Genomic DNA, 72089 nt, shown 5'->3' on the forward strand with positions numbered 1-72089 from the left:
CACTACTAGAAGAGGTTATATACAGAGCCCGTATCATAGATATAATAGATAGAAAATTGAGTGTAGACCTAATAGAGATTGACACGGGAGATTTTGATGTAATTCTAAGAATGAACTGGCTAGTGGCGTATCACACCACCATAGATTGTTTTCATAAGAAACTTGTATTCAATCCTTTTAATGAGGAGTCATTTAAAAATTAATAAAATTCTTTAACATTTGTTCGCTCATGGTAAATTTTCCTATTATTGAGTGCTTTAACCCTGTTGTTTTCTCTAACTAAGCAAACCCAAGAAAAAAAATTGTATTCAAGAGATTCTGGTAGTCCAAGGCTTCCCGGATGTGTTCTCGGATGAACTACCTAGACTGTCAATGGATAGAGAAGTCAACTCACCATAGACCTTCAGCCAGGCACCCAGCCCATTTTAGTTGTCTATTACCGCATGAGTCGTGTTGAGATGGAGAAGCTGAGAAAATAAATCAATGAATTACAGGATAGTGGATTCATCCAACATAGTGTGTCTTCTTGGGGTGCTGAAGTCACATTCATAAGAAAGAAAGATGAGACGTTGAGGTTATGTATCGACTACAGAGGTCTGAACAGGGTCACGATAGAGAACAAGTACCCCATCTCCAGAATTGATGAACTTTTTAATCAGTTACATGGTGCCCAAGTCTTCTCCAAGATAGACTTGCGTTTAGGTTACCATCAAGTAAAGATCATAGCAGAAGACATTCCCAAAATAACCTTTCGAACTAAGTACAGACACTATGAGTTCTTGGTCAGGCCATTTGGACTAACCAACGCACCAGTCATCTTTATAGATTTGATGAATAGGATTTTCAGATAATTCCTAGATCAGTTCGTCATTGTATTCATCGATGATATCCTGGTCTATTAAAAAAGCAGAGAGGAACATGCTCACAATTTGACTCAGGTTTTGCAAGTTCTCAGAGAAAAGAAGTTGTATGTAAAGTTGAATAAGTATGAGTTCTGTCTCGAGCAGACTACCTTTCTAGGGCACATCATACCAAAGGATGGAGTGTCAGTGAACCCTGAAAAGTTTGAGACAGTGCTCGCATGGGAAAAATTAACCTTGGTCAAGGAAATCCGTAGCTTTCTAGGGATGGCAGGTTATTACCACAGATTTTTGGAAGGGTTTTCTAGCCTAGCTGCTCCTCTGACTCGGTTCATAAAGAAGAATATTAAGTTTGAGTAGAACGAGAACTGTGAAAGGAGTTTTTCAGAACTAAAGAAACGGTTGACTACTGCACCTGTGTTGGCCATGCCGAGCAGGTCGGGTGGATATATAATCTATAGTGGTGCCTCCTACCTCGGGTTGGGTTGTGTTCTGATGCAACATGAGAAGGTCACGGCCTATGGGTTCAGGCAGTTGAAGAGTCATGAGAAAAACTACTTCACCCATGACTTAGAACTTGCCGCAATTATTCACATCTTGAAGACTTGACGCCATTACTTGTATGGGGAGACCTTCCAAATCTATACTGACCATAAGAGTTGAAACACATATTCACTCAAAAGGATCTCAATGTCCATAAGAGAAGATGGATAGAACTCCTCAAGGACTATGATTGCAACATCTTGTATTACTCGGGTAAAGGCAACGTGGTAGCCGATGCACTCAGCATAAAAAGTACAAGCATATTAGCTCACTTGATGATTTCAGAATGTAGGATAATAGGGGCCACACAACAAGTACGACTTCAGGATCTGAAGAGAGTCACATGCTTAGCCCACATGACCGTTCAACCTGAGTTAATCTAGAGAATAAAGGAAGCTCAGTCCGCCGATTCTATCATAGTAGCCCTCAAGAAAGATGCAGAATAAAGAGTTAATTCAGAATTTCAAGTCTCTACCAATGGGTTGCTTAGATTTTAAGACAGGGTGTGTGTTCTAGGTGATAGTGAGTTAAAAATGGACATCATGACAGAGGGTCATAACTCAAAATTTGTTATGCATCCTGGAAGCACTAAAATATATCAAAGTATGTGACCCCAATTTTGGTGGAACAGGATGAAAATAGATGTGGCCGACTTTGTTTTCAAGTGTTTGGTATGTTAGCAGGTCAAGACAGAGCATCAACGCCCAGACGGGCTTCTTCAGCCATTACTAATTTTGGAGTGAAAGTGGGAACATATCACAATAGATTTCATGACAGGATTACCTAAGGCACGTTTAGGATATGATGCCATCTGGGTAATTATTGACCGGCTCACCAAGTCTTCATACTTCTTAGCAATCAGGATGACTGACCCCTTGCAGAAGATAGCAAGAATGTATATCCGAGAGATTGTCAGGTTACATGGAGTACTAGTGACAGTAGTGTTCGACAGGGACTCCAGGTTCACTTCTCGGTTATGGTCTAGTTTGCAGCAAACTATGGGAACGAAACTGTCTGTTAGTTCTGCACTCCACCCTTAGATCTATGGATAGTCAGAAAAGACGAACCGCACACTTGAGGATATGCTTCGAACTTGTGTTCTTGACTTTGGAGACCATTGGGATGATCATTTAACCCTGATAGAGTTCTTTTACAACAACAGCTACCAAACAAGTACTGACATGGCTTTGTACGAGGCATTGTATAGCCAACCATGCAGATCGCCGATATGTTGGGAAGAAATGGGTGATAGAAAACTATTCGGTCCAGATCTCGTAGAGGAGACTACAGCTAAAACAGTTAAGATCAAGAAGAACATTCAGACTGCTCAGAGCAGGCAGAAGAGTTATGCGAATACCTGGAGAAGAAATTTAGAATTTGAGAAGGGTGATCGGGTGTTCCTTAAGATCATTCATTTCAAAAGAATCAGTAGGTTTGGCAAGAGAGAAAAACTAAATTTTCGATTCATTAGGCCATTTGAAATTTTAGACAAAATTGACACCGCCACCTACAGGCTGGCACTGCCTCCAGAATTATACAGGGTCTATAATGTATTCCATGTGTCTATATTATGCAAGTACAACCCGGACCCCTCTCACGTCTTGGCCCACGAGCCCATTTCACTTTAAGAGGACCTGTCATACGAGGAAGTACCGGTCGGTATTGTGGGCCAAAAGAGCAAAGTATTCCGCAACTGAAAAATTCTCTTTGTTAAGATCCGATGACAAAATCACACACCGGGATAGGCCACATGGGAGCTAGAATCAGATTTCAGAGTCCAATATCCCCAATTATTTGATTGAGTGGGAGAGAGACAAATTTGAGGGACCAAATTTCTTTTAAAGGGGAGAAGAGTTGTAATACATTTAATTAATTTTAATATGCTAAAATTAATGTATAAATATAATTTTTTGAATTTTTGAATTTTTATTTAATGTATAAAATTTAATTTTTAATTTTATAAATTATTATTTAATGTAAAATTAGGAAAAAATAGGTGGATGATGAAATTGAAAATAATTTTGGGAGAAATGGGTGAAAATTTGAGTTCTATGGGTGCTTTTGAAAGAAAAATCAGAAACTAAGGGTCAAAACGTAATTTAAAAAAATTATGCCACGTAAGACACCCAGTCAGTAGCTCCGATGAACTGCAGCGCGTCACATGGCAAGGCGCGCTGATGCGGTGCCACGCTGGCAATCGACAGTCTGGATTTGTTCTCGCGCACACAGACGGTCTGGATCCATTCCCTCCTCAGACGCGATCGAGTGGTCACGATTAAACGCGATGGATGGTTCAAATTCACTTCCTATTTAAACGCGATTGGATGGCCCAGATCAAATTGCGATGAACGGTCCAAATTCATTTCCTATTTAAACGTGATCGGACGGTCTAGATTGAATGCGATGGACGGCCCAGATTAAAAGGAGATGGATATAAATACCCCTTTTTACACCAAACCCTAACCCTAGCTGCTAGAACCCCCCCCGCCGGATAAGAAGAGCTAGCTGCCGGGAAGTGAGCTGTTCGCCGTCGCGCCGGAGCCACTTCCGACTGCCAAAAGAGGTAAAATTTTTCCAATTTGTTCGAAATTAAATTTTGAACACCTCATGGTCAAATCAGAGCAAAAGGATTAGCAGATGAGTCAAAAACTGCGGGTAAAGTCCAGCGGCACCACTGCGAGAAAAAGCAAAAATTCTCATTAGATAAGGCCCTTCCCGATTCCCGTTTCGTATAATTTTTCCACCATTATAATCACCATTCCTTTTTCAATAGGTTGACCGAAGCAAAACACTCAACTTCGAAGGTGAACTGGCAGAGTCGCCGTACCGGAGAATCCCACTGCTGGTAAGCTTCAGTGTTTCGATTTTTTTCGTCCAACCGAGGCCCCTTAACGTGTTTTCTCGCAGGGATTGGTATAAAATCGGCCGAATTCAGTAAAAAATAGCTAATCCGAGAAAATTTACCGCCGTGGGCGGCGGTGCCGTCGCCAGAGCACGACGAAGCCACTGTGCCGAAATTTCAGAATTGACCAAAAAGGTGTTCCTAACATTGATTTGGGTTTTTTGGAGTATTTTTAGGTACTTGAAGCGCGTTTTAATCCCCGAAAAAAATTCAGGAGACCCGAAGACCGGTAGTAGACACAGTCAAAAGTTAGCATTTTAGACATCAATTTGAGTAAGAATTCCTCACCTTATTCCCTATTATCGAATTGAAGTTTAATTTTAGATAATATGATATTTTGTGAAACCTAAGAAATATTCATAATTAATTACAGATTATTAGTGGAGGCAGAACTGGTTATTTATTACTATTTTGTATGTTTAACTGATTGCCTGATTTTATAGTTTCTCGAATGCATAATAATACGCTAGAATTGGTATGATGATGCGATTGTGTTTTTCTTGATGCATATATTGCTTGTTTTATGTGATTACGATTAAATTTGAAAATTAAAAATTAAAGGTAAATGAAAAATTATTTAATTAAGTAGATGGATGAACGATAGCCTTACTGGATATCTTGGGATACGGTGGATGGACCGGGCACAAAGAAAATCCTACCGTGAATGTTGCCTCATACGGGACGAGGTATCAAGAATTGGTAATTTGGCGCTCATACCAGACGGGGTATGGGGACGACTTGTTTCACCCTCATACCGGACGAGATATTGAGAGATGATATCTTTTGGCGCTTATACCGGACAGGGTATGAGGACGACCCATTATTTGAAAATATTGAATAAAGATTCACATGTAGTGGAGATATCCCTATGGACCCCCATGGATACCAGTAGGTTGATAAAAGAGAAAAGTTATTGTCTCGACTGATTGCATATGAGATTATGGTATTTTTATCTTCTTGACTCTATAGGTTGGTTTTGAAAATCTTGCTACGGTAAGCATGCGGTAAATAATTTTATTTATGATAAACGAATTTTACTTAAATTAAGAGCTCTATTAGTTGTTTTTATAATTTCTACCAACTTTTATTTCTGTGTTAGTGAGTAGCGTGACATTCTTCAGATCAAGAAGATTAGGATCTAGAGCTCAATCTACAAGAGGGTTGCAAATAGGATGCCCAGTTATTTATTTTCTGTTTATTCCTTTGATTTTTTGTTATTTCTTTTACAAAAGTTATTCTCGTAGCCTTATTGAAAAATCTGAATTATTGTGTAAGAAATGTAACCCTAACTATCTATTTTACTTTCGCATTCAATTCATAATTTATTTCCTTTATAGTTTACGAGTCGTTACAATTTAGTTATTCGCTTTTCACTTTATTTCTTTAATTTCTATTTGTATTTTAGAAGAGATATTTTCGTTACCCTATTGGACATTTAAAATCATTGTGTAAAGAATGTAAACTCTAACTTTATTACTCACTTCCGCATTTAATTTATGAATTTATTTTTCTTAAGTTCCGAGTCTCTACATATCAGATCATAGATGATTCATCATACTATATAGTGACATATACCCATTTGTATTGAAACTTATATATTTTGGCTAAGTGGACATTTGGACATGATGTAACTTATGCTATGAGTCTTAAAAGTGCTGTTAAAATAATTATTGATTAATAATATTTTTATTTAAAAATTATTTAATATTTAGAAAAAATAATTTTAGAGTATGTTGTCATTTAAAAAAATAAAAATTTTATGTTTCTCAATTTTTTAAATGTTAAGTGTAAATTTTTAATAAAAACTAAAATTATTTTTTAAAAGTCACATATTAAATTTTGACTTCAAACCTACTAAAAGTAAATTTTCACTATAATTATTGTCAACAATACTTTATATTTTAATTATAAAAATATTTTTAAAATGTAAAAGTGAAAGTCTAAAATTTGCACAAAAAATAATTTAAAGGCATTATAAATATATATATATATATTTGGGTTTTAAAATGTTTATGGTCACATACGACCAATATCAACAAAATTTAATTAATCAAATTAGTTAATACATAAAATGTATAAAAATTTGAAATCAATCTACATTCATAAAATTTTAAAAATTTGAAGGGGACCATCTATCGCATAGACACCTGTACTCCACGAAAAACCCAGCACCGACTACCCCCGCATCAGTACCAATCACATTCTTATAATAGAATTTTTATATAAAGTTCAATTTCATAATAAATTATTAAATTATGTTTGAATTATTTTCAAAATAATTATATTAATTAAATTAATAAATTTAAAATAATAAAAATATTATTTTACTAATTTAATTAATTAATTAAAATTATTTCTTAAATATTTTTACAGCACACAAATATAATCTAATCATTTTAAAATATTTTTGACAAAAAATTAGAAAAAAATTGAGTACTTCAAATAAATAAATAAAATTAAAAATTAAATTGACAAAAAAAAAATATTATGGACTAAACAATTATGTTCATCTTGTTTGGTATTGAATTTTCTACATTTAATGCAAATCCAAACGACAAATAAGAAATAATATTTTCAAACAACTTTAGACCTCATATGTATACATACATATATATATATATTTATTTATTTATATGTGCAACTGGTAAATAATATTTATGGACAAATGATTTACAAGAAATGATATATTCAAACATAATTTTGAACTTTTGACATTTAAATAATTAGTGATATAATATTAAATTTGTATTTGTAATTATTAAAATCTCATAATTAAAATTCTGTTTCTTGGAATTCTCTTTTAACTTTCAAAAAGTGGTAAGTGTTTGTTGGTTTGTGCAGCCACCATCTTTTGTCTTTCTCATTTTTTATGTTTGGTTGTGGGACATTTCTTATCCTTTTCTTCATGTCCAGTTTGTACTGCTATCTATATATGCAAAAATATATTTGTGTGTATAAAGACAGAGAGAAGAGAGCTCTGAAGATTCAAATCAAATTATTGAAGATGGATGTTGCAAGTGTTCTCTGTATGAATCCTCTGGGAGATGGGAAGAAGAGCTACGCCAATAATTCTCTTCTCCAAGTCTCTTTCTTTTTTTTTCATCATCTAATTAATATGTACATATACATACATATATATATATATATATATGCATGTCTATGTAATAACATTTCATACTTCTGTGGGTTTAATATTTCAGAGAATAATCATATCAAAATCCAAGCCATTTCTAGTAGAAACCATAAGCAATATGGTAAGGCCGATGAGGAGTAAGAGCAGTGTTAATGGCAGTTGGCCGGCTTGTTTTAGAGTTGCAGACTTGGGTTGCTCGTCGGGACCCAATACATTGCAGGTGATCTCAGAGATTATTAACACCATTAGTGACGAGATCAACTGCGACCAGCACCAAGATGATGGCGATCATCATGATCCTGAAATCCAAGTCTTCCTAAACGACCTTCCTACCAATGATTTCAACAGCATTTTGAAAGAAGTTCCCGCATTTTATAATCAACATGATAAAAATAAGCTTCGGTGTTTTGTATCGACTGTGGCTGGTTCTTTCTATGGCAGACTGTTTCCCAAGGAGAGTCTTGATTTTGTACATTCTTCTACCAGTCTTCAGTGGCTCTCCAAGGCAAGTTTTTATTACTTTCACATATATATAAACATACACATATATATCATACATTTATAGTGAAAGGCTCGGTGCCCTTTATTAGGGATCGTATCCCGTTTTATAGGGTAATGACCATAGTATATTTATTTAAATTATATGAACTCGAGTTAAGTAAAATAACTTAATTTTATTAATCATAGTATAGTTGTAGAAACGTTGCATCCCTTACATATAAAATATCTATATATATATATAAGATTCTAAATTTCTTTACTTACATTACCAAATAAAAGTACGAAATAATAATATTAATATCATAGTTTAGCTTCAAAAACTTTCTCCGTATCACCGCTCACTCTGCATCGATATTTTCGGTATCTAAAGAGTGATAAGAGGGTGAATTAAAATATCCCAATAAATGATATTATGAAATCACAACATAATACATGCAATATATAGTTTCTATACATACAACAAAATATGTATCATATAATCTTTCTAAAATAAATATGAATCATAAGATGAATGCAAAAATTAGAAAATAGATTCACAATTACTTCGTTATATACTTCTCACTGTTATGAAAGATCAATCAGTTACCATACATTATGCGTAGGCACATATACTTATCACTGGTTTTCCATATAGGCGAATATGGAACGACATATATGAATACTTTCAAACACTGTTATCTCCCGAATACGGAATGGTTAGGGCACACAGATCAGACTGTTTTCTCATACACCCAAATATAGAACAATTATGTATGGGTACACACTTATTATTTTGCTAATACACCCGAATATGAGATGGTTATGTACAACCACATTTAAGCCTAACATAATGCACGTGCTTTTAGAATAACTTTGTTTCATAATGAGTGATGCACACATATCAAAATTACATTTCGAAAATACAAAGCGAAATAACACTTATATTGAAGTAAAACTTTAACAAATACGAAGACAAATTAAATACTTGCACATTTTTATATTAAAAATACGTAAAATACTTCAAAACTACATAGGCTATAAATCCATAATATCCATTTACCTTAGGTTCTTAACAGTCGTAATCTTAATTTCGGCAAAGTTTTGACTTTATTTATGATATTTTTCTCTCAAAAATCCAGTAGAGTTTCAGGATGATTTTAGTCACTTTCTTGACTTAAAAATATTCAACACAATACTCAAAAACTAATCCAAACAACTAACGAGAAATCGAACTTCAAAACTTAAGAAAAGACTTACATTTCTAATGGTTTATAACCTCCTTTTGATCGTGAGCACTCTTCCTCTTCTCTTCCTTTTTCTCTGCTATCACAAATTTAGTAAAATTTTCCCAAAGTTTTTATCTAAAACATCAAAATATTCTAAAAAATCACACACTTTGTACTCATTCTTCTTCCTTCACCTCTATACTTCTCATTATTTTTCTCTCATTTGGAATATTTCTTCCTACATTCTCTCATCCCCTATTTATAGAAGTAGAGAGCCACGAGAGAAAGGTTGCCACTATTCTATAATACCATTTTATCTAAAAGTTGTCACTTTTCATCATGTAATTTCATATAAAAAGTTACCATTTTTTATATGTTGTTTTATCTAAAAGGTCTTTTCACATGCTACTTCATCAAAAAATTACCACTTTTCACATGACATTTTATCTAAAAGTTGTTACTTCATGTGATATCACTACATCTAAAATTATCACTTTTCACATGTCATTTTTCAGTTGTCATTTTCTGTTATACCATTTTATCTAAAAGTTACTACTTTTCATTATATTATTTCATTTAAAAGGTTCTTATTTTTTTCATGCCTCTTCATGCTTATTTTAGCTCATTTATCTTTATCTATCCTTTTTTCGTTTAATTATAAATTATGTCTTTAACTTTATTATATATTTCTAAACACATATAAATAGTAAATTAAATATATCACACAGAAGAAATTAACTTGGGGGTAGTTTTAATCTATCATATACGGAAGACAAATTAAACACTTGCACATTTTTATACTGAAAATACGTAAAATATATCAAAACTACGTAGACTATGAATCTATAATATCCACTTACCTTAGATCCTTAATAATTGTAATCTTAATTCCGGCAGAGTTCTGACTTTATTTATGACATTTTTCTATCAAAAATTCAGTAGAGTTTCGGGATAGTTTTTGATCAATTTTTTCACTCAAAAATATCTAAGACAATACTAAAAAACTAATCCAAACTACCAAAAAGAAACCAAACTTCAAAACTTAAGAAAAATATTACATTTCTAATTGTTTATAACATTTTTTTGATCGTGAGCTTTCTTTCTATTTTTTTTATTTTTCTCTACTCTCATAAATTTAACAGAATTTTTCTAATATTTTTATCTAAAATCTCAAAATACTCAAAAAAAATACATACTTCGTGCTCCATATTCTTTCTTCACCTTTATACTTTTCATTATTTTTTTCTCATCCGGAATATCTCTTTCTACCTTCTCCCATCCCCTATTTATAGGAGTGGGGAGCCACGAGAGAAAGGTTGTCACCATTTGGTCATACCATTTTATCTAAAAGTCGCCACCTTTTATCATATCATTTCATTAAAAAAGTTATCACTTTTCACATTTCGTTTTATCTAAAAGGTATTTTCACAGGTAATTTCATCTAAAATATTACCACTTTTTACATGACACTTCATCTAAAAGTTGTCACTTTATATAATATCATTTTATCTAAAAGTTTCTATTTGTCACATGTCACTTCATCTAAAAGTTGCCACTTTCTGTTATGTCATTTTATCTAAAAGTTACAACTTTTTATTATACCACTTCATTTAAAAGGTTTTCATCTTTTTTCATGCCTCTTCATGCTTATTATATATCATTCATCCTTTTTTCGTTTGACTATAAACTATATTCTTAACTTTATTATATATTTCTAAACACATATAAATGCTAAATTAAATATATCAAATATAAAAAATTAACTCGGGGGTATTTTTAATCTATCACACCCTTCTTCTATTCTCAATTCTCTGTTGGACAATTATACATGAGAATGGCTCAAAAATGAAAGGCTTAACTTGTACATGAGTTTATACAGCTCAGCAATGTACTACATCCTCATATCATTCTAATAACAATCCTTTCCCGTAAGTAATAATTTTTTAGATGTTTTATGAATGTAAACTTCATTGTAGGTATGAACACCGCTGCACATATTAAGTATTGTGACCTTTCTCCTGTACATCTTGATTTTGTTTTTGTTCAACATGTTTTGTAATAATCAAATAATGAGCCACACATGGTTAGTAAGAAAAATTTGAACATTCAAACCATACGAATAGAAATTTGTACACTTAATCCTCAATTTCCTTTCATTACAATATTTTGCTTTGTGCCATAATTTCTTTTTCTTTTATGTATTTTTTTCCATACCCATTTCATTTACTATTTCGTGCTCTTTTGGTTCTCAATCATACTCCTATTTTCTAGTTAAAACAAAAAAAAAATCACTTGTACAATTTACCTTGAGCGGCAACCCCCCCCCCCCCCCCCCAATTCAGAATGTTTTGTTGGAACAATGAGCTTAACATACAATTCTATTCGGGTTTCACCCCTCGGCCCAAGCAGCAGAGCCAACTCAACGTAAACATTCAAGGCTTCAATCCTTGATCCAAGTAGCAGGGCTAACCCAACACAACTGTTCGGGATTTCACCCCTTGACCCAAGCAGCAGGGCCAACCCAACACGACCGTTTGGGGTTTCACCCCTTAACCCAAGTAGCCAGGCCAACCCAACCCAACCGTTTGGGGTTTCACCCCTCGACCCAAGCAACTGGGCCAATTAAACACAACCAGTAAGGGTTTCACCCCTCGACCCAAATAGTAGGGCCAATTCGACACAACCGTTCGAGGTTTCACCCCTTTGCCTAAGTAGAAGGCCACTCACACACCACACCCTAGGTTCGGCATATCAGACTGTTCCAGTGCCAATGAAGACTCTACAGGTATTGCATCTGCTAGTGTTTTCCTACTCTCCTCCGACAATTACAATGTCATTCCCACTAGTTTAACTCCTTCCTCCATTTTAATATTTAAATGCAGTCACACTATCACACTTCTACACACAATTATACATATAGGATCATGCATATAGTCATACAGAATAATATCTTCAGATTCATAAAGAAATCCAATAAGCATCCATAAACTTTTTAGTTCAACCCCCATTTAAAATTGAAGCTCTTAATTTTATAATCCTTTAAACCTTTAATATTTTAAGCCTGCATAATAAATTTTTCACCCATGTCATTACTGTCCTCTGACAGATAATAATACAAGAATTCACACCCTCAAATCTGCATGCATATTAAATAAATATCAACAGTAATTTTTCCATTTAATTTTACCCAAAATAAATAATACACTACGGTACCTATCTAACATATATGTACATACGTATATATAGGTTCCAGATGGTATTGGAGAGGAAAACAAAGGTAATGTATACATAGGAAAATCAAGTCCTCCAAAGGTATACAATGCATACAAGAAGCAATTTAAGATGGATTTCTCCAGGTTTTTAAGGCTACGGTGTGAAGAAATGAAGGCAGGAGGCTGTATGTTTCTTATCTTAGTTGGCAGAAGCATTCCACATCCCTCGACCTCTAAATACTTTTTTCTCTTGTGGGATCTCCTTGCAATATCTCTCATGGATTTGGTTGCCAAGGTAATTTATTTTTATTATCAACTTCTAATTTTTATTATTAAAAGATATATATAATTTTACATATATATATTTTTAAATAAATATATTAATCATATTTAATTATATATATATAAAGCTATTATCATCACAATAATCTACCTCATGGATGAACAATTAATTATTAGATATGTACATATACATATACATATATATATACATATATTTGTTTTTTGTTCTTTTTATGCTTGGTTTTAGCATAGCTTTGTCAATATTTCAACAAATGAAAAAATACTTGTGCCAGTAAATAATTTAACAAATAAATATATAAATTCATTAATTAGGGACTTGTGAAAGAAGATGCTCTGAACTCCTTCAACATACCTTGTTACACTCCACTCAAAGAAGAAATAAGAGAGATAGTTGAGGAAGAAGGTTCATTCAATCTCCATAAGTTAGAAACTTTTGAAGTGAACTGGGACCTCAGGGAAGCTGTAGAGATAGGGGAAGAAAATATTGTGATGAATGAGAATCAAGATGGGAAAATTGTTAGTGATTTCGTAAGAGCCATAATAGAATCCATGCTTGTTCATCATTTTGGAGAAACCATAATTGACAGTTTATTCAAAATCTACTCAAATCATATTGCTCAACATCTTTGTTTTCACGACCCCCAGCATGTCAACATTCTTGTTTCAATGACAAAAAAAGTAGATATTATAGAGAAATATTAGTATTTTAATTAGTTATAGAGTTATTATGAATTCAAATTTTTAATTATTAAAATAAGATGTATTTATAATAGAAATGTTGTATTTGATTCAAACTTATTGTAAGTTTGTTTAATTTCTAAATCTTATTTATTTAATATGCATACATTAATTATAGTTTACATATTTGAATGTGCAATTTAATAAATTTCACTCATAACTTTATTCTATAACCATGAGTATCAAATTTGAGGTGGACATAGGATTGGTTTGGTATTATAAAGTATTTTTTTAAATTTCTATTCTACTTGCATTGAATTGTTATTTTATTTTATAAAATTGAAATTTGAATTATTTAGAAAAAAGTAACAATTACATGTTAACAATGTATTAATATTAGTATACTTGGATGTAGTTCCTTAAAATTTAACCATTTAGGATAATAGATTTTTAGTCTATTAAGTTTAGCAACTTGAACTTAGAAGTACGTTTCGCTTGGGAGCACAACATCAAGTAGTTAATTGTTATAGATGATTTTCCTAGGGCAAATGCTTAGATCAACTAACATAGTAGCCTCATAGATAAACTAAAATAGTAACCCCAACCAATAGTGTTGAATCTCATGTAATAATTTACTATAGGTGAATAAGGGAGAGAGAAAAAGAGAGAGAGAGGAAAAAAAAGAGAAAGAGGAGAAGGAGAGCGACAGAGGGAGATACAGAGGAGAAGTGAAGGAGACGACGAAGGAGAGTAAAATCCTAGGGAAAATTCGAAGGATAGGAGGAGTTGAGTTAGTTACGGCTGAGGGAGAGAAAATAGAGGCAAGAGGTAAGGAAATTTAGGGCTTCTAACTCAGTATGGTAAAATAAGATCAACTCTATATTTTTCCTCTTTTCTTAGAATCGATTGAATGAGGTGATCAGGATGAGGAAGGAGAGGTGCGGATGAAGTTATTAAGTTGAGTGTGGATGGAGTGATCCCTATTATGAGAAGGATTGGTGTGGCTAGAGTGGAATCGGTCGGGTGAGGGTATAAGATGAGTGGAAGTTGTGTAGGCTAGGGCAAGTTCATAGGATCCGAGTAGAAGAGGCGAGTTAAGTATTATGGAGCAATGAAGGGTCGTGACGCGGTCGGTGTGTGTGTGTGGCCTTCACAGGCCGAGTGTGACAGTGTGAGTGAGCGGTTCAGTATAGCATTTGGTGTGTGCACGTGTGGTAGATACTAGTTGAGTATTGTGGGGATCGAGTATATGAATTTTTATGATCTGGTGTGTGAGTGTGTGTGACCTCTATGGCTGTGGTGGTAGGTTGGGTGATGGATTGCGAAGGGCCTTCATTGGACGAGAGTTGTTAGAGGAAAGCTATGTTGTACGATACTTCGTGTGTATGTGTGGCCTGTACAGGCTGTTGGTTATAGTTGAGATAGAGGTGGACTAAGTGTGTGTGTGGCCTCTCTAGGTCGGGCATTGCCGGTGTTGGTGTGGACTGGGGCATGTATGTGTGGTCTTTACAGGTCGTTGTCCCAAGTTTGGACATGGATAACTGGTTGGTTGGAGTGTGTGTATGTTGCTTTTCTAGGCCGGGCATTACTAGTGTTATGGGCTGGGATGTGTATGTGTGGTCTTCACATGCCGTTGCCCTAGGGTTGTTAATGGATAACTGACTGAGTGGTGTGTGTGAGTGGCCTCCCCCAGGCTGGAAGAGTGGGAAGGTATGGGTGTGTGGTCTGTAAAGACTGATTTGTTCTGATACTGGTTGAGTAGTGGACATAGGTGAATTGTGAGTGTGTATGTAGGCCTTCAAGACCCGTGGCTATGGGCGTGGGATGTAGTGAGGGTCTAACTTAAGAGTGTTAGGGTGGGGAGTTTCTTAGCTTTCATAATGTTAGTCTTAAATTCTACATTTTTCTTACTGGGCCTATTGATGCTCATTACTGTTGTTTTTGGATGTGTTAGATTAGAAGTCAAAATCAGAATGCATAGCGATGGAGCCCCACACTTAAGGAAGAGACGAACGTTAATATAGGATGATCGCTTGATATATATGAGTGTATACAGTTTATCAATATTTAGATTATAGTTGTTGTAACATCGAATTATGCAGATTAACCATGTGCCCTCTAGGTGTTTAATTGAAAAGAGGTGATGATTACTTTTGAGGAATTTAATGATAGCAATTTGTTGCATAATGAAGGATGTTTTTGGAAATGGGATGATAGGTGGTGGTAATGCCCCATTTTTAGGGCGGGGTGTTACATCTCATATCTAAAATTTATTTTTCATATTTCAGGTTGTAGAAAATGTGATTCATTTTCAAAATATTATCATGCAATATACATGTATTTTATACTTAAATGAATTTCGCTTCAAGAAATAGAATTATTACTTCATCTACTCTCTACACTTATAAATTATTATATTTTTTATAAATTTAGATATTTTATGATGGATGTTATTTTTATTTTACGTATTTGTGGAATCTAGTGTGTTTTAGTTTTAAATTATTTTGAATAAACGATAAACTTAGTTCATTAAATAATAAAAAGTTATAATATTCCGATATTACTATATGAAATTTGTGATTTTAAAATGAGAGTTAAACAGTGTGTATTGTGACACTCCACTAAGACTTGACCAAAAGTCGAGAATTCATGATTTTATTAATGCAAGTTAAATAATTGAGTATTATAGGGTTAAGCTTTTGTCATGTTAACATGTTAGTGTCATATCAACTAGTTTTGATAGAGTTATTTAGTAATATATCTATTAGATCATAAATGATTTATCATATTATTTATTGACATATATATTTATATATTTTGGTTAAACGAGTATTAAAGTTATGATGTAAGTCTTAAATGTACTACTAAAACAATTGTTGACTAAAAATATTTTTATTCAAAAGTTATTTGATATTTAATAAAAATATATATAGAAAATGTTGTAATTTTAGAAAGTAAAAATTGTGTATTTGATAAAACTGATTTTTAAAATTTTAAATATAAATTTTAAAAAAAGACTAAAATCATTTTCTAAAAACTAGATAATATAACTTTTAATTTTAAGCCTATTAAAAAAAATTTTAGTTTTACTTATTGTAAAAAATATTTTGCATTTTATTTTTTTTTAGTTATAAAAATACTTTTAAAATATACGTCACAACAAAAAAAACTAGGCCAAACAAGATTTAAATATAATACCTGAACCCGAAAATCTGTATGGAATAAATTTTTCATTTATAAAAATTTATAAATAATTAATTTATTTTATTTTAATTTTAATTTTATTAAATTTTTGAGAAAAAATGAATTAAGAACGAAATTGAAAATAATTTTAGAGAAAATAGGTGAAAATTTGAATCCGGGGGTATTTTTTAAAGAAGATTTGAGAAAAATGGGTTATATCGTAAAAAGAAAAAGTTTGGCCACGTAGGACAGCCCGGTCAGCAGCATCGGCGAACCAGAGCACGCCACGTGGCAACCCTGCTAACATTAGCACCATGCGGGAGACCACACAAGCGATCCGCGTGCCTGACGATTCGACAGTCCATGTCTCATCCTCCACGCGTGAGCGGTTCATACATATTCCTTCTTTAGACGCGATCGAACAATTAGATTCAATATGATCATGAAGTCCAGATTCATTCTCCAAATAAAATAGATCCAACGGACGAGAGAGGGTCAAGTGTTCCCGAACGAACGGTCTAGATCGACACGGGGAGGGTATTTAAGCATCATGTTCTAGGGAACCCTAACCCTAGCCTCACCAACCCTCACTGGAGAAGAACCACATGCCGAAGAAGGAGGCTGACCACTGCCGCTGCAGCACTAGAGCCACCCGCTGATTGTTAAAAAAGGTAAAAGTTTTAACTTCCCGCTTAGAATTCAATTCCAAGCCTCCCGTGGCCATATCAGAGTAAAAGAAATGGCAGATGAGCAAAAAATCACGAGCAAAGCTCAGCGGAGCCGCCGCGGCCAAAACTCAAAACCATCTCCGATGAGCCCCTTTCTATTTTTCGTTTCACGCGATTCTTAGACCAACATGTTCATCATCTTTTTTTGGTGTAAGTTAGCTAGAGAAGAACCCTAGCCGTGAAGGAGAACCAGCAGAGCCGCCACACCCAGAGACCTCCGCACTGTTAGGTCTCAATTTTTTAATTTTTTCAGTCAACCGAGACTTCCTAACATATTTTTTCATAGATATACGTGTAAAACAGGCCAAAACCGGTCAGGCCGAGGCAAACCTCCACCGTGGGCAGCGGAGCGGGTGGTGCCGCTGTGCCGGAATCCTAAAATTTTTTGACACCGATTTTGGCCTTTTGGGATATGTTTAGGTATGTGACGGGTATTTTGATTTATGCAAGGAAAATTCAGGAAATCCGATGACCATCAAGAGGCATAGCAGCTAGTACAACATTTTGAAATACCGATTCGGGTAAGAATCCCTCACCTTATTCCCTGTTAGGGTAAATTGAAGGTTAATAATCGAATATCTTGTATTGTGAAAAAATTAGAAAAACCTAAAGAATTTTTACTGGTCACTAGTGGAGTCGACATCGGTTAGTTCATATTTGTCATGATTCACTATGTATTTTCTTATACTGCTTGAATTACTTACTATTATATTGTGCGTATTTAATTGATGATTTTGAATTATTTTCCTAGTTGTTTGGTTTAACTCACTGTACATTCCCGTGTTGGTTTGTTCTGAAATAAAAAATCTCAATTATGTTCTTAATGTAATATCGCATATTTGCATAACCTACTGTTGATTTGTGAATATGAAATGTTGGCATGAAATTGACGATTGATTGATGATATAGATATATGTGTGAAAGGCTTACTGGGTACCTTGACCGTTATAGTTACGACTGTCGTTCACTGGGGCTTCAGTTGCCGGCTCCCCTGTCATCAGGTCACCGACTTCCTTAACCTTCCGGCACTGGACAGGCGTAAGCCCCCATACATGGTCTTACGATTTTGCGGAGACCTGTGTTTTTGGTAAACAGTCGCCCGGGCTTGGTCACTACGACCCCCTTTGTGAGGAGGCACCCTTTCTCCCAAAGTTATGGGACTATTTTGCCGAGTTCCTTAGAGAGAGTTGTCTCGCGCCCCTAGGTATTCTCTACCTATCCACCTATGTCTGTTTTGGGTACAGGTACTCTTTTGTTGAAGGTCGTTAGAGCTTTTTCTAGGAGTATAGCATTGGTTACTTCAATGTCGTAGCACTAAAGGGTGGACGGACCTAGTACATAGAAAATACTACTGTGGATATTATCTCAGCCAGACGGGGCCATGAAGTCCCATACTGAAAGGGTTTGGGAGACATGGTTCACCCTCATACTGAATGAGATATCGAGATGATGGTGTGTTTGACGTCCATTACTAGACGAGATATGAGAATGACCGGGTTAACTGAAAAATCTAGAAATTGGGTTCACGAATAAGAAAATATCTTTATGGACCTCCAGGGGTTCTAGTAAATAGGTTAAAAAGAGAATTTTTAATATTGTTCACTTGTACATGAAATCATAATATCTGATTATTCGTCCTCATAAGTTGATTTTGAAAAACTCGCAACGGCAAATATAGAATAAATGATTTTATTTATATTAAATGAATTTATTTAAATAAAGGGTTTTATTAGTTGTTTTATGATTTTTATCAACCTTCGGTTTCCCATATCAGTGATTAGTGTGATATTTTTACTGGAGTAGTGTAACTCATTCTTCTATTAATAATTTTAGATCAAGAAGAATAAGATAAAGATCCTTATCAGCAGAAGGGTAGTGAATAAATTACCTTTTGGACCCTATTAAGTACTAGGGAGGTTAACTCCCTAGAGCATTCATTTACTTGTTTTTACTCATTTATTTATTCGTTTTTACGAACCGCTGTATAATGAACATTTCTGTAATCCTATTGAGTATTCAAATTTACCATATAAGAAATGTAATTATAACATTATTATTTGTTTCTGCATTTAAAAATACAAATTCATTTTTTTTAAGTTTTTGAGCCTTTACATTAAATATATTATATATGTTTTTAGGGATTTAAAACATTTAAGCAAGACTTAATTAATAAAATTAATTAATGCATTAAATGTTTGAAAATTTGAAATCAATTTACATTCATAGCCGTACGCCCATAAAATTTTAAAGATTAAAGAGGACCAATTAATAATAATGTTAATCGATTGTGAATTGTACTCCAAAAAAACCCACCACCGTCTTACACCCACACCAGGACTCATCACATTCTTATGAAGTTAAATTTTAGAATAAATTTTTAAAATCTAGCACTTAATTGTAATTTATTTTTAATTAAACTAATAACAATAAAAAATTAAAATTAAAAAGCAATAACTAATTACTTAAATTAATAAATTAATTATTGTTATTATTTTATTAGTTTAATTAATTAGTTAAAATTATTTTTAGTTATTTTTTACAGTGCCAACATACAATTTAATTATTTTAGCATTTTTGGTTAAAAATTATATAAAAATTGAATATTTAAAAAAGAGAAAAAATTAAAAATTAAATTATTATGAAAGAAAATATTATGTACTAATAATTATATTCATTGAATCCGATGCGATAAGGAAATCCTTTTGGCCTTTCATCAATAGCGATATAACAGGTATCACACGATGGTAATCTAAATAAGCTTTAAGGAACTAACTAATGTGAAATTATGATTCCGAATGGAGTGATATGTGTGAGTAAGAAATCCGAATTGAATCCGAGTGGAGAGATTTGTGTGTGTGAGCAAATCCATTTCGTTTTGAGAAAAATGTAAATCCATGTGTATGTGTGTGCAAACTATATATGTAAGGCGTATGTAAAAGTAATAAGGAAAAGAATGGAATTGAGAATATGTTTCAGAAGAGAGAATTGAGACTATTAGGTGTGAATTGAGAAAATAAAAGTGTGATTTACAATGAGAACAAAAGTTAGATTAGAAGAGTGAAGATTAAAATATGTTTTGTGTGATGATTTGTTTTGTTGTGTATTTTGATTGTGATATTTTATTTGATATTTTCTTAATTATAATTATTATCATATTTTAAATATTGTGTAAATGTGTGTACGTAAGTTTTCGTTATAAAACTTTTTTCTTACTGAGATTGTGAAGTTCACCCTAATTCAGGCCCCATCTAGGTTAGAGGAGATGAGAAACAAGTTCAAGATCGATAGAAAATAGTGAATATTTGTTTCTATTTTAGATTTATAAATTAATTTAGATGCCTCAATTATTTATAAATAAATAATTTTTTTATAACAAGATATATGTATTAAAGTATAGTTCAATTGTATATTTAATATTTATCGATTTTAATGGTTAAAAATATTGTGCAAATGTCGATACCCACCGACATTGAGGTTCGAATTGTTATAGAAATAGAAATAGATAAGAGGGCACTATGGAGAGGGAAAGAGATAAGAGGACCTTAATAACTAGTTCCTTTTTCTCCTTCTTTCATAACCTAGGCTTGGAGAAGAAAGAGAAAGATGACCCTATGGAGAATGTGGTTACAAAAACATATTTTATCACAACAATCATATTAATTATCTTCATGCATAATGATATTAGATTTCTAATATAAAAGATTTAAAAATCAGCACAAACCTTAAGTATGAATGAAAAATAATTCTAATAAAGTAGAGCTACTTTGAGGTTCCATTGAAATGAAGCATAGAATATAATTATTAGTTTGTCCTGCTATCAATTTTTGTCATATCATTTTTTATTTTTGGTTGTGGGACATTTTTTAACCTTATGTTCATGTCCAGGTTGTACTGGTATCTTCTTATATCTTGTCTAGTACTTTTTCTGTACATACAAAAGTTATTTGTGTGTATAAAGACAGAGAGAAGAGGGCACTGAGGATTCAAGTCAAATTATTGATGATGGATGTTGCAAGTGTTCTCTGTATGAATCCTCCGGGAAATGGGAAAAAGAGTTACACCAACAATTCTCTTTTCCAAGTCTCTTTCTTTCTTTTCATCGTCTAATTCATATATACATATACATATGCATGTATACATATGCATGTATGTCTAATAATATTTTATAACTTTTGTGGTTTTAATATTTCAGAGAATAGTGATATCAAAATCCAAACCATTTTCTAGTAGAAACCATAAAAAACATGATGAGGTCCATGAGGAGTAGAAGTAGCAATGTTAATGGCAGTTGACTGACTTGTTTCAGAGTTGCAGACTTGGGTTGCTCATCAGGACCCAATACTCTGCAGGTGATATTAGAGATTATTAACACCATCAATGACGAGAGCATCGACAACCAGTACCAGGATGACCGTGATCATCACGATCATCATGATCCTGATATCCAAGTCTTTTTAAACGACCTTCCTACCAATGATTTCAACAACATTTTGAAAGAAGTTCCTGAATTTTATGATCAACATCCTAAAAATAAGCTGTAATACTCGGGCTCGGAATTTGGCCCGAGATTAATTTTAAAATTTAAAAAATATATAAAAATCTAATCCTAAAATTAATAAAATTTTATTTAATGTGAAATTAGGGCAAAAATAGGTTGAAGATGAAATTGAAAATTTGAGAAAAGATGTGAAAATTTGGGTTCGGATGGTGTTTTTGAAAGAAAAATCAGAAACTAGGGGTCCAAATGCAATTAAAAAAATTGTGCCATGTAGAACTGTATAGTCAGCAGCCTCGACAAACCAGAGCGCGCGTGTGGCAAGGCCGCATGGCAAGGCATGCTGACTCGGTGCCACGCGGGAGGCCACGTTGGCAATTCGTGTGCCCTACGATCGAACGGTTCGGAAGCATTCCCACGCACGTGGATGGTCTGGATCCGTTCCCTCCTCAAGTACGATCAGACGGTCGTGATTAAACACAATGAACGGTTCAAATTCGTTTTCTCTTTAAATGCGATCGTACGGTTGAGATCAAATTACAATGAACGGTCTAGATTTATTTTCTTTTTAAACGCGATTGGACAGTCATGATCAAACGCGATGAATGGTCCAAATTAATGCTAGATGGGTATAAATATCTCGCATCATACCGAACTGAAACCTTATCCGCCAGCCTCCTGCCGGAGAAGAAGAACTAGTCGTTGGAGAAGGAAGCCGACTGCTGCCGTGCCGGAGCCACCTCCGACTGCTAAAAAAAGTAAAAATTCTCCTATCTGCTCGAAATTTGATTCCAAACACCCCATGGCCAAATTAGAGCAAAAAGAATAGCGGGTGAGCCAGAAACCGCGGGCAAAGCCCGGCGGTGCCAAAGTGGGCAAAACTCGAAACCTCCTCCGATGAGCCCCTTCCTGTTTCCCGTTTTGTGCGATTTTTTTACTATTGTGTTCATCGTTCTATTTTCTACAAGTTGGCAGAAGAAAAACACCCAGCCGCGAAAGTGAGTCAGCACGACCACTGCACCAGGAAATCCCACCGCCAGTAAGTTTTTATTTTTTGACTTTTTACGGCCAACCAAGGCCCCCTAACATATTTTCTCGCAAAAATGGGTACAAAACAGGCCGAAATCGGCCAAAATTGACCAAAAACGACTAGACCGAGGCAAACTGCCATCGCAGACGGTGGTGCCATCGTTGAAGCACAGTGGTGCTGCCGTACTAGAATTCCAAAACTGGCAAAATAACACCAATTTTAGGTTTTTTTTTTGAGTATTTTTAGGTACGTGAAGCGCGTTTTAATCTCCGCATAAAAATTTAGAAAACCTGATAACCGTTAGTAGGCGTAGTAAAAAGTTTAGTGTTTCGCACACCGATTCGGGTAAGAATCTCTCACCTTATTATTTGTTATGGAATTGAAGCTTAATAATCAGTAATATGATATTTTATATAATTTGAAATTTTTTTAGAATAATTACAGGTTACCAATGGAGCTGGAAACCAATTAGTCTTTTATTTGTTGTCATGTTTAACTGATTGTTGAATTTATAGATTTAAATACACGATGATATACTAGAATGGTTAGATGATTCAATTGTGCTTCCTTGATGTATATATTTCTTGTCTTGCGTGATTTATGGTTGATTTGTGAAATTGGTAATTAATATGCAAACGAAAAATTGTTTGGTCATGTGAATTAATGAATGGTAGCCTTACTGGATATATAGGGAGATGGTGGACGGGCTGGATACATAAAAAACCCTACCGTGAATGTTGTCTCATACTAGATGGGATATGGGGATGACTGGTTAGTTAAAAATATTGAATATTGGTATTTTGATGCTCATATCGGATGAGGTATGTGGACAACCCGATTTACCCTCATACCGAACGAGGTATTGATGGATGAGATTTTTGGCACTCATATAAGACGGAATATAGGGACGGCTGGCTAGTTAGTTAAAAATATTGAATATTGGTTCACATGTAGTGAGAAATCCATATGGGCCCCCAGAAATACCAGTTGGTAAATAAAAAAGGAAAAATGATTGTTATTGCTAACTCGAAAATGAAATTGAAGTATTATTTGAGTTATTGTCTCTATAAGTTGATTTTGAAAATCTTGCAATGGTAAATATATGGAATAAAATTTTTCTTTATAATATATAAATTTACTTAAATCAAGAGTTTTATTGATTATTTTTATAATTTTTACCAACCTCTAATTTATGTATTGGTAAGTAGTGTGATCTAGTGTAACTCACTCTTTCATTAACTATTTCAGATCAAGATAACCAAAACTTAGATCTCGATCAACAGGAGAGTTGTGAATAGGTCACTACCCGGACTCCCTTAAAAAGCTAGTGAAGGTCGTCCTAGAATATTCAGCATATTGTCTTTTGTTTATTTCTTTGATTTTTGTTTGTTCTTTTAGAAGGAATATTCCTGTAATCATATTGAGCATTCTAAATTATTGTATAAGAAATATAAACCCTAAACTCTATTATTTTGCTTCCGCATTTAATTCGTGACTTTATTTCTTTTTAAGTTCTGGACCTTTCCATAAACTTTGCTATTTTGTGTTGGTTGTGGCTGGTTCCTTCTATGGCAGACTATTCCCCAGGGGAAGTCTTGATTTTGTACACTCATCTAGTAGCCTTCATTGGCTCTCTAAGGCAAGTAATTATTAATTTCACGTATACATTTATCTTTTTAGATAAATGTATATGTATATATATCTCAAAATTCATACATTTATCTTTTTAAATCGGACATATATACCGATGATAATGTAATAAAATATAACTTTCAAATAAAAATACATAATCAAAATTTGACTTAAACTCAATAATTTTCATAAAAAAATAAATGTAATAACCATTCATCTAAACAATGATTATCAACTTCATTTATGTCTAACTTTATCTAATAAGTGATTTGATCCTTTAAAAAAAAAACGAGAATCTTTTATTTCAAAAAATAATAATGTAATTATACTTTTTTTTCTTCATATGCCCTTTAACTCCTTTCTATGTTCTTCATTACTTTTTTTTTTGTATTATTACAAACAGAAATAATTATTATATAATTATATCACAATAATTAGAGTATTTAGTTATTAATAGAAGATTAAGTTTATAAAAATGACTTAATCAATTATTTATATTCTCAAATGCTACCTCACATAACTCCACTAGATTAAAATCGTGAATCATAAAAACACCTAGTAAATTTTGTGTGAATTTAAATTTTAATATAATTAAAACTATCTAGATTCTCAGTTCAATTCAATTGTTTAATGTAGTACTAAGGCTAGATGACTAATGTTCAAAAGATATAAATGTTGTACATCCTTATATCTTTCAAGAGGTCAGAGGCTTATTAAGCACAGATACCAATATACATTATTAATTTATTAAGAAATTATTATACTTATAGAGATGTTTGTATTCATATATTTACATGTTTATATGTATATATGTATATATAGGTTCCAGATGGTATTGGAGAGAAAAATAAAAGGGAACATATACATAGGAAAAATCAAGTTCTCCAAAGGTATATAAAGCATACAAAGAGCAATTTGAAAAGGATTTCTCAAGGTTTCTAAGGCTTCGGTGTAAAGAAATGAAAGTAGGAGGTTGTATGCTTCTTAGCTTAGTTGGGAGAAGCATTCCACATCCCCGGCCTCTTGAGAATCTTTTTCCTGTGTGGTCCTCCTTGCAACATCGCTCATGGATTTAGTTGCCCAGGTAATTTAATGTTATTATTAATAAGATATATATAATTTTACATATTTATATTTTTAAATAAATATATTACCTTATTTAATTATATCTATATAAAGTTGTTCTTATCATAATAACCCACACCAATAACCACAGTTAATATTAAATATATACATATCTATATCTATGTCATCTTCTCTTTTGTGCCTGATTTCAGTATACAGAATTTGTCATATATTATATTATAAGAAATTAAAAAATACATTGTAAGTGTAACGGCCTCGGAATTTTAAAATAAAATATGTGTATTAAAAAGATCAAATGCGGAAGCGTAATAAAAACTTTGATTAACATCCCTTACACCAAAACCGAAAACGTGCTCAAAGTATAAAAGAACAAACTAACTAAAAGAGAAACTCGAAAATAAAAGCCATAAATATAACTACGAAGTCTTCAGGCGTCCCCTTCGCCGTCTTCCTGCGGAACGGGCTCGGGAACAATGTCTTCCTGATCTGAAATGATTAAATAAGGAATGAGCTACACCAGCCCAATAAAGATATCATACTATCTCACCGTCACGGAGGTAAAGGTGGGTAGAAAACACAAAAAGACCAATGGAGCATAATTTACAACAAATTCTTTTATCAATAATAAAATCCTTTACTATCCATTTACCTCGGTGAAGTTCATAAAATAACATACGAAAGCAATAACATTATCATCATCATGAAATCATATGAACTGTATAACATAATACTTATCACGTCCTTTTGCATTTCAATCGTTACACAACATATTTTTTTCTATTTACCAGCCTACTAGTATCCATGGGGATCCATAGGGGTCCCGCTACCCGTGAACCCTTAACATTTATATCCTGATTCCAGGGCCGTCCCCATACCCCGTCCGGTATGAGCGCCAAAACTATGAACCTCAATACCCCGTCCGGTATGAGGGTGAAACGGGTCGTCCCCATACCTCGTCCGGTATGGGCGCCAAAACACATAAGGTCTCCATACCACGTCCGGTATGAGAGACCACAATCCCGGTAGGGTTCCCTAGGGACCCGGTCCGTCCACCATCTCCCAGGATATCTAGTCAGGCTGACCACATTATACAATTATCAATTTACATTACCTTTTATTCCCTTTTTCCTCAGTCAGCATCATCAAATCACACACAAACCAGCAAAACAGTAATTTATACCAAATAAGACAACACACAACATCGGATTCTCAGTCATTCAACCCATAATCAATAAAACAATGATATTTGCACATGAAACTATGAAATGAAAACATCAGACATCATACTGCATTTAAAACTGTAAAATAGAACAAACAACAATTGACTGACAAATACACCAGACTCGGGCTCCATTAGCAACCTTAAACAATTTCATACATCTATTGATTCACGAAATACTGTTTTATCATTTATTGAACTTTAATACCGTGATAGGAAATAGGATGAGGAATCCTTACTTGTTTTCGGGGTCTGAATACTGCTCTACAGTGCGCCTACAGCCTGTCTCTAATTTTTCCTGATTTTTTTTCGGAGAACTGAAATGCACTACTGGTACCTGCACGTGTCCCAAAAAATCCCAAATTAGACCCAGGGCCCCTTTCGGCCAATATCGTAATTCCGGCACGGCGGCTCCGGCGTGCTCCAGCGACGGCGCCGCCGCTTGAGGCGGCGATTCGCCTTAGGTTGGCCGTTTTCAGCTGAATTCAGCTACACTTGAATCGGTCCCTGCGATAAAACAACCCTAGGGCCCTCAGGGGGCCAAAAAATTACGAAAAACCGCAGCTTACTGGCGGCGGTGCTCTCGGGTGCAGCGGCTCTCCGGTGTGGTTCATGTTATGGGGATTTGGCTCTGATCAACCTGTAGAGAAAAGAATGCTGATCACAGTGATATAAAAATTGTATCAAACGGAGGCCGGAAAGGGCCTCATCGGAGGCAAAAACCGAGGAGGGGTGCTGCGGCGCCACTGGGTTTCGGCCGTGTTTTTCGGCTGTTGGGCCAGGAGTTTGGCTCCGATTTGGCCACCGGGGAACTCAGCATTGAAAAACGAGCTGGGGTATGAAATTTACCTCGATCGGCAGTCGAAAAACTCCCCGGTGCGGCGGCGGGTGGCGGCAGCCGGCTCCTTCGACGTCTGGTTCGTCTTTTCTGGCGAGGGCAGGCGGCTAGGGTTTTTGTGGTCAGGTGTGGGGCTTTTATTTATACCCTCTTGCCTTTTAATCACAGCCATCCATCTTGATTAAATATGGGCCGTTCGTACTTGATTAAATCTGGGCCGTCCATGCGCGTGCATCTGGGCCGTCCGTGCGCACGCTTGATCTGGGCCGTCCGTGCGTGCGGGGACGCATCTAGGCCGTCCGATCGCGCGCACGCGGATCGCCCACGTGGCCCGTTCCCGGATCGACGTGGTCTTGCCACGCGGCAGGTCCTGGTTGGCCAGGGCTGCTGACTGGGCCGTTGACGTGGCTGCTGACGTGACGCTAACGGGGCATAATTTTTCTAAATTACTTTTTGACCCCTGATTTCCGATTTTCTTTTCAAAAATACCCCCAGAATCCTAATTTTCACCCCTTTTTCCCAAAATCAATTTCAATTAAATCCAAATAAAATTTTTACCCAATTTTATTATTATTATTATTTTATTTTTATTTAATTTAATTAAATTAAATTAAATAAATCAATTAAAATTCAAAAATTATAAAATAAACTAAATAAAATAAATTAAAAAAATCAAAATAATAATAATAAAAATTAAAAAATTAGTGGGTGTTACAGTAAGTGTATTATTAAACTACTTAATAAATAAATATATGAATTCATCGATTAGGGATTTATGGAAGAAAATGTTATGGACTCCTTCAACATACCTTCTTACACTCCATACGAGGAAGAAGTAAGAGAGATAATTGAGAAAGAAGGTTCATTCGATCTCGACAAGTTGGAAACCCTTGAAGTGAATTGGGACCTCAAAGAAGCAATAAAGATAGGAGAAGAAAATTTTGTATTAAATGAAAATCAAAGTGGACAAATTGTTAGCAGTTACATGAGAACCATATTAGAATCCATGCTTATTCATCATAATTGACAAGTTATTCAAAACCTACTCAAACCATATTGCTGAACATCTTCACTTTCACAATGCTAAGCATGTCAGCATTCTTTGTTTTAGTGACCAAAAAGGTAGAGATCATGAAGAAATATTAGTTCTTAATTAGTTGTAAGGTTATTATGAGTTTGAGTTTTTAATCGCTGAATAAGATGTGATTAAAATAGTAACATTGCATTTGATTTAAACTTATGATATTTTTATTTTATTTCTAAATCTTATAATTTAATATGTACAAGTTAGTTATACTTTAATATTTGATGCCCAATTGAATAAATTTTACTTGTAACTTGACTCTATAACCATAAGTTTATTTTTCTACTCAATGAAAAAATTATAAAAATTTTAAATTTGAACTGGATATAGAATTAACTTGGTAAAATACTATAGTTTCTATTTGCACTGAATTGTTATTTATATTTTATATTTTGAGCATGTGTTATGTGCAAGTTAAAATGATAAGGTATGATTATTATTATTATTTTGTAAAGAAGTAACAATTACATATTTACAATGTACTAACATTAATAGATTTGAATGTCGTTCCATCAAAATTAATCTTTTGAGATAACAAACTTTTAGTCCTTTAAGTTTAGATAACTTGAACTTAAAGAGTACGGTTGGTTTGAGAACATGACATCAAAAAATTAATTGTTGAAGTTGACTTCCCCTATAACGAATACCTTTTTCATAAATTGATTAACAAAATAGCTCCAACCAACACCATTGAATCTCATATCTAAACTCTCATTCAATGAAATTAGGATATTCAATTCTACTATATTTATCTAGAAAGCAACACAATCTATGTATTTTCATCTCATTATTATATCGATCTTATTATTACTTTAATCATATAACTTTTACAACTGTTTAGTATAATATAAATAATACATATGATTAATCAATGAATTTTAGTCTAATAATTATCTCAGTGTTTTTTATCAAATAACTGTCAATTTTATTAACCGAAAAAAATATAAAATAAACTTTTGAAGTATTTATCAAATAAACTATGAAGAGACTACAAAAAAATAGTTTATCTTACATCAAAATCTTCAAAATATGACTCGTATAAGTATGAATTTTTTAACTCGTAAAAAGTTTAAAGATTTAGATAAAAAAAGTTATAATTCTATCAATTGTGAATTTGCCAAAATTGCTGAGTAGGTATTAAGCTCGAACACATATAATTACTATCTAATTTCAAGATGGAGACCCCACTCAAATTTTCTTACCTTTTTGCCTTCGTCCGTCATTCTCTTAGGAGAGTATCAGCCTAACTTTAGGAATTTCTGAGCATACTTTGATACTGATAAATCCTTCTCGATCAGGTGTGCAAACTCCATCCCTTGCAGATATAGGAGGTGTTCTGAAAGGTACTCAACATTAAAGGCTGTTAGGAACTGTTCCCAGGTGACTGAAGTGGGTAGTGTGGCCTGCTTCAGTTGCCACCAACACCCTGCCTCACCCACGAATATGTAAATGGCAAGAATGACTTTTGTTCAGGAACTACTCCAAGAGTTGCGAAGGCCTTCTCTGTTTCTGCTAACCAGTATTCAACTTCTTTAAAAGTGGATGCCCCCATAAAAGTAGATGGATTAAGTCTTTTGTACCTCTCAATATAACATGGGTCCATCACGGGTAGAGCCGGGTCCTATTGAATGGGAAATGGATTATGCTGGGAAGGGACCAGGTGGCCTTATGGCGGCACCTGCTTGTATAGTGGGGGCACCAGATTTATTGTAGCGGTACCGGATGATACGGTGGTGGAGTAGGGTTGTACTATGGTGACGTTGGATCCTCTCGGTATGGAGATGGCTCTTACTGTGGCAATGGTAGAGGTGGATCAGATAACTCCCTCCTCTCCTCCCTGGCTTGCTAGGCGGAGATGAGTCTCTCCAGTATCTCGAAGAGCTGATCGATATTCTCTCAAAGCGATCCCTCTCGGGCTGTTCTATTTAGCGAGGGTCTTCCTCTCCTCATGTCCTTGTACCTACATTTCACAACTAAGGGTTGAGATTTAGGTACTGGAATATTCTAACCTTATGTGCAAGGAATGGCTTTGAAGAACGCAGCTCTAATACCAATTGTAAAGGTTTAAACATTCATACTGAATAATAATATTAAAATTTATAAATTTGCGGAAGCAATTAAGAATTTAGGATTTATATTCCTTACACAGTTTAATTGAAATGCCCAATAGGGCTACGGGAATGCCCCTTGAAGAAAATTAACATAAAAGAAATAAATGTGTAAACTAAACCTATGTGCTCGACCTCCGTTGCACAATTGGAAAAAAAATAGGAGGCAACCTTTTACTAACCCTCTTGTTGTTCAAGATCTGGATCTTAATCGTCCTTATCTGAATTGGCTATAATAAAGGGGTGAGCTACACTAGCTTAGTAAGAATATCAACCATTTACTACCGATACAAAAAAATTAAAGGTTGGTAGAAATCGTAAAATAACCAACAATGCTTTACAAATTTTTTAAAAATAAATTAATTTAACTTGAAAACATTTATTACTTATTCACCTTTAAGTTTTTAAATACCATTTATGAAGAAGAGAAACATAATAGTAATACACATCACCCTTCCTAAGATGCCAACAGTAATTAATTTTACCTCTTTACTTACTTATCGACGTCGCTAGGGGTTCGTAGGAATTCCTACTACACATGGACCAAGTATCTATTTTATTAATCAACTAGCTGTCCCCATATACCATTTGATAATGGGCACCAAATATACAACCACCTCCATACCCCGTTCGGTATGAGTGTAATCAAAATAATTTCCAACTCCTTCTGGTATAGAACTTCTCAGCCCTGTTCGACTGGAAGTAACGTGAACAGTAGGGTTTACCCTTTATACCGGGTCTGTACACCATTTTTCATGACACACGGTAAGCCCTTTAGTTGAACAACATACTTTACACCTACATGTCCACATAACCATTTAGCCACCAAATACATGCAACACTCCCATTTCATGATTACAGGACAATAAGACGATCATTTAATAGGCGATATAAATTAATACTCAATAATATGAGAAAATGTAATTAAGACATTCATTTCAAACCAAATTAACAGATTAGGGTGAAAAACGATTGAGTAACTAATAAACAAAAAAAGTAATTAAAATCAATAAATCAAAGTACACGAAGTAACAGTAAACAAGCAAAGCAGTATAGAAATAAATAGGTAAAATAGGTAACTAAGGACAATTACACATTGACCCGTTACTGTCTCCATCGGTGACTTGTATTTAATTAATCAGGGGTCGCCAACTTTTATAATTTTTCATTTATTATTTCTTAAACTTTAATTTAACAGGAGAAAGGGTGAGGGATTCTTACTCCGGGTTGATGCTCGAAACACTATTTTTTTTCACTGCACTTCCTGGAGATTTCTAGTTCCCAAATTTCTTGAGTTTTTCTGTAAAAACCAAAAACACTGTGAAATATTATGAAAATACACAAAAAAAATGGCAAAAAAATGATTAAAACTTTCCCGGAGAACGGTTTAGGGTTCTAGCATGATGGCACTAACTCTGCCGCCTATGGCAGTTACTCCTCTCAGTCAGGTCGATTTTGGCCAATTCTGTTTGAAAACCTACAAAATTTGGGGTTAGGTAAGGCCTATTGGCGAAAAAAGGGCAAAAACCAAAACTTATCGGCAATTTGGGGTTTTCAGTGCGGTGACTCCATCATTCCTCCCTCGCGATCGCGATTTTGCTCTGATTTTCCTACACTAAAAACATGTTAGGAAACCAATGGTCAAAGAATATAAGGGAATGAGAAGAGGATTCGAGCTCACCAAATGAGTTTTTAGTTTTGGGTATGGTGGCTCAGTCGAGCTCTGCCCTCTGTTTCCAGCTTCTCCTTTGGTCTTTTGACGTCGATGAAGGTTTAGGGTGGCTTAAAATCAAAAAATGAAGCAAATGAAAAGAAAAATCTCACCTTCCAATGACGATGACAATCAACATCCTCTCAAAGCGAACCCTCTCGGGTTGCTCAATTTAGTGGGGGTCTTCCTCTCCTCATATATCTGTACCTGCATTTCACAAGGAATGATTTTATGATAATTCATTTTCTTGGTGTTTCCTTAGGTCTTTATGTAAGAAATGGTTATGAGGAACACGACTCTTATACCAATTGTAAAAGTCCAGAATTTAAAAGGAAATAAAGTCATAAATTAAATGCAGAAGCAAAATAATAGAGTTTAGTATTTACATTTTTTACACAATAATTTAGAATGCCCAATAGGACTACAAGAATGTCCCTTCTAAAACAACAAATAAAAATCAAAGAAATAAACAAAAGGCAAATAACTGAGCATTTTAGGACAACCGTCACTAGGTTTTAAAGGGAGTCTGGGTGGTGAACTATTCACAACTCTCTTGTTGATCGAGATTTGGATCTTAGACCTCTTGATATGAAATAGTTAATGAAAGGGTGAGGTACATTAGCCCAGTAAGAATATCACACTACTCACCAATATAGAAATTAAAGATTGGTAAAAATCATAAAAATAACTAATGGAGCTCTTAATTTAAGTAATATTCATTTATCATAAAGAAAACCATTTATTGCATATATTCACCGTTGCGAGATGTTTAAATCGACCTATAAAGATAATAACTTAAATAACATTCTAATCTCATATTCAAGTGAGTAAGAACAATAACTTTTCTTTTTTATTTGCCTACGGGTATCCTTGGGAGTCCATAGAGATGTCCTACTATGTGTGAACTAATATCCAACATTGTCAACTAACCGACCGTTCCGATATCTCGTTCGGTATGAGCGCCAAAAATACCATCCCTCAATATTCTGTCTAGTATGAGGGTGAATCTGTCCGTCTCCATACCCCGTCCGGTATGAGGCAACGTTCACGGTAGGGTTTCTTATGTACCTAGTCCGTCCAATATCTCCCAAGATATTCAGTAAGACCATCATTCATTAATTCACATAATCAAGTAATTTTTCATTTGCATATTAATTTTTAATTTCATAAATTAACCGTAAATCAGGTAAGAAAATTAATAAATACATATTAAGGAAGTACAACTAAATCGTTTAACTATTCCAGTATATTCTCATATATTTAAAGCTTTAAAAGCAAACAATAAGTTACACAGGACAAACAAATAAATAACTAACTGGTTCTGCCTCGATTAGGTTATTATTCTCAAAGTTTTTTAAATTACACAAAATACCATATTACCGATTATTAAGCTTCAATTCCATAATAGAGAATAAGGTGAGGGATTCTTACCCGAATCGGTGTCTAAAATACTAAACTTTCTATGGCACATATTGGTGATCCCCAGATTTCCTAAATTTTTCTGCAGAGATTAAAACATATTTCATGTTAAAAATACCATAAGAATCTAAAATCGGTAAAAAAAATCATTTCCAACCAATTTTGGAATTTCGGCACGGCAGCACCACTATGCTCCAGCGATGACACCACCACCCACAATAGTGGTTTGCCTCGGCCTGGCCGTTTTGGGTCATTTCTGGCCAGTTTCAGCCAGTTTTATACATATCTCTGCGAAAAATTACGTTAGGGGGCCTCGGTTGGCCCAAAAAACTAAAAAATAGAAATCTACCAGTGGTAGAATTTTTCGAGTGCGGCGGCTCCGCTGGCTCACCTTCGCAGCTGGGAGTTTTTCTTCAGTTAACCTTACAAAACAGAACAGTGAACACAATGGTGGAAAGATCGCACGAACTTGTTATCGGATGAGGTTGTGGGTTTTGCTTGCGGTAGCGTCACTGGGTTTTGCCCGCTGTGACCGGCTCACCTGCCGTTTCTTTTGCTCCAATTTGGCCATAGGGGTGCTCGGAATCAAATTTCGAGCGGAAAAGAGAATTTTTACCTTTTTTGGCGGTGGACGGTTGACTCCCTTCTCTGGCAACTGGTTCTTCTTCTTTGGCGGAAGGCTGGCAGCTAGGGTGTGGGTTTAGTGTGATACGAAATATTTATAACCATCTCGCGTTAATCTAAGTCGTTCATCGCGTTTGATCTCTACTGTCCGATCGTATTTAAAGAGAAAATGAATCTGGATCATTCATCGCGATTTGATCTCGACCATCCGATCTTGTTTAAAGAGGGAACGAATTTGGACTGTTCATGACGTTTGATCGTGACCATACAATCGTGCCTGAGGAATGAACAGATCTGAACCGTCCATGCGCGAAAATGCTTCTGGGTTGTCCAATCGCGGGGCACGCAGATCGCCAGCGTGGCCTCCCGTGCCTTGTCATGCAGCGCGCTCCGGTTCGTCAAGGCTGCTGAATGAGCGGTCCTATGTAGCAAAATTTTTTTAATTACATTATGACCCCTAGTTTTCGATTTTTCTTTCAAAAATACAATCCAAACCCAAAATTTCACTCTTTTTTTCTAAAATTATTTTCAATTTCATCATCAGCCTTTTTTTTTCATAAATTCCACATTAAATTAAAATTTATTAATTTTAAAAATAAATTTTTATACATTTTAGAATATTAAAATTAATCCCGAGCTAAATTTCGGGCCCGAGTATTACAGTTCGCCTTATAAACTCAGTTTAATTATATTATAGCGATATAATGTAAAGGATCTTGTAAACCTCATGTCTTGTAATTCGGCATAGGGATGATTGAATATTAAGTTTTTGTTTATTGCTGCGTGAATTTATCAAACTATATATGTAGAGTAGCACTCATTTCTCAACAGAGAAAGTGGGTCATTACATTAAGAGTGTGTTTCATTGGTTGTTTTATATTTTCTATAACTCTTTCATTTTCCATATTTGTAACAGCCCCGGAAATTTAAAATGGAATGTATATTAAAAATATCAAATGCGGAAGCGAAGTCAAAAATTCGGTTAACATCCCTTACACTAAAACCAAAAACGTGCTCACAATATAAAAGATTAAACTACCTAAAGGAGAAACTTGAAAGTAAAAGCTACAAATATGACTATGGAGTCTTTAGGCGTCCCCTTCGTCGTCCTCCTGCGGAACCGGCTCGGGAACAATGTCTTCCTGATCTGAAATGATTAAATAAGGAATGAGCTACACTAGCCCAGTAAAGACATCACGATATCTCACCGTCACGGAGGTAAAGGTGGGTAGAAAACACAAAAGACCAATGGAGCATAATTTACAACAAAACCTTTTATCAATAATAAAACCTTTACCATTCACTTACCTCGGTGAAATTCATAAGACAATATACGAAAACAATAACATCATCATCATCATGAAATCATATATAAACTGTATAACGTAATACTTATCAAGCCTTTCATAGGGGTCCCTCTACCCCTTAACCCTTAACGCTTGAAATCATATTCTAGGGCCGTCCCCATACCCCGTCCGGTATGGGTGCAAAAACTATAAACCTCATTACCCCGTCCGGTATGAGGGTGAAACGGGCCGTCCCCATACCCCGTCCGGTATGGGCGCCAAAACACATAAGATCTCTATACCCCGTCCGGTATGGGAGACCACAATCCCGGTAGGGTTCCCTACAGACCCGGCCTGTCCACCATCTCTTAGGATATCTAGTCAGGCTGACCACATTATACAATTACCCATTTACATAATCTTTCATTCTCCTTTCCCTCAGTCAGCATTATCAATCCACATACAAACAAGCAAAACGGTAATTTATGCCAAACAGACAACATACAGCATCAATATCCCAATCATTCAATCCATAATCAGTAAAACAGTAAAATATGCACACGAAACTATAAAATGAAAATATCAAACCTCATACTGCATTTAAAACTGTAAAACAGGCCAAATAACAGTTAACCGACAAACACACTAGACTCGGGCTCTATTAGCGACCTTAAGCAATTTCACACATTCGTTGGTTCATGAAATACCGTTTTATCATTCATTGAACTTTAATAACGTGATAGGAAATAGGGTGAGGGGTCCTTACTCGTTTCGGGGTCCGAACACGGCTTCACAGTGTGCCTACAGGCTGTCCCTAATTTTCCCTGAATTTTTCCCGGGGAACTGAAACGCACTACTGGTACCTGCACGTGTTCCAAAAAAATTCTAAATTAGGCCCAGGGCCCCTTTCGACCAATATCGCATTTCCGGCACGGCGGCTCCGCTGTACTCCGGCGACGGTGCCGCCGCTTGCGGCGGCGATTCGCCTTGGTTTGACCATTTTCGGCCGTTTTCGACCGAATTTGGCCACACTTGCATCAATCCTTGCGATTAAACAACTCTAGGGCCCTCGGGGGGCCAAAAAATTACGGAAAACCGAAGCTTACCGGCGGCGGTGCTCTCGGGTGCGGCGGCTCTCCAGTGAAGTTCGTGTTTTGGTGATTCAGCTCCGATCAACCTGTAGAGAAAAGAATGGTGATCACGGTGATATAAAAATTGCATTAAACGGAGGCCGGGAAGGGCCTCATCGGAGGCAAAAAATCGAGGAGGGGCGCGGCGGCACCGCTGGGCTTTGGCCGTGTATTCCGGCTGTTTGGCCGGGATTTTGGCTCCGATTTGGCCACAGGGGAAATCAGCGTGGAAAAACGAGTCGGGGGTATGAAATTTACCTCGATCGGCGGTCGGAAATCCCTCCGGTGTGGCGGCGGGTGGCGGCGGCCGGCTTCTGGTTCGTCTTCTCCGGCGAGGGCAGGTGGCCAGGGTTTGTGGTCTGGTGTGGGGGTCTTATTTATACCCTTTTGCCTTTTGATCTCAGCCGTCCATTTTGATTTAATCTGGGCCGTCCGTTTTTGATTGAATCTGGGCCGTCCGATCGCACGTTCGATCTGGCCGTCCGATCGCGCATACGCGGATCGCCAACGTGGCCCGTCCCGTCCCGGATCGACGTGGTCTTGTCACGTAGCAGGTCCCGGTTGGCCGGGACTGTTGATTTTTTTTTTCTCTTCTTCTTTAATTTCCCGAGCGCTACAACTCTCCCCCCCTTAAAGAAATTTGGTCCCCAAATTTGCCTCGTTACTCTTGATCGAACAGATGGGGATATTGGGCCGTAAATTCTGATTCCAGTTCCCAAGTAGCCTCCCTAGGCGTGTGGTTCTGCCACACGACTTTTACAAATGATATTTCCCGGTTGCGGAGTATTCTGCTCTCTCGGTCCGTGATACCGACTGGTACTTCTTCATAAGACAAGTCCTCTCGCAGTGGAAGCGGTTCATGAGCCAAGACATGAGAAGGGTCCGGATTGTACTTACGTAGCATAGATACGTGAAACACATTATGAACCCGGGAGAGCTCAGGAGGCAGTGCAAGTCTGTAGGCAGTGGTACCAATCTTGTCTAAGATTTCAAAGGGTCCAATATATCTGGGGTTTAATTTTCCCCTCCTGCCGAACCTACTAATTCCCTTGAAGGGGGTGACTTTAAGAAACATCCGGTCGCCTTTCTCAAAGGCCAGGTCTCTCCTCCGGGTATCAGCATAACTCTTCTGCCTACTCTGAGCTATCTGGATGTTCTTCTTGATCTTAACTATCTTGGACGTGGTTTCTTCTACCAAATCCGGGCCAAATAATCTTCTATCGCCCACTTCCTCCCAACAAATCGGTGACCTGCACGGACGCCCGTATAACGCCTCGTATGGGGCCATGCCGATGCTTACTTGGTAACTGTTGTTGTAAGCAAACTCTATCAGGGGTAGGTGGTCGTCCCAATGGCCCCCAGAGTCAAGGACACAAGCTCGGAGCATATCCTCCAGCGTACGAATTGTCCTCTCTAATTGTCCATCGGTTTGGGGGTGGAAAGTAGTACTAAGAGACAGCTTTGTTCCCATAGCTTGCTGGAAACTATTCCAAAACCGAGAAGTGAATCTGGGATCCCTGTCGGATACTACTGTTACTGGAACTCCATGCAGTCTGACTACCTCCCGGATATACATTCTTGCCAACTTGTCCAAAGGATCAGTCATTCTGATGGCCAGGAAGTGGGAAGACTTAGTGAGCCGGTCACTAATTACCCATATAGCATCATGTCCCGATCGTGTCTTGGGTAGTCCCGATACGAAGTCCATGGTGATGTGTTCCCACTTCCACTCTGGAATCGGTAAAGGCTGAAGTAACCCGCCCGGGCGTTGATGTTCTGCTTTGACCTGCTGACATACCAAGCACTTAGATACAAAGTCGGCTATATCTCTCTTCATCCCATTCCACCAGAACCGAGGTCGCATAGTTTGGTACATTTTCGTACTTCCTGAATGCATGGCGAACCTTGAACTATGGGACTCTGTCATGATGTCTCTTTTTAACTCACTGTCGTCTGGGACACACACTCTGTCCTTGAAACGAATCAATCCGTCGGCAGAGATCTGAAATTCTGAGCTCACTCCCTGTTCTGCATCCTTCTTGCGGGTTACTAGGGCGGGGTCGACTGACTGGGCTTCCTTTATTCTTTGGATTAACTCGGGTTGGACTGCTAGGTGGCCCAAACATGTGACTCTCTTCAGATCTCGCAGGCGAACCTGCTGTGTAGCCCCAATGGACCTACACTCTGAAACCATCAGATGGGCTAGGGTGCCTGCACTTTTCCTGCTGAGGGCATCGGCCACTACGTTGCCCTTACCTGGATGGTATAGAATGTCACAATCATAGTCCTTGAGGAGTTCCATCCACCTTCTCTGACGCATGTTGAGATCCTTCTGAGTGAAGATGTGCTTCAAACTCTTATGATCGGTGTAGATTTGAAAGGTCTCTCCATACAAATAATGGCGCCAGGTTTTCAAGGCGTGTATGATTGCGGCAAGCTCCAAGTCATGGGTAGGATAGTTTTTCTCATGATTCTTTAGCTGTCTAGACCCATATGCTATAACCTTTCCATGCTGCATTAGGACACAACCCAGGCCCAGATAGGAGGCATCACTATAAACTGTGTACCCTCCTGATCCACTCGGTAGAGCCAGCACTGGTGCAGTAGTCAGTCGCTTCTTCAACTCTGAAAAAATCCTTTCGCAGTTCTCATTCTATTCAAACTTTGCATTCTTCTTTGTGAGTCGGGTTAGAGGAGCTGCTAGACTAGAGAACCCTTCGACAAACCGGCGGTAATAACCTGCCATCCCTAGGAAACTACGAATTTCCTTAACTGTTGTCAGCCTTTCCCAACCAAGTACCGCTTCAACCTTTTCGGGGTTCACCGACACCCCTTCCTTCGATATAACATGTCCTAGGAAGGCGGTTTGCTCGAGCCAAAATCCACACTTGCTCAACTTCGCATACAACTTCTTTTCCCTGAGTACCTGTAGGACTTGGGCAAGATGATGAGCATGTTCTTCCCTACTTTTTGAGTAGACTAAGATATCATCGATGAACACGATGACAAATTGATCCAAGAATTCTCTGAAGATCCTGTTCATTAGATCCATAAAGATGGCCGGGGCGTTGGTTAGCCCAAACGGCATAACCAGGAACTCATAGTGTCCGTACCTGGTTCGGAATGCCGTCTTGGGGATGTCTTCTGCTCTCACTTTTACCTGATGGTAACCTGATCGTAGATCTATTTTAGAAAAGACCTGTGCACCCTGCAACTGATCGAAAAGGTCATCAATCCGGGGAAGAGGGTACTTGTTCTTAATTGTTACCTTGTTTATCCTTCTGTAATTAATGCACAGTCTCGACGTTCCATTTCCTTTCTTTGCAAAAGTAACCCCGGCACCCCATGGGGAAACGCTGTGTCTAATGAAGCCACTGTTTTGTAGCTCAGTGATCTGTTTCCTTAGTTCTTCCATCTCGATGCGGCTCATTCGGTAAGGAGCTACCGAGATGGGCTGGGTTCCCGGCTGTAAGTCTATGGTGAACTCGACCTCTCTGTCCCCTGGTAGACCGGGCAGTTCATCTGGAAATACGTCTGGAAAGTCTCGGACTACTGGAATCTCTTGGATACAAACTTCTTTCTTGGGTTTACCTAGTTAGAGAAAATACAAGATTAAGGCACTGGGAATTAAGAAGAAAAGAACTTACCATTAGGGGAAATCAATACCGAATAATTTTATTAACTTGTAAATGGCTCCTCGTTGGGAGGATTAAATACAATCTTTTTGTTAAAGCAGTCTATGGTGGCGTGATGCGCCGCTAGCCAATCCATTCCTAGGATTACATCAAAATCCCCTGTGTCTAACCCTATCAGGTCTACCCTCAATTTTCTATCTGCTATCTCCACGGCACATGCCCTGTAGACAACCTCTCCTAGCAATGCTCCCCCCCAGCGGTAGATACAAGCAATAATGAATCAAGTCTATCATGTGATACACAAATTTTGGAAGCAAGAACATGTGAAATAAAAGAATGTGATGCACCAGTATCAAACAAAACATGAGCAATGTGGCCAAAGATAGTATACATACCATGTACCACGTCTAGGTCTGCGTCGGCATCCTTCTGGGTAAGGTTGTAAACTCTGCCCTGGATTGGAGGCCTCCCTTGATTCTGGTTCCTAGGGCACTCCCTTGCATAGTGCTGGGCACTGCCGCATATGCGACAGGTGTTGTTGAGGCGGTAGCAGGGTCGGTCCCCATGATCCCTGCCGCAGTACTGGCAGATCTTCCCACGTGCTGCCCCCGTAGCCTGAGGAGGGGCCTGGACGGCGGGTCTGGGCCTCTTATTGGGTTGGACAGGCATGGTAGGTGCTGGCCTGCGGAGCGGGGCTGAGGGTCGGGAACTTCCCGCTAGCTGAGGGCGGGTGTTGAAGCTCCTTTCTATGATCTGCGCCTTTGCCAGGACTGCCGAATATGTCTCGAGCTCCATCACCAGTAAGTGCTGTCTGATCTTCGGACAGAGACCCCACTGGAATTTCCTGGCCTTTCGGCCCTCATCCAACAATGTCTCCGGGGCATGTCGGCCTAGCTCCAGGAACTTACGGACATACTCCGACATTGTCATATTTCCCTGGACCAATTGAGCAAATTCCATTTCCTTTAGATGTTGGATGTGTTTAGGGAGATACTTCGCATGGAAGGCCGCTAGGAACTGCTCCCAAGTAACTGGTGCAGGCAAGGTGGCCTGCTTGAGCTCCCACCAGCGTACTGCTTCCCCTACCAGCATGTAGGAGGCAATGGCAGCCCTCTGCTCAGGAACTACTCCCAAGGTCTCGAAAGCTCTCTCAGTCTCTGCCAGCCAGTATTGGGCCTCTTCGAAAGAGGATCCCCCTGAAAAAGTAGAACGGTTCAGTCTTCTGTACCTCTCTATGAAGCCGGGGTCGATCAAGGAAGGAGCGGGGTCCCGAGGTAGAGGGATTGGGGCCGGCTGAGGGTGAACTGGGGGACCCTGTGGTGGCACCTGCTGATGTGGTGGGGGCACTGGAATGTGCTGTGGCGGCACCTGTTGGTACTGTGGCTGTGGTACTGGGTCGTACCGCGGCTGTGGTGCCGGGTGGTACTGTGGAGGAACAAGCTCCTACCGGGGTGGCTCGGGATCAGCCTGCTGTAGCGGGGGCTCAACCTGCGCTAGCGGAGGAGATCCCAGTAACTCCCTTCTCTCCTCTTGCCTTCGCTGGGCAGCTACGAGAGCCTCCACCATCTCGAATAGTCTATCTAAATCCTCCCGAAGTGAATTATCTGGGGCCGCTCGGTTTAGTAGGGGCCTTCCTCTCCTCATTCCCGTGTACCTGCATTCACAAGGAATGATTGAGTAACGATATATCGGTGAGTATTTCTCTGAGGCACTATTGTGTAAGGGATGGGTCCGAGAAAATGCGGCTCTGCTACCAACTGTAACAGCCCCGGAAATTTAAAATGGAATGTATATTAAAAATATCAAATGCGAAAATGAAGTCAAAAATTCGGTTAACATCCCTTACACTAAAACCAAAAACGTGCTCACAATATAAAAGATTAAACTACCTAAAGGAGAAACTTGAAAGTAAAAGCTACAAATATGACTATGGAGTCTTTAGGCGTCCACTTCGTCGTCCTCCTGCGGAACCGGCTCGGGAACAATGTCTTCCTGATCTGAAATGATTAAATAAGGAATGAGCTACACTAGCCCAGTAAAGACATCACGATATCTCACCGTCACGGAGGTAAAGGTGGGTAGAAAACACAAAAGACCAATGGAGCATAATTTACAACAAAACCTTTTATCAATAATAAAACCTTTACCATTCACTTACCTCGGTGAAATTCATAAGACAATATACGAAAACAATAACATCATCATCATCATGAAATCATATATAAACTGTATAAAGTAATACTTATCAAGCTTTTCGTAATTTAATCGTTACACAATATATTTTCCTCATTTACTAGCCCACTAGTATCCATGGGGATCCATAGGGGTCCCGCTACCCGTTAACCCTTAACGCTTGAAATCATATTCCAGGGCCGTCCCCATACCCCGTCCGGTATGGGCGCCAAAACTATAAACCTCATTACCCCGTCCGGTATGAGGGTGAAACGGGCCGTCCCCATACTCCGTCCGGTATGGGCGCCAAAACACATAAGATCTCCATACCCCGTCCGGTATGGGAGACCACAATCCCGGTAGGGTTCCCTACGGACCCGGTCCGTTCACCATCTCCCAGGATATCTAGTCAGGCTGACCACATTATACAATTACCCATTTACATAATCTTTCATTCTCCTTTCCCTCAGTCAGCATTATCAATCCACATACAAACAAGCAAAACGGTAATTTATGCCAAACAGACAACATACAGCATCAATATCCCAGTCATTCAATCCATAATCAGTAAAACAGTAAAATATGCACACGAAACTATAAAATGAAAACATCAAACCTCATACTGCATTTAAAATTGTAAAACAGGCCAAATAACAGTTAACCGACAAACACACTAGACTCGGGCTCTATTAGCGACCTTAAGCAATTTCACACATTCGTTGGTTCATGAAATACCGTTTTATCATTTATTGAACTTTAATACCGTGATAGAAAATAGGGTGAGGGGTCCTTACTCGTTTCAGGGTCCGAACACGGCTTCATAGTGCGCCTACAGGCTGTCCGTAATTTTTTCTGAATTTTTCCCGGGAAACTGAAACGCACTACTGGTACCTGCACGTGTTCCAAAAAAATCCCAAATTAGGCCCAGGGCCCCTTTCGGCCAATATCGCATTTCTGGCACGGCGGCTCCGCCGTACTCCGGCGACGGCGCTGCCGCTTGCGGCGGCGATTCGCCTCGGTTTGGCCGTTTTCGGCCGAATTCGGCCACACTTGCATCGATCCTTGCGATTAAACAACTCTAGGGCCCTCGGGGGGCCAAAACATTACGGAAAACCGAAGCTTACCGGCGGCGGTGCTCTCGGGTACGGCGGCTCTCCGGTGAAGTTCGTGTTTTGGTGATTCGGCTCCGATCAACCTGTAGAGAAAAGAATGGTGATCACGGTGATATAAAAATTGCATTAAACGGAGGCTGGGAAGGGCCTCATCGGAGGCAAAAAATTGAGGAGGGGCGCGGCGGTGCCGCTGGGCTTCGGCCGTGTATTCCGGTCGTTTGGCTAGGATTTTGACTCCGATTTGGCCACAGGGGAAATCAGCGTGGAAAAACAAGTCGGGGGTATGAAATTTACCTCGATCGGCGGTCGGAAATCCCTCCGGTGCGGCGGCGGGTGGCGGCAGCCGGCTTCTGGTTCGTTTTCTCCGGCGAGGGCAGGCGGCTAGGGTTTGTGGTCTGGTGTGGGGGTCTTATTTATACCCTTTTGCCTTTTGATCTCAGCCGTCCATTTTGATTTAATCTGGGCTGTCCGTTTTTTATTGAATCTGGGCCGTCCATGTGATTGCATCTGGGCTGTCCGATCGCACGTTCGATCTGGGTCGTCCGATCGCGCATACGCGGATCGCCAACGTGGCCCGTCCCGGATCGACGTGGTCTTGCCACGTGGCAGGTCCCGGTTGGCCGGGACTGCTGACTAGGTCTGCTGACGTGGCTGTTGACGTGGCCCCCCCTTTTTTTTTTTCTCTTCTTCTTCAATTTCCCGGGCGCTACAATATTAGTGGTAAAGTATTGATATTCTTACTGAGTTAGTGTAACTCACCACTTTCTTATTAAGCATTTCAGATCAGGATGTCCAAGACTCGGATCCTAAACAACAAGAGACCAGTTAAAGAATCAACTCTTCTACTATGTCAGTTTTGAGTAGATGTTAATCATATTTATCATTAATGTTTTTTTTTTCCGTTTAAGTTTCAAAAGCATTCTTATAGCCCATATTTGAGCATTTTAAGTAAATGTGTAAGGAATGTAACCTTTAAATACTTCTACTAAATAATAAATTTCAATATTACTTATTTTTCTCTTACTGAGTTATACGTTTGGAATCCCGAATAGGATTTTGGGACCTTTACACATCATATTATCTAATGACATATACCTACTTGTATTGAAACTAATATATTTTGGTTAAGTGAACATTTAAACATGATGTAACTTGTACTGTGAGTCTTAAAAGTGTTGTTAAAATAATTGTTGATTAAAAATATTTTTTATAAAAAATTATTTGGTATTTAGAAAAAATAATTTTAAAATGTGTTGTCATTTAAAAAATAAAAATTTTATGTTTATAGATTTTTTTAAATGTTAAGCGTAAATTTTTAATAAAATAAAAAATTATTTTTTAAATCCGTTAGACTTTTTATCTCTGAAAGGTTTCTGTTTCTCTCCCTATCTAGTTTGAAAAGACGTGAGAAGACTGCTCTCTGTAAATGATGGCGTACCCTCTGAACAGAGACGTGATACGATTGTAGGGGTCACCTTTGGTAAAGTACGGCTATGATAATAGTTAACATATAGAACCATTGTGGTTGGCGCAACCATGGTCATAGATCATGTCATATTTTTGTAAAGCCATAAATATGCTGTTGGTTTGGCAAGCCGTAAATTGCTGTTATAAATAAAATGAATTGGTCATTCCACATGAGTAGTTAGGAATCCGTAGTGCTCTCAATAGATGGAAGTCAGAACGACTTTGCACGAAGAATAAAGTGAATGATAGCGCATATCATGATTTGTTTGATTTTCTCTGTCTATTCTTTAGCATAATTGATTTGACTGACATGATAGATTTGATATTTTCTTTAATAAATAAATTATTTTCATAATTAAGAATCCTGACGTGACTCTTGAATGTAAGTAATGATGGTATTTTTAATCACTTTTAAAATTTTGTGATGTCATTTAAATACTACTTTCCTTATTGAGTATATGGAACTCACTCATTTCCACACCTCATCCAGATAAGGAAGATAGTGAGGAGCTGATCACTGACCTACCCCTTAAAGTCTTTGAGGATCTCGTAGATCTATAAATTTTTATGAGTGCATGACTTATTTTGCACTCTGATGAGTTGATTTATATAATGATAGAAGTGGTCCTCTTTTGTATTTTTGTTATTTTTTATTTTGTCACCACTTCTTGCCTCAGTTATATATGTAATTGGGAACTCATATATTTTGTAAGGAATTTGTAATTATTTGTTCTGCTACATACATTTATCCATTATGCATTCGTAATCTGTTTCTATATCTAGCACCCTTATGCCTTAATTAGCATTTGGGATGTCACACGAAAATAGAGCACGCATTGTTCCTTCATTCACCTTGTTTTTTAGTGTCTTCTCTAGTCGTTTTGGGCTGCCCAGAATGTGCAGCAAGCTTCAGATAGAAATTTCCCTCTCCTATTGTCAACCCAAGGGGCCCACTACAGGTGAGTGAGTTTCTCTTGCTTTTCTCGATCATATGTTCCTATTTTCCTTCAGTTAAATATTCCTCAGGTACTCTTTGATGTTCTAAGATCATTTTCCATCGATTCCCTACAGTAGTTTCTTCCTAGATTGCTGCAGAAGCCACTACAAACCCAACTAGCTTTGCTCACCTTATAAAATGTGCTACAAGGAGTTAATGGATGATTGGGGATGATTCACTCATCTACTTAGGCTTAAATTTGGTCCTCATTGAGGTAAGAACTACGGTATTCTCATGAACGCTTGTAATGGATGTTTAAACACATGTACAAAACGGTTTTGGGTGAAAACAACAAACGTGTGTGTGGTTTTAAATAAAAATAGAGGGCATGTGTGTTCATGCATCTTGATGACTTAAATTGATGTTTTTTAGATTTTTTAATGTTATTTATGTTTGCAAATTTATCCTAATATGTTAGGATACGATTAAATCCATTTAAGAGTAACAAAAATGAAAGATAAGGTATCGAGGTCGATGGAGGCAATCTGGCTCTCTTAGCATCATGTCCTGGGCGCCAAAGCGCTCGAGCAGCTCACAGATATGATCTGCCATGCAAACGGACGCGCGCGGGATGCTACCTAGGCACACCAAAGTGCCAGGATAATGCACCTGGCTCGCTGCATACGTTCAGTGCACAGCACATAAATGGATGGCTCTGTTGGGCGCCTATGCGCCAAGTGAGCAGTACGAGTGACACGTTGGTGCCTTGCATAAGGTGGGTACACAATGGCATATGGGGTGTGCGTTTGGGTGCCTAAACGCGTCAAATTAGATGTCTCTATCGTGCTACAACCCGCAACGTGCACTGTAAAGTACACGCATGCTCTGGCAAGCGCATGGGTGCCAAGAGGGATGCACAGACATATGGGCTTTGAGCCGCGAGCGCGGGTTTGTAGGATTCTTCCCCTATCCGTGAGCTGGTTCTGGCCTTGGGATTTTGAGAGGAGGAAATGGACTTTAGAAGGGTAAATTGGGAATTGGGAATTAGAAAAAAAAATGAAGAAAAGATATAAATAATTAAATGGAAGATTTAGGAGCAGGAAAGGAAATTAGAAATAATAAATAATTAAATGGGACCTAGACTATATTGTATTGATTGCTTTGGGACTTAATTAGAGTGCGGGTACTAGTTATTGGGTCCTAAGTTTGGGACCGATGTTTAGTGTTTCTGAGATGAAAAACTGAACCATTGGATTTATATTATGGCGACCGAGTGAAATAGTGTGATGGCGACCTGAGTGGTTGAGCTATTGTATGTATTTAACACCTATTGATGTATTTATTGATTTATTGATGTCTTCATTCGTGGCTTTAATCGATGTCCGTATTGCCTTCCCTGAAAATAGGTATTAAATAGTTGTGCATGCATGTTTGGCAATGTGAACCTAATTAAAGATATAATTGAATGTGAAAGATTTAATAAATAATAAGAGTCAGTGAGTCAGTTTAGTGTTAGAGTCAGTCCTTAGAGTCAGTCCCGGATACATGTGTAGAGGTTAGCATGTGCTTGATCGGTATGGAATTACATGGAGTATCGAGGTTTAGAAGATGAGAATAGTTATGGTATTGGGGATGGCATGTATCAATTATAGAGAAGGGAATTGCAAGGTACAGATTGTGGAATTAGGATTTATGGATCAATTGTATGGCATTAATTGATTGACTATTTTTATTTCATTGAAAAAAAGATTTTATAAAATAACACATTGCATTTTGTAAAGGCTTTTTACTGAAATGCATTAAAAAAGTTTTAAAATATTATTGGTACCCTGTTAGTATTGTGTTTCTCACTGAGTTGTCCAAAACTCACCCCAATCCAAATTGTCTTTTAAAGTTAGGTAACCTTGATAGAGTCAGCAACCAATGATATTGTGAGAAGCACTCCATTCTTGGGTTAAGGTTATTTGATAGGAATTATTGTAAATTAGATTTAATTTATGTGGGTCAACTGTCTCATGTAATAGAATTTATATTAGAAATTTTAATTTAAGAGAAGTTTATTTCTATGTAGTCTGCTGCATTTGAATAAAATTTTTTGGCTGCATGCTGTGATTCAATGGGTTGACGACTGTTCTTGGGAATCTGGGAATGGAATGTCACAAAATTTCAAATATTACTAAATCATAGTTGATAACTTAATGCTTCTCTATTTAAAAATTTTATAATAGAAACTTGTGAATCATCTTTTTATAATCCACTTAATTTGATATGGGACTCTTGTCTTTAATCTTCTCTATTTCTTTTATCTAATCCCTACTTGAAATGTTATTAGCCCAAATCCTATATTTATCTGATTTACTCTACAAATTATTCATTATCTTTTTCATGTGATTTAATTTTTCTTGTCATATAAATTACCTTATTTTCTTATTTACTGATTCGATTTCACCTTTCCTATTAAATTTAACCAATTCTTTGGCTTATTTTCCTTAAACTTAGTTGCATTCTCATTTTAATAAATTCCACTTAGACTTATCGTTTATTATTTTTAAATCTTTGCTTATTCATTTGGTGTTCTTAATGATCTACCCTCCCCGTTAATTTATTTGTTTATTTTATCTCCTTAATTGTTACTAAATTCTTAAGATTTTTTCAAGATACATTTCCTTTTTATCTTAATATGACTATTTCAAATTTTCCATTTCCAACATAAATCATCTCATTCACATATTTAATGTTCTTAATTACCACTTTACAGATTTTGAAATCTTTCTTATTTTCTTTATAAATCCATTGGCTTTAAATTTCTTTCAATTTTACCAAACCACATGCATTTTTATCTCCATTAATTTCTAAATTATCAAATGGCCCATAACTTAGCTTATAACAATTCTTGTAACAATACCTTTTATAGTTTACCGCATCTTTAGCGATCTTACCATTTTAAAAGAAATTCCTCCTTTTTCTAAATTTCTTTACCCAAACATTCATTTTTTTAATTAATTTATTCGTTGTTTGATACATTTTCGGATTTAAAACCTCATAATAAATCTTTTACATGCATCAAAACCCCCTCAAATTTCAAAATTATGTCCAAAATTGAAATGATACACAAATTGATTCTTGGAGAGAAGCTGATTCATGTCAGCAAGCCAAAAAGGGGCTCTCCTAGCACTAGGTCAAGCACTTTATCTTTCCCAGCACTTTTGAGTGCCTAATAGCTTTGGTGGGAGGTCGTGGCCTCCTCTCGACAATTTCCTATCTTCTCTTTTTGCATTTTTCATAAACACACACACACACATAATGAATAGTAGTTTAGAATTCCCCCTTTAGGGGGAATTTATTCCCTTTTTGAGAATTTCATCTCTTCACTGAGCGATTTTATCCCTCATTGGGAATTTTGATTCTTCTTGGATATTTTATTCTTCATTGGGAGATTTTTATGGTTTTTCTTGAAATATACTTAAATAATAAGAAAAAAATAAAATTTCCTTTAAATTCATGCATTTTTCATTGATTGGACGTGAAAGTTCACTCTAAAATTTTTCAACATATGTTAGGTCTTTTGAGTTGTTACATTTACAATTTCAAATATTGATTTGTACGCATTCACAAATTTTCTCTTATAAGTGTTATTAATTTCTTGTTACATATATATTTTTTATTTTTTTATAGATTTTCATACTGAAATTAAAGCAAGTGGACTTGTTTTTAGGCTTGTATGAAGCATAATTGCAACTTATTCATTTATATGCAAAAGCTATTGCCCATGTGAATATAATTTGCAAACTCACATGTGCAAATGCAAACATGTTGTGTTATCCATTGTTAAAGTGATAATAGGAGATTAAGAGGATGTCGAGCTCAATAAGTCTGCTTGTACTTAGCAAATGTCTCTATGGACAAAGATGTTTCTTGTAAACTAGTCATCTATCTCATGGCCTTTAATAGTGCATGGACATTAATTTGCTATGAAATGATAACTCATAGTTATATAATGAATTGCTGAGTAATACTAATAGGCAAACTTTAGTTTGGATAGAGAAAAAGATTACCTAGCCAAAGATAAATGTGAATAACTATATAAAATAATCTAGGGTTCAATTGTTCATTCTTCAAAGGTTTTCATTCACAATAATTGTGATAATAGAATCTACACGATATTATTCCCTTACTTTTTAGCAAATATTAGTTATTAGTTCGTATTTTAAATTTACAAACAAATTATAATTTCAGTTCCTGAATTTTGGGTCATTTTTCAATTTAGTTCTAATGATTTTTTTTTCAAATTCATCCCTAAAATTTCATAAGCTTTTCAAACATACAGTCAGAGAAAATCACATTAATTTTTCTTTTACTATATGAATTAAAAATAAAGCCTTAATCTCATTCACCAAAATATTCAAAGTGATAGCTTGAAAATACCTCTGAGTTAATTTCTTATATTTGATATATTTAATTTAGTTTTATATATATTTGAAATATATAATAAGTTTAAAGATATAGTTTAGAGTCAAATGGAAAAAAGATAGATAAGGATGAATGAGCTAGAATAAGCATGAAGAGACATAAGAAAAAGTGAGAACCTTTTAAATGAAGTAATATAATAAAAAGTGAAAACTATTAGATAAAATGATATAACAAAAAATGACAACTTTTAAATAAAATAACATGTGAAAAGTAGTAACTTTTAGAGTTAAAGTTTAAGAAACACCTATTCGCCTTCTTGGACCTCAACATAACATCTTTTTGAATTTGTATTTTATTACATTCTATTGTTTGCTGCTTGTAGGTTGGCTTTGAGCTGTTGGATCAATTCATTTCGGCTTGTCAACTATTGGTCTACTTCATTTAACGGGGTCATGCCTTTTGGGTAATAGGGAATGGTAGGTAGGGTTATCCATACAAAGCTTAGAAAGGTGTCATGTTGATGGATGAATAAAAAGTAGTGTGGTACCAAAACTCCGCCCAAGGAAGCATAGAGTTCCATTTATTTGGTCATTGGTAGGCTACTGCTCAACACATTTGTTAACAATCTCTGACTGTCGATAAGTTTGGGGGTAATATGAAGAGCTCATCTTTAGCTGAGTATTTGATATTTTGAAAAATTCATTCCCAAAATAACTTTAAAATATGGGGTCTCTGTCATTGATAAATTGAGTGTGGCATTCCATGTAGTTTTACCACACCTTTAACAAATTTTTCGACAACTGTTTTAACAGTATAGGGGTGTGCTAAGTACCAATCACATTCTTATAATAAAATTTTTATATAAAGTTAATTTTATAATAAATTATTAAATTATGTTTGAATTATTTAAAAATAATAATTATATTAATTAAATTAATAAATTTAAAATAATAAAAATATTTTTTACTATGTATAAATATAATCTAATTATTTTAATTATTTTAACAAAAAATTAAAAAAATTAAAATATTTAAAATAAATAAAAAATATTAGAAATTAAATTGACACAAAAAAATATTATGGACTAAACAATTATGTTCATCTTGTTTGGTATTGAATTTTCTACATTTAAAGCAAATCCAAGGGACAAATAAGAGACAATATTTTCAAACAAACCTTGTACCTTATATGTATACACACACATATATATATATATATATATTTATATGTTCAAATGGTAAATAATATTTGTGGACAAATGATTTGCAAGAAATGATATATTCAAACATAATTTTTAAGTTTTGACATTTAGATAATTAAAGAGTAATTAGTGATATGATATTAAATTTGTATTTGTAATTATTAAAAAGCTCATAATTAAAATTCTGTTTCTTTTTATTCTCTTTGAAGTTTCAAAAAGTGGTAAGTGTTTGTTGGTTTGTGCAGCTACCATCTTTTGTCTTATCATTTTTTGAAGCTTAGTTGTGGGACATTTCTTATCCTTCTGTTCATGTCCAGGTTGTACTGCCATCTACGTATATCTTCTGTATATAGAAAAATATATTTGTGTGCATAAAGACAGAAAAAAGAGAGCACTGAATATTCAAATCGAATTATTGAAGATGGATGTAGCAAGTGTTCTCTATATGAATCCTCCAGGAGATAGGAAGAAGAGCTACACCAATAATTCATAGTAGGGTCCGACCATAATAACCCACTTAATTATCTTCATGTATAAAGATAATATATTACCTAATATAAAATATTTAAAAATTATTACAGAACTTCTTTTGTCCTTTTTTTTTCCATTTTAGTAAGTAGATTAGAGATTTTTAACTTTCCACTTATAGAAATGGAAAGAGGTAAACTATAACGACATCATGAGGCCAAAAAATATTAAATGATTAAACTTAGGGTATAAATGAAAATCATTTGTGTGTATAAAGACAGAGAGAAAAAGGCACTGAAGATTCACAAATAAAAAATATTGGAGCAGCAAATTAAACGATATCAAATCAAATTGAAGATGGATGTTGCAAGTGTTCTCTGTATGAATCCTCCAGGAGATGGGAAGAAGAGCTACGCCAATAATTCTCTCCTCCAAGTCTCTTTCTTTCTTTTCATCATCTACTTCATATTACATAAACATATATGTATACATATTCATGTATGTATAATAGCATTTTATAACTTTTATGGGTTTAGTATTTCAGAGAATAGTGATATCAAAATCCAAGCCATTTCTAGTAGAAACCATAAGCAACGTGGTAAGGTCGATGAGGAGGAGCAGTAGCAGTATTAATGGGGGTTGGCCGGCTTGTTTCAGAGTTGTAGACTTGGGTTGCTCGTCGGGACCCAATACGCTGCAGGTTATCTCAGAGATTATTGACACCATTAATGACGAGGTCATCTGCAACCAGCTGGAAGAAGATATTGATCCAGAAATCCAAGTCTTCTTAAACGATCTTCCTACCAATGATTTCAACGGCGTTTTGAAAGATGTTCCTACATTTTATAATCAACATAGTAAAAACAAGCTTCGCTGTTTTGTATCAGCTTCGGCTGGTTCCTTCTATGGCAGACTGTTTCCCCGGGAGAGTCTTCATTTTGCGCATTCTTCATACTGTCTTCATTGGCTCTCAAAGGCAAGTTATCATTAGTTTCGTATACATATACATATATATATATATATATTAACTTCAATAAAAAAGTTACTAATTCATTGATTATGTTATCTATACATATCAATTATAACACAACATAACATAACTTTCAATAAAAAATACAAAAAATCATAATTAGATTCAAAACCAAAATCAATTGTAAAAAAAAGAAAAACATGAAAGTACTAACCAGTTGGGTAAATTTCATATATATAATATATTTGATACTGTTTTTTTAAAAAAATTGTAATTGAATCTGTTATTTTAAAACATGATAATTTAATTATTAATATTAAAATATTAATTTTTAACTTTTTATTTATATCATATGATTTTTGCTTGTAGCATTTAAAATCTTCTTTCACTTTCTTCATTGGTTTATTATTATGATTATTACAATCAGACATGATTCTTATGGTACAATAACTAAAATTTTGTTATTTTATATGTATATTATAAATTAATAAGGATTAATATATAATGATTAATTTATAAAAATTAAAAATTTAATTTACTAATATATTAATAGAACTGTAATGATAAAATTAAATTTATCTAACAACGTATTCGGATAAAAAATTTATAATAAATAATTTTTTTTTAATTATTATAATAACAACGAGTTAAAAAAACTAAACTAATATTTTTGTCTTAAAAATATGTAGGATACATATTTACATCTTTTAAAAAGATTAAAGTTTTGAATATTTTTAAAATATATTCTCCATTCAATAGGATAATAAAAAAGATTTATTACTAGGAAGAAAAGATTTGCAAATATTTTTGCATTGTTAATTCTTTAAGGAATTAATATATACTTATATAGATGTTTGTATTTATATATTTATATTTATGCACGTATATATATGTATATATAAGGTTCCAGATGGTATTGATGAGGAAAACAGAGGGAATATATACATAGGAAAATCAAGTCCTCCAAATATATATAAAGCATACAAGGAGCAATTTGAGAAGGATTTTTCAAACTTTTTAAAATTGCGGTGCGAAGAAATGAAAGCAAGAGGACGTATGGTTCTTATCTTAGTTGGCAGAAGCATTCTACATCCCTTGGCCTCTAAATCTTGTTTTCCCATATGGGATCTCCTTGCTACATCTCTCATGGATTTAGTTGCTGAGGTAATTTTATTTTATTTTATTATCCATATCCAATTTTATTACTATATATATAGATATATGCAAAATTTACATACATATTAGTAAATATATTATTATATTTAATCTTATATAGTACATATAAAGTTGAATTATTCTCAATGGATTAAGCTACATTATCAATCAATATTAATTACTTATATAATTAACTAATTAGATACATGTTTGAAAGTAAACTGTCAAGCAATTTTAGTGTATGTTATTCTACAATGCTACATATATGAAAATTTTTAAAATTAACTTAAATATACAGATATATATCTTTATTGACCTATGTATAATTATTTTAAAGTAGATACATGTACATAAGGAAGTGAAATGAATAATTTCCCACTTCTAATTCATGTACATTTATATACATATATAACTCAAGTATGTTTCTCGCTCACTTATTTCTCGTTTATAAGCTATAGTATGTTAAATTTTTTATATTTTATTTTATTTTTTTTATGCCTAATTTTAAAATGCTAGTTTTATCACATCATATTAAAAAAAAAAATTACATGCGCAGAATGTGACAATAAACTAATTAATTAGTATATATATAAATTAATTAATTAGGGACTTGTGAAAGAAGATGATCTAGACTCCTTCAACATGCCTTATTACTCTCCACACGAGGAAGAAGTAAGGAAGATAGTTGAGAAAGAAGGTTCATTCAGTCTCGACAAGCTAGAAACCTTTGAAGTGAATTGGAACCTCAGGGAAGCTATAACAATGGGAGAAGGAACTTTTGTGTCGAATGAAAATCAAAGTGGACAAATTGTTAGCAATTATATAAGAGCCATAGTAGAACCCATGCTTATTCATCATTTTGGAGAAGCCATAATTGACAAATTATTTGAAATCTACTCAGATCATATTACCGAACATCTTTGCTTTCACGATTCCAAACATACCAGTATCCTTGTTTCAATAACAAAAAAGGTAGAGAATACGAAAAAATGTTAGTATTTTAATTGGTCGCAAAGTTATTATGAGTTCAAATTTTTGTCGAATAGAATGTGTTTAAAATAGTAATATTGTATTTGATACAAGGTTATTGTATTTTTATTTAATTTCTAAATTTTATTTGTTTAATATGTACAAGTTAATTATACTTTACATATTTAAATGTGCAATTAAATAAATTTCACTCTTGATTCTATATCCATGAGTTTATTTTTCTAGATTTAATAACTGAGGAAAAAGGGAAAAAGAAGAAAAGAAAAGAGGAAGAGGGAGAGGGAGAGGGAGGTGCCGGTGGAGGAAGGGAGAGAGAGGGCTGAGAGGAAAGCTGATTCAGGTGAATTGGAAGAGAATTGTGGCTGAGCTGAGAACGATGGAGGCAAGGGGTACTGTAAATCCAAACTTCCAAACATTGTAATGGTATCTGGCATTCGAATTCTTACGGCGAAGTAAGGGAGGCGTGGAGAGTTGGAGGAGGAGATAAGAGGTTGGGAATGAGAAACGACAGTTACAAGAAGAGTCGATCGGAAGTGTGAGTGAGGAATAGGTGGAGGATCCGTGAGGGTGAGTGAAGAAGAAGTGGAGAATCAGTGAGGGGAGGAGGAGACGGGTACGAGATAGGTTAACCGACAGGGAGAGAACAAGCGATTAGGTGATGTCCAGAGAGAGAGAGGAACACGAAGATTTAGGCATTTGGCGGAAAGTAGGAGTAGGTAGGAGAGCTCTAGCCGATCACGCGATTAGGTGATGTCTAGAGAGAGAGGAACTCGGAGATTTAGGTGTTTGGTGGAAAGTAGGAGTAGCTAGGGGAGCTCTAGCCGATCACCAGGAAGAGAGACAGTTAGAAAGGATACTGTAAGCGGGTTCCTGAAGGGGGTTTGAGACAGTTGAGGCGAAGAGAAGAAGACAGAAGGGAGAGAGAGACGAATCCGAAGGTAGGGGACGGATTTTAGAACGAAAGAATGGGGGTTATGTAGGGCTGGACGGGCATTGAGTGAATAGTGGTGTAGGTGAGGGGGAGATAGACGGGAAGCGTGTGTTACAATATAAGTGTGAATGTGTGTACGAAAATTGTGTGTTCTTGTTGGTTAATTAGATATGTTTTGACTTGAATTAATCTGCATATTTGCCAAGTATGTATGCATGTACGGTAATTAAGTGTAGTTGTGGAAATTATATTATTATGTTAGTTTGATTTTTGGGACGCCGATATTAGTTGTCGTTGCCTAACAAGGTGAATCGATCGTTTATATTTGTGATGACTAGAGGTTACCGGGAGGGTAATAGTGTGAGTGTGTGATCGGTTAATGGTAGTTAATTGCCTATATTAGTGACGACTGAGAGTATTTAATGGGGTGACGGGTGAATGTGTGGCCATTGATGGTCGTTAGTTGTTGGAATATGGATGAGTGAGCTTGCTGATATTGGTGTGGATCACTATGATAGTAATGGTAAGGATGTGTGGCCGAGCAATGGTCGAGTGGGCATATAGTTACGTAAAAGCGACGGTGGGCTGAGGCATAACGTGGGGTGGTTCTGTAGTGAGGTCGGTGATCTTTGGGTAAGGATAGGTGTAGTGGTGATCCTAGTAAAGTAGTTAATGAGTATATATGTAAATTAATCCATTAGAGATTCGTGAAAAAAGATGATCTAGATTCCTTCAACATGTCTTATTACACCCCACGTGAGGAAGAAGTAAGGAAGATGGTTGAGAAAGAAGGTTCATTTAATCTCGACAAGCTAGAAACCTTTGAAGCGAATTGAAACCTCAAGGAAGCTATAGCGATGGGAGAAGGAACTTTTGTATTGAATGAAAACCAAAGTGGATAAATTGTTAGTAATTACATAAGAGTCATAGTAGAATCTATGCTTAATTCATTATTTTAGAGAAGTTATAATTGACAGGTTATTTAAAAAATACTTATATTATATTACTGAATATCTTTGTTTTCACAATCCCAAACATATCAACATTCTTGTTTCAATGACAAAAAAGTAGAGATTATGAAAAAATGTTAGTATTTTAATTTGTTGCAAAGTTATTATGAGTTCAAGTTTTTGTTGAATACGATATGTTTAAAATAGTAATATCGTGTTTGATTCAAAATTATTGTATTTTTATTTAATTTCTAAATTTTATTTATTTAATATCTATAAATTAATTATAATTTACATATTTGAATGTGCAATTAAATAAATCTCACTCATTACTTGATTTTATAACCACGAGTTTACTTTTCTAGATCAATGAAAGGATTATAAAAACATCAAATTTGAGTTAGATATAAAACTAATTTGTTATTATAATTTTTTTTTTTAAATTTCTATTTTACTTGCACTAAATTGTTATTTATATTTCACAAAAATTTGAATTAATTTCAACGTAAATATTATAATGAAGTTAAAATGATTATGTGCAATTATTTTGAAAAAGTAACAATTATCCTAATTTTTTAAGATAATAAACTCTTAGTCGCTTAAGTTTGGTAAGTTGAACTCAAAAGTACTTTTAAAAAACTGCATTTGGCTTGGGAGCATGACATCAAATAGCTAATTGTTGAAGTTGACTTCTCTAATGACAAATGTTTTTTTTCATATACTGAATAATAAATTAGCCGTAACGTTACACTATTGAATCACATATCTAAAATTTATTTTTTCATATTTTAAGTTGCAGAAAGTGTGTTTCACTTCTGATTTTTTCAAATGAATTTGAAACTAAAGTTTTTATATTTATTTTAAAAAATTATATTATATTTTTATATCTAATTTTTTTATAGTTTCCATGAAAGTGATATATTTTTGAAAAATTCATGAATTTTATAATTTTATTGTGTCATGTAAAATGTACTTGATTGGTTTTTAAGGTTTCAGAAATTTCATAAAATTTCAGAATATATTTTTAACATGATTCAATATTTCTGATGGAGGTGTATACTATGATACACGTTTTATAGTAACATTTAATTTTTTTGTTTAATTTAAATTTAAGAATTCTATTTTTGAGAAAATTTTGATACCCATAAAAATTTGAGATTATATTTTACATCACCCTCGCTGGGGTGGTTTTCGGGGTGGTTTTCTTTCATTGTAAATCTATTAACAACTAACAAAACAAGTGATTAAGATTAAACTTGTTTATTTTATTTATTTTATTTTTTTATATTCTTATTCTTTTCTTCATATTGAATATTCACAATCATATTGACAAATAGTGTATCGAACAAATATAATTCGATCATAGATAAATAGATCTATTTATCTCCGATCCATAGGTTTGGTTTTTTTATTTTACTTTACTTCATTCAAATGATAGGCCCTTTGATTTTTCTCTGAGATAAGAAATTTTATTTGAACACTCCTTAGAGAATCAGAAACATTAAGATTGAATGCATAGCATTAATAGTATAAATTTGGATATTTTTTTATAAATAAAAAAATTATATGATTTTATGTGATAGTTTGACTCATTTAGAGTGGTTCTTCTAATTGAATTGTAATTATTAGTTAAGTAAATAAATTTATCCGTTAGTGGTATGTAGTTATATTTATGTATACATGTATCGTTATTGATGAGTTTCGAACTCTAATAGTGTATACGTGAATATATATTTGAGGATTTACATATATTGTCATGCAATATATGTATATTTTGTACCTAAATGAGTTTTCAAAGAAACGTTATTACTTTATTTACTTCATATAATTACAAATTATTATATTTTTCATAAATTTAGAAATTTTATGACTATAAGATTTTTGTATTTGCACGTATTATAAATGTAACGTCTTGAAGATCAAATGGCAATCCTCAGAAAATGTTGAAAGATTTAGTGGAGACAAAATTTTAACATACTATAAAAAGTTAAAAGAAAGGACCAAATATCAAAGGTTTTGAAAGAAGAGGAGCAATATAGAGATGATATAGGGGCTAGTTTTTAAAAAGAAGGGAAATTTGGGATTTTAAATAAAGAAGCAAGGAAGCCAACGGTGTAAATCTATTCTTGACATCGAACGGTCCTCACAACCCTTATAAAACTTTCCTCTTCTCAGCCATTGGGATGGGGAGAACCTTAAGTGTAAAGACCCAAACATTCATAGTAAATAATAATATTGAAATTTATAAGTTTGCGGAAGTAATTCAAAATTTAGGGTTTATATTCTTTACATAATTTAATTGAAATACCCAATAGAGTTACGAGAATAACTCTTGAAGAAAATTAATATAAAAGAAAGAAAAATGTAAACTAAAAACCTATGTGGTCGAGAAAAAAATACAGGAGGCAATCTTTTGCTAACTCTTTTGCTGTTCAGGATCCGGATTTTGGTTGTCATGCTCTGAAATTGTTATAATAAGGGGGTGAGTTACACTAATTCAGTAAGAATATTAACTTTTTACTACCGATATGGAAAAATTAAAGATTAGTAGAAATCATAAAACAACCAATGAAGCTTATTTTTTTTTTAAAAGTAAATTCATTTAAGTTGAAAATATTTATTCCTTACTCACATTTAAATTCTCAGATACTATTTATGAAGAAGAGAAATAGAATAGTAATACACATCACCCATCCTAAGATACCAACAGTAATCAATTTTACCTTTTTACTTACTTGCTAGTGCCGCTAAGGTTCCATAGGAGTTCCCACTACATATGGACCAAGTATCCATTTTATTAATCAACTGACCGTCCCCTTATCCCGTCCAGTAATTGGCGCCAAACATACAACCGCCTCTATATCTTGTCTGATATGAGCGTAATCAAAAGAAGTTTCAATTCCTTCTAGTATGACTTCTCAGCCCCGTTCGACTGAGGGTAACGTTCATGGTAGGGTTTACTCTATGTTCCGGATCCATACACCATTTCTTATGACACCCAGTAAGCCCTTTAATTGAACAACATTACTTTATATCTACATGTACACATCACCATTTAGCCACCAAATACATGAAACACTCTCATTTCATGATTACAGGATAATAAGACGATCATTTAATAAGCAATATAAATTAATATTTAATAATATGAGAAAACCTAATTAAGACATTCATTTCAAACTAAAATAATAGATAAGGTGAAAAATGGTTGAGTAACTAATAAAAAAGAAAAAAAATTAAATCAATAAATCAAACTACATGAAGTAACAATAAGAAAATAAAATAGTATAGAAATAAATAGGCAACACAGGTAACTAGGGACAATTACACACTGACCTATTATTGGCTCCATCGATGACCTATTCTTAATTAATCAAGGGGTTGCCAATGTTTATAATTTTTCATTTATTATTTATTAAACTTTAATTTAACCATAACGGGAGAAAGGATGAGAGATTTTTACTTTGGATCGGTATTCAGAACACCGCCTTTTCCACCACACTTTTTAGCAGTTCTTAGTTCTCGAATTTCTTAGATTTTTTTACGAAAACTAAAAACACACGTCAAATATTATGAAAATATGCCAAAAATGACCAAAAGGGGTTAAAACTCTCCCAAGGACCCGTTTAAGGTTCCGGCATAACAGCACCGACTCCGCTGCCTACGGCAATTCCTCTTTTCGGTTAGGCTAGTTCTGGCTGATTTTTTATGAAATCCTATGAACTTCGAGGTTAAGTGGCCTATATTGGCAGAAAAAGGAGAAAAACCAAAACTTATCGGCAGTTTGGGTTTCCGCTGCACTGGAAACACGTTAGGAAACCAATGGTCGAAAAATGGAAGGGAATAGAAATAAGATTCAGGCTCATCGGAGGAGTTTTCAGTTTCAAGTGCGATGGATCGACCGAGCTTCACCCTCCATTTCTGGCTTTTTATTTGGTCTTTTGGCACTGATAAGGGTTTGGGTTGACTTAAAATTGAAAAAAGAAGTGAACAGGAAGAAAAAAATCACATTTCAACGTCGGGGATGGGTTCCAGTACGGCGGCAATAGTGGCCAGTCTTTTTATTCGACGACTTGTTCACTTTCTGGCTGCCCCTCTTCTTCTTCTCTGATTTTCCTTGGTGGTTAGGGTTTTGGGGGTCCATATGGAGAGGTTTAAGTACCTTTCTGCTTTTGATCTAGGTCTCCATTTAAGGCTGTGTGGCCTAATCTCCACTGTTAGATCTATATTATTTGGGAAACAAATCAGAGCTGTCTGATCGAATGCACGAAGATTGTTCAATCCTGTGTGAAGGAAAAACAGATCTGGATCGTTCATACGTGCAAGAGTGAATCTGACCGTTGGATTGGTTGGCACGCGAATTGCCCACATGGACACGTATCCACGTGTCTGCCACACGGTACACGATGACTGGCCGTGTTGCTGATGTGGTCGTCCCACGTGGTCATTTTTCCCTTTTTGCACTTTTGCCCCAGTTTTTAAATTTTCATTTCAATTAGGTCATTCCTTATTTTTGGTTTGACCCTGACTTCTAAAAATTATTTTTAAATACCGCCAAAATGCATATTTCTTTAAAAATTCCAAAGAAAATTTAAAATTAAAATTTCTAAATTTATTGTTAATATAATTTAGTCATCCCGAGCCTCAATCTCGAGTTTGAAGTGTTACAACTCTATCACCCTTAAGAAAATTTGGTCCCTTAAATTACTGGCCTCATCCTGCGAGTGATTTTGCTATAGCACCTTGACGAAGGGAATCTCTCTATTACGAAACACTCTGCTCTTTCGGTCCAAAATACCAATCGGTATCTCCTCATAAGATAAATTCTCCTGAAGTGGAAGGGGCTCGTAAGACAAGACAGGTGAGAGGTCTGAGTTGTACTTGCATAGCATTGACACGTGGAATACGTTATGTACTCTGGATAGTTCTAGAGATAGTGCTAGTCTGTAGACGGATGTCCCAATCCTGTCCAAGATCTCAAATGATCTGATAAACCAAGGGTTCAACTTCTCCCTCTTTCCAAACCTGGTGATGCCCTTAAAGGGGGTGATCTCAAGGAACACTCGATCGCCTTTAAATTCAAAATCTCTCATTCGGGTGTCCGCATAAATTTTCTATCTATTCTGAGCCGTATGGATGTTTCTCCTAATTTTAGCAATCTTTGTTGTGATCTCATCTACAAGATCTGGGTTAATCAATTTTCTGTCAGCCACCTTTTTCCAACAGATCGACGATCTACAAGGTCTACCATATAATACCTCATACAGAGCCATGTTAATATTTGTTTGATAACTGTTATTGTAAGTGAACTATATCAAGGGTAGGTGGTCATCCCAGTGCCCTATGAAATCTAGAACACTAGCCTTGAACATATGCTCCAGTATACGAATGGTTTACTCAAATTGTCCATGTGTCTGAGGGTGGGATGTAAGAGACAATTTTTTCCCCATTGCTTGTTGAAAACTTGTCCAAAATCAAGAGGTGAACTTGGGATCCTTGTCTGATACCACCGTCACCGGAACTCCATGTAATCTGGCTATCTCTTGAATATAGATTCTAGCTAGTTTGTCTAAGAGATTAGTCATTTTGATAGCCAGAAAATGAGAAGATTTAGTGAGTCAGTCAGCAATCATCCAGATTGCATTATGTCCCGAGCGTGCCCTAGGCAAACCTGTTATAAAGTCCATGGTGATATATTCTTATTTTTATTTCGGAATTAATAGTGACTGAAGTAGCCCGCTTGGGCGTTGATGCTCTGGCTTGACTTGTTGGTATACAAGGCACTTGGAGACAAAATCAACAATTTCCTTCTTCATCTTGTTTCACTGAAATTGTGGTCGCATGCTTTGATACATCTTAGTACTTTCTGGATGCATAGTGAACTTTGAACTGTGAGCCTTTATCATGATATTCTTTTTCAGTTTGTTGTCATTTGGGACACATAACCTATCCTAGAACCTGAGCAATCCATCGATAGAGACTCGAAATTTTGAGTTTAAACACTATTCTGTATCCTTTTTAAGAGCTGTTTAAGTGGGATCAGTCAGTTAAGCTTCTTTTATTCTCTAGATTAATTCAAGTTGGACCGCTAAGTGGGCCAGACATGTGGCCTTTTTTCAAATCTTAGAGTTGCATCTGTTGCGTAGCCTTTATCACCCTATACTTAGAAATTATTATGTGAGCTAATATACCTGCATTCTTCCTTCTGAGAGCATTGACTAAAACATTATCCTTACTCGGGTGATAGAAGATCTTATAATCGCAATCCTTAAGGAGCTCTATCCAATGTATCTAACGCATGTTGAGATCTTTCTGAGTGAATATATGCTTTAAACTCTTATGGTTTGCCTCGGCCTGGCCGTTTTCAGCCGATTTTGGCCGATTTCAGTTGGTTTTTATACATATCTCTGCGAAAAACTATATTAGGGGGCTTCAGTTGGCCGAAAAAATCAGAAAATAGAAATCTACTAGCGGTGAAATTTTTTCGTTGCGGCGGTTCCCCTGACTTATCTTCGCGGTTGGGATTTTTTCTTCAGTCAACTTGTAAAAAACAGAATAGTGAATGCAACAGTAGAGAAATTGCATGAAATTAAAAACGAGAAGGGGCTCATCAGAGGAGGTTGTGAGTTTTGCCGCCGACGGCGCCCTTCTCCCGTAGTTGGTTCTTCTTCTTCGACAGGAGGTTGGCAGCTAGGGTTTGGGTTTAGTGTGATGCGAAATATTATACCCATCTCACATTAATCTGGACCGTTCATCACGTTTGATCTCGACCGTCCGATTGCATTTAAAGAAGAAATAAATCTAGACTATTTATCACGATTTGATCTCGATCATCCGATCGTGTTTAAAGAGAAAAAAACTTTAGGTTGTTCATCACGTTTAATCACGACCGTCCGATCACGCCTGAGGAGGGAACGGATCCGGATCATCCACGCGCACAAGAATGCTTCTGAGTTGTCCGATTGCGGGGCACGTAGATCACTAGTGTAGCCTCTCACGTGACACCGAGTCAACGTGCCTTGCCACGCAGCGTATTCTGATTTGTCGAGACTGCTGACTGGACGGTCCTACGTGGCAAAATTTTCATTAATTGGGTTATGATTTCCAATTTTTATTTTTCTTTCAAAAACACCATCCAAACCCAAATTTTCACTCCTTTTTTCCAAAATTATTTTTAATTTTATCATCAACCTATTTTTTTTTTATAATTCCACATTAAATTAAAATTTATTAATTTCAAAAATAGATTCTTATACATTTTTAGAATGTTAAAATTAATCTCGGGTTAAATTTCGAGACCGAGTATTACAGTTCACCTTATAAACTCAGTTTAATTATATTATAGGAATTTAATGTAAAAGATCTTGTAAACCTCATGTCTTGTAATTTGGCATAGGGATGATTGAATTTTAAGTTTTTATTTATTGCTATGTGAATTTATCAGACTATATATGTAGAGTAGCACTTATTTCTCAACAGGAAAAATAGGTTGTTACATTAAGAGTGTCCTTTATTGGTTATTTTATGTTTTCTATAACTCTTTAATTTTCCGTATTAGTGGTAAGATATTGATATTCTTATTGAGTTAGTGTAGCTCACCCTTTTTTTATTAACCATTTCAGATCAAGATGACGAAGATCCGGTGTAACGGCCCCGAAAATTTAAATGAAATGTATGTATTAAAAATCTCAAATGCGGAAGCGTAATAAAAATTTTGATTAACATCCTTTACACAATAACCAAAACGTACTTAAAACATGAAGGAACAAACTAACTAAAAGAGATACTCGAAATAAGAACTATAAATATAACTATGAAGTCTTTAGGTGTCCCCTTCGCCGTCTTCCTGCGGAACGGGCTCGGGAACAACGTCTTCCTGATCTGAAATGGTTAAATAAGGAATAAGCTACACCAGCCCAGTAAAGACATCACACTATCTCACCACCACGGAAGTAAAAGTGGGTAGAAAATAAAAATGACCAATGGAGCATAATTTATAACAAACTCGTTTATTAACATAAAAACCTTTACTGTCCACTTACCTCGGTGAGATCCATGAAAACAACATATGAAAGTAATAACATTATCATCATCATGAAATCATATAGACTTTATAACATAACACTTACTACACCTTTGCATTTCAATCATTAAACAACATATTTTCCTCTTTTACCAGCCTACTAGTATCCATAGGGATCCATAGGGGTCCCCGCTACATATGAACCATTAACATTAATAACCTGATTCCAGGGTCGTTCCCATACCCTATCCGGTATGAGCGCCAAACCATAAACCTCCATACCCCGTTCGGTATGAGGGTGAAACGGGTCGTCCCCATACCCAGTCCGGTATGGGCGCCAAAACACATAAGGTCTCTATACCCCGTCTAGTATGAGAGACCACGTTCCCGGTAGGGTTCCCTATGGACCCGATCCGTCCATCATCTCCCAGGATATCTAGTCAGGCTGTCCACATTTTTCACTTATCAATTCACATAACCTTTTTGCCTTTTTCCTTAATCTCAATCATCCAATCGTGTACAACATGTAAACCAATAATTGATACCAAATAAGACAACACAGTATCGGGTTAACCATAATACAAACCATAATAAAAGAAACCATGATTCATGCATACGAGACCATAACATAATTACATCAAACATCATACTGTATTTAATACTGAAAATTTGATCAAACAACAACAGACCAACACTGTATCAGACTCGGGCTCCATTGGCAATCTCAATCAATTATACATCTATAAAGTCTCAAAATACCGTTTAATTATTTATTAAGCTTTAATACCGTGATAGGAAATAGGGTGAGGGGTTCTTACTTGTTTTGGGGTCTGAAATCGACTCTACAGTGCGTCTACTGGCTGTCCCTAATTTTCTTAAATTTTTTTCAGAAAACTGAAACGCACTACCGGTACCTGCACGTGTCCCAAAAAATCCCAAATCAGACCTAAGGCCCCTTTTCGGCCAATATCAGAATTTCGACACGGAGATTGGCTGTTTTCGACCGAATTCGGCCAAACTTGCATCGGTCCCTGCGATAAAACAACCCTAGGGCCCTCGGGGGACCAAAAAATCACGAAAAACTGAGACTTACCGGCGGCGGTGCTCTCGGGTGCGGCGGCTCCTCCGGTGTGAGTCGCATTTTGATGTTTGACTTCGATCAACCTGTAGAGAAAAGAACGATGGTCACAGTGGTATAAAATTTGCATCGAACGGAGGGCGGGAAGGGCCTCATCGGAGGAAAAAATATAGGGGAGTCGCGACGGCGATGCCGGACTTCGACGGGGTTTTTCGGCCGTTTGGCCGATGGTTTGGCCCTGGTTTGGCCATAGACGGATTCAACATCGAAAAACGAGCAAGGGGGAGAAAATTTACCTCGATGGGCGGTCGAAAACTTCTCCAGTGCGGCGATGGGTGGCGGCGGCCAGCTCCTCCGGCGTCTAGTTCTTCTTCTCCGGCGAGGCACTGGCGGCTAGGGTTTTGTGGTCAGGTATGGCTGGGGTTATTTATACCATTTGCCTTTTAATCTCAACCGTCCGTCAAGATTAAATCTGGACCGTTTGATCGCGATTTAATTGAGATTAAATATGGACCGTCCATCGCGATGCAATCTGGGCCGTCCGTGCCTAATTGAATCTGTGCCGTCCGTATGCGTGAATCTGGGCCGTCTGTGCGCACGTTTGATCTGGGCCGTCCAAGCGCGCCGGAACGGATCTGGGCCGTCCGATCACGCGCATGCGGATCGCCCACGTGGCCCGTCCCGTGTCAGTGTTTCCTTGCCACGCGGCGTGTCCTGGTTGGCCGGGGCTGCTGACGTGGCTACTGACGTGGCACAACTTTTCTAAATTGCGTTTTGACATCCGGTCTCCGATTTTCTTTTCAAAAACACCCACAGAATCCAAATTTTCACCCCTTTTCCCCAAAATCAATTTCAATTAAATCCAAATAATATTTTTACCCAATTTTATCATTATTATTATTTTTATTTTCATTAAATTAAATTAAACTAAACTAAATTAAATTAAATAAAAATCTAAAAAATTCAAATACAATACAAAAAAAAAAATAAAATAATAAAATAAAAAATAAAAATAATAAGAGTAAAAATAAAAAAATACTTGGGCATTACATCCGGATCCTAAACAAAAAGAGATTAGTTAAATAATTATCTCTTCCGCTTCGTCAATTTTAAGTAGAGATTAATCATATTTATCATTAACATTTTTTTCCGTTTAAGTTTCAAAAGTATTCTCATAGTCTTTATTTAGGCATTTTAAGTAAATATGTAAGGAATGTAACATTTAAACTTTAAATACTTTCGCTAAATAATAAGTTTCAATATTTCTTATTTTTCTGTTACTGAGTTATACGTTTAAAATCTCGAGTAGAAATTTAGACATTTACACATCATATTATGTAGTGATATATACCTATTTGCATTAAAACTAATATATTTTATGTGTAACTTTTGACTTTTAAATAAATTTTGACTATAATTATTGTCAATAATACTTTATATTTTACTTATTTAATTATAAAAATATTTTTATAGAAATTTGAAATCAATTTACATTCATAAAATTTTAATAATTAAAGAGGACCATCAATAGCATAGAGAATAAGTAACATTATAATATATGTACCCTGTCAATTCATACTGTACTACCAGAAGACTCACCACCGCCTTACCCCCACATCAGTACCAATCACATTCTTATAATAAAATTTTTATATAAAGTTAATTTCATAATAAATTATTAAATTATGTTTGAATTATTTAAAAAATAATTATATTAATTAAATTAGTCTATTTAAAATAATAAAAATATTATTTTACTAATTTAATTAATTAATTAAAATTATTCCTTTAATACTTTTTACAATGTACAAATATAATTTAATTATTTTAAATTTTTGACAAAAAATTTAAAAAAATTGGGTACTTAAAATAAATAAAAAATATTAGAAATTAAATTGACACAAAAAAATATTATGGACTACAATTATGTTCATCTTGTTTGGTATTGAATTTTCTACATTTAAAGCAAATCCAAAGGACAAATAAGAAACAATATTTTCAAACAAACCTTATATCTTATATGTATACACACATATATATATATACATATTTATATGTTCAAATGGTAAATAATATTTGTGGACAAATGATTTACAAGAAATGATATATTCAAACATAATTTTTAAGTTTTGACATTTAGATAATTAAAGAGTAATTAGTGATATGATATTAAATTTGTAATTATTAAAAAGCTCATAATTAAAATTCTGTTTCTTTTTATTCTCTTTGAAGTTTCAAAAAGTGGTGAGTGTTCGTTGGTTTGTGCAGCAACCATCTTTTGTCTTATCATTTTTTGAAGTTTAGTTGTGGGACATTTCTTATCCTTCTGTTCATGTCCAGGTTGTACTGCCATCTACGTATATCTTCTGTATATAGAAAAATATATTTGTGTGCATAAAGAGAGAAAAAAGAGAGCACTGAATATTCAAATCGAATTATTGAAGATGGATGCAGCAAGTGTTCTCTGTATGAATCCTCCAGGAGATGGGAAGAAGAGCTACGCCAATAATTCTCTCCTCCAAGTCTCTTTCTTTCTTTTCATCATCTAATTCATATTACATAAACATATATATATACATATTCATGTATGTATAATAACATTTTATAACTTTTATGGGTTTAGTATTTCAGAGAATAGTGATATCAAAATCCAAGCCATTTCTAGTAGAAACCATAAGCAACATGGTAAGGTCGATGAGGAGGAGCAGTAGCAGTATTAATGGGGGTTGGCCGGCTTGTTTCAGAGTTGTAGACTTGGGTTGCTCGTCGGGACCCAATACGCTGCAGGTTATCTCAGAGATTATTGACACCATTAATGACGAGGTCATCTGCAACCAGCTGGAAGAAGATATTGATCCAGAAATCCAAGTCTTCTTAAACGATCTTCCTGCCAATGATTTCAACGGCGTTTTGAAAGATGTTCTTACATTTTATAATCAACATAGTAAAACCAAGCTTCGCTGTTTTGTATCAGCTTCGGCTGGTTCCTTCTATGCAGACTGTTTCCCAGGGAGAGTCTTCATTTTGCACATTCTTCGTACTGTCTTCATTTGGCTCTCAAAGGCAAGTTATCATTAGTTTAGTATACATATACATATATATATATATTAACTTTAATAAAAAAGTTACTAATTCATTAATTATATTATCTATACATATCAATTATAACATAACATAACTTCCAATAAAAAATACAAAAAACCATAATTAGATTCAAAACCACAATCAATTGTAAAACGAAAAAAAAAAACTGGAAGTACTAACCAGCAGAAACGTATAATAACGTTAAAATTTACATTCTTTACACATAAATTTAAATGTCTAATAGGGGTACGGAAATGTACCTTTCATAGCAGTTTATAAAAAAATATATATATATATATATAAAAATAGTAAATAAATGTTGTAGGGAAGTTAACCTCCAATAACTCTTAATGGGATTCGTAGGACACCTACTCACAGCTCTCTTGCTGATTAAGATCTGGGTTTTAATCTTTTTGATCTAAAATGGTTAATAGGGTTGAGGTACACTAGTCAAATAAGAATATCACACTACTCATTGATACGGAAACTGAAAATTGGTAAACAAATATAAAACGACTAATGAAGTTCTTAATTTAAGTAAGTTCATTTATCACGGAAAAAATCATTTATTGTATAATTACCGTTATGAGATTTCTAAAATCAACCTATAAAAACAATAACTCAAATAATATCATGATTTCGTATACAAGTGAGTATGAACAACAACTTTTCTTTTTTTTATTTGCTTACTAGTACCTTTGGGGGTTCATAGGGATGTCCTCCTATGTGTGTACCCAATATCTAAACTTATCAATTATCTGACCGTCCCCATATCCCGTCCAGTATGAGCGTCAAAATACCATTCTCAATACTCCGTCAGGTATGAGGGTAAATTGAGCCGTCCCCATACCTTGTCTGGTATGAGAGATAAAAATATCATCTCTCGATACCCCGTCCGGTATGAGGTGACGTTCACGGTAGGGTTCTCTATGAACCCGGTCCATCCACCATCTTTCAAGATATTCAGTAAGACAATCATTAATTAATTCACATCATCAAGTAATTTTCTATTTGTATATTAATTTTACATTTTATAATCAACTGTAAATCATGCAAAACAAGTAATATATGTATTAAGGAAACACAACTGAATCATTTAATTATATCAATATATTATCATGTATTTAAAACTGTACGAGTAAGTAATCAGTTAAACAGAACAAATAAATAACTAATCGGTTCCACCTCCATTAGTGACTTGTAATTATTCTCAAAATTTTCTAAATTTCACAGAATACTATATTATTGATTTTTAATCTTCAATTCCATAACAGAAAATAGGGTGAGAGATTCTTACCCGAATCGGTATCCGAAATACCGTACTGTCTACCGCGCTTCCTGGCGGGTTTCAGATTTCTTGAATTTTTATGTGGAGATTAAACACGCTCTATATACCTAAAAAATACCCAAAAAATCCAAAATCAGTGTTAAAAATTTCTTCTAACCAATTTCAGAATTCTAGCACGGCAGTGCCACCATGCTCCAGCGACAGCACCGCCGCCTGCAGTGGCAGTTTGCCTCGGCTTGACCGTTTCGGGCCAGTTCATGATGGTTTCGGCTGAATTTATACATATCTTTGCGAAAAGATACGTTAAGGGGTCTAGCTTGGTCGAAAAAAATCAGAAAACCAAAACCTACCAGTGGTGGGGTTTCCGGGTGCGACGGCTTTCCCCACTCTCCTTCGTGGCTGAGATTCCTCCTTCAGTTAACCTGCAAAAAACACAACGGTGAAAAAATCGTATGTAATGGGAACCGAGAAGGGGCTCATTGGAGGAGGCTGTGGGTTTTGGGCCGCGGTGGTCCCGTTGGGCTTTGCCTGCAGTTTTTTGGCTAACCCGCCATTTGTTTTGATATGATATGGCCACATGGGTGCTCAGAATCGAATTCCAAGTGGGTAGAAGAATTTTTACCTTTTTTGGCGGTCGAAGGTGGCTTCGGTGCGACGATAGTCGGTGTTTGGCTTACTTCTCCAGCGTCCGATCCTTCTCCAGTGAGGGGGCCTGGTGGCTAAGGTTCGGGTTTTGTGTGATGTAAAATATTTATACCTATCTCGTGTTAATCTGAGCCGTCCATCGCGATCGATCTCGTCCGCCTTATCGCGCCTAAGGAAGAAACGAATCTGAACCGTTCATCGCGTTGGATTTCGACCGTTCGATTGCACCTAAGAGAAAAATAAATATGAACTGTTCATCGCGTTTGATCTCGACCGTTTGATCGAGCCTAAGGGAGAAGCGGATCCGGACCGTCCACGAGCGTGGGATCGATCTTGAGATGTCCGATCGCGGGACACGCAGATCGCTAATATGGCCTCCCGTGTGGCACCAACATCAGCACGTTTGGCCATGCAACATGCTCCGGTTCGTCGAGACTGCTGACTGGGAAGTTTTTGCATGGCTTAACTTTCTCTAATTGCACTTTGACCTCCTGTTTTTAATTTTTCTTTTAAAAATACTCCCCGAACTCAAATGTTTACCTATTCTTCCCAAAATTATTTTCAATTTCGTCCCTAATTCGTTTTTTCTCAAAAATTCAATCAAATTAAAATAAAATAAATTTTTTTAATTATTATATATATATATTCATAATTCGTAAAAAT

The 72089-nt window shown here is 35.6% G+C and overlaps 2 protein-coding genes and 2 pseudogenes across 6 annotated transcripts; all 4 read left to right on the top strand.

Annotated features, from left to right (window-relative positions):
- The first annotated feature begins 7225 nt into the window (after positions 1-7225).
- On the top strand, positions 7226-15690 carry LOC110820811 (benzoate carboxyl methyltransferase-like). 3 transcript variants are annotated; one of them, XM_088217359.1, is made up of 4 exons: positions 7226-7387; positions 7506-7943; positions 12391-12651; positions 12972-13486. In XM_088217359.1, exons 1-4 carry the CDS (start codon positions 7238-7240, stop codon positions 13359-13361), a joined length of 1239 nt encoding a protein of 412 aa, XP_088073485.1. In that variant the 5' UTR covers positions 7226-7237; the 3' UTR covers positions 13362-13486. The 3 variants fall into 3 exon arrangements, with proteins under 3 accessions (XP_088073485.1, XP_088073486.1, XP_088073487.1); XM_088217360.1 differs by lacking the exon at positions 12972-13486 and adding an exon at positions 15292-15690 and having other exon boundaries at positions 7227-7387; XM_088217361.1 differs by lacking the exon at positions 12972-13486 and having other exon boundaries at positions 7231-7387; positions 12391-12421; positions 12501-12631.
- A 5445-nt stretch (positions 15691-21135) lies between these two features.
- LOC148266201 (S-adenosyl-methionine 4-1-methyl-2-pyrrolidinyl-3-oxobutanic acid methyltransferase-like) lies at positions 21136-28575 on the top strand (annotated as a pseudogene).
- A 23980-nt stretch (positions 28576-52555) lies between these two features.
- LOC110826209 (benzoate carboxyl methyltransferase-like) lies at positions 52556-55562 on the top strand. 2 transcript variants are annotated; one of them, XM_022056846.2, is made up of 4 exons: positions 52556-52747; positions 52857-53288; positions 54186-54446; positions 55044-55562. In XM_022056846.2, the coding sequence occupies exons 1-4, from the start codon at positions 52670-52672 to the stop codon at positions 55431-55433; spliced, it is 1161 nt and encodes a 386-aa protein (XP_021912538.1). In that variant the 5' UTR covers positions 52556-52669; the 3' UTR covers positions 55434-55562. The 2 variants fall into 2 exon arrangements, with proteins under 2 accessions (XP_021912538.1, XP_021912609.1); XM_022056917.2 differs by having other exon boundaries at positions 52581-52747; positions 52849-53288.
- Positions 55563-68811: 13249 nt separating this feature from the next.
- On the top strand, positions 68812-69532 carry LOC148266202 (benzoate carboxyl methyltransferase-like; annotated as a pseudogene). The gene is made up of 2 exons (XR_015818744.1): positions 68812-68931; positions 69041-69532. The product of XR_015818744.1 is annotated as a benzoate carboxyl methyltransferase-like (transcript).
- The last annotated feature ends 2557 nt before the right edge of the window (positions 69533-72089 follow it).

The sequence above is a fragment of the Carica papaya genome, chromosome 4, assembly GCF_054855325.1.
Source record: "Carica papaya isolate Zhongbai chromosome 4, ASM5485532v1, whole genome shotgun sequence".
Taxonomy (NCBI): domain Eukaryota; kingdom Viridiplantae; phylum Streptophyta; class Magnoliopsida; order Brassicales; family Caricaceae; genus Carica; species Carica papaya.

Bases quoted from the DNA above. Each gene is read 5' to 3' on its own strand.
- LOC110826209 (XM_022056846.2), top strand. From the start codon at position 52,670: ATGGATGTTGCAAGTGTTCTCTGTATGAATCCTCCAGGAGATGGGAAG. The intron at 52,748-52,856 runs GTCTCTTTCTTT...TTAGTATTTCAG, and splicing joins CCAATAATTCTCTCCTCCAA to AGAATAGTGATATCAAAATC. The intron at 54,447-55,043 runs GTAATTTTATTT...TTAATTAATTAG, and splicing joins TCATGGATTTAGTTGCTGAG to GGACTTGTGAAAGAAGATGA.
- LOC110820811 (XM_088217359.1), top strand. From the start codon at position 7,238: ATGCAAAAATATATTTGTGTGTATAAAGACAGAGAGAAGAGAGCTCTG. The intron at 7,388-7,505 runs GTCTCTTTCTTT...TTAATATTTCAG, and splicing joins CCAATAATTCTCTTCTCCAA to AGAATAATCATATCAAAATC. The intron at 7,944-12,390 runs GCAAGTTTTTAT...ACGTATATATAG, and splicing joins GTCTTCAGTGGCTCTCCAAG to GTTCCAGATGGTATTGGAGA.